The sequence below is a fragment of the Wolffia australiana genome, chromosome 19, assembly GCF_029677425.1.
Source record: "Wolffia australiana isolate 7733 chromosome 19, ASM2967742v1".
In the NCBI taxonomy this organism is placed as follows: domain Eukaryota; kingdom Viridiplantae; phylum Streptophyta; class Magnoliopsida; order Alismatales; family Araceae; genus Wolffia; species Wolffia australiana.
Window position 1 is genome coordinate 10,196,686 of NC_135853.1, and position 72,089 is coordinate 10,268,774.

Genomic DNA, 72,089 nt, shown 5'->3' on the forward strand with positions numbered 1-72,089 from the left:
AGAAGGCTCGAAATCACAGCTGTAGGCTGAAGAAACCAAAATTGTAACAGTAATCTGACCTCTACCGCTGTAGAGTTCTTCCGTAAGATGTCTATTCAATTAACGCATTCAATCTCTTTATTCTCTGATGGTTCTAACCAACAAATCCAGTTCATTCTTCAATTAACGCATGCAATCTCTTCATTCCCAGTATCTTTTTTCTCCGGTTCTAGGCAACAAATCCATTTCAAAGAATGATCGAGACAACGATCCAAACAAAAACAACCAAGGAAAGGAGAAGAGAGAAAGAAAGAATCAACGAATCATCGGTGGAGGTTGCACTGGGGGGAGTAAAAATCGTTCCTTTCGATGAACTGTTTGAGGAACTCGTAGGAAGAAGGGTCGAGAGATCGGCGGCCGCCATCCTTGGCAGCGGCGCCCGCCGGCGCCGGCGGCGGAGAAATCGAGGGCGGCGGGTGCAGGCAGGAGTAGCAGCAGCCGCCGGCGTCGTCGCCGTAGTAGAATTGCGCGGCGGCGTCGCGCCTCGCGTACAGCTTCTTGGCCTTGGCGAAGGGAAGAGCGATCAAGTGCTTGGCCTCGCGTAGGATCTGCGCTTGTCTTCTTCTCCCGCGGCGCCGGCGGAGGGCCGGAACGGCGGTCTCCTCGCCGCCATCTCTCGGCGGAGCTTCTCGTTCTTGGGTCGCCGATGATCCTGCCTTCATATCGTCGTCATGGTCGGAGGGCGACAGCGGTGGTACGTTGAACTCGGAGGGGACGACGGGCTCTCATGGGCAGCGATGGAAGGGGCGCCCCGGCCTTTGATTGCTTGCGCGGACAAGGAATACCCAGGCATTCCCTGCGCCTGGATTTTCTCAGAGAACGAGAGATGGAAAGAGCGAGAGCGAGAGCGAGAGAGAGAGAATATTTTCTGGCGTTCCTCGAAGAGTTCCAGAGAGAGAACGAGATGGGGAGAGAGAGAAAGAAGAGAAAGATAGATATTCGATAGACAGAAAGAGAGAGATATAACATTTATATAGAGAGAGAGGGTGTGAGATGGAGAGAAATAGAGAGAGATAGATAGATCGTGAGATAGGGAGATGGGATATAAAGAGAGAGAGAGAGAGAGAGAGAGAGAGAGAGAAAGAGAGAGAGAGAGAGATAGACGGGGAGAGAGATAGATTAGGAGAAATGGAGGGAAGGAAAGAGATAGAAAGATAGTTTGGTAAAGAGAGAGAGAGATCGATCGATGGATAGAGAAGAGAGATAGAGGGATAGATCGGTAGATAGAGGAGAGAGATAAAAAAGATAGATAAACGAGAGAGAGATAGAAAGATTGATAAAGGAGAGAGAGAGATAGAAAGGTTGATAAAAAGATAGATAGATAGATAGATAGAGGGGAGAGAGAGGTAGAAAGATTGATTATAAGATAGATAGATAGAAGGAAGAGAGATCGATAGCTTGATGGATAAAGTATAGATAGATAGAGGGGAGAGAGATTGATAGCTAGATATATAAATTTAGATAGATAGATAGATAGATAGAGGGAAGAGAGAGATAGATAGCTTGAAGGATAAAGTATAGATAGATAGAGTGGAGAGAGATTAATAGCTAGATAGATAAATTTAGATAGATGAGAGAGAGATTAAGAGCTAGATAGATATACGAGTGAGAGATCGATAGCTAGATTGGTATAGATAGATGAGGGAGAGATAAAAAGATTGATTGATAGATAGATGAGAGAGAGATTGATTGCTAGATTGGTATAGATAGATGAGAGAGAGATAAAAAGATAGTTTGATAGATAGATGAGAGAGAGATAGATAGATAGATGAGAGAGAGATAGATAGATAGATATATGAGAGAGATAGATAGATAGATAGATAGATGAGAGAGAAATAAAAAATAGATAGATAGATGAGAGAGAGATAAAAAGATGAGAATAGATAGATAGATAGATATATAGATGAGAGAGAGATAAAAAGATAGATAGATATATAGATGAGAGATAGATAGATAGATATATAGATGAGAGAGAGAGATAAAAAGATAGATAGATAAATAGAGGAGAGAGAGATGGAGAGAGAGAGAAAGAGAGAGAGGGAGAGAGAGAGAGAGGGAGCGAGAGAGAGAGAGCGACAAAGAGAGAAAGAGAGAGGGGGGGAGAGAGCGGGAGAAAGAGAGAGGGAGAGAGAGAGTGAGAGTAAGAGAAAGAGAGAGGGTGAGAGAGAGTGAGAGTGAGAGTAAGAGAAAGAGAGAGGGTGAGAGAGAGTGAGAGTAAGAGAAAGAGAGAGGGTGAGAGTGAGAGAAAGAGAGGAGAGAGAGAGTGAGAGAAAGAGAGAAGGAGAGAGAGAGTGAGAGAAAGAGAGGAGAGGGAGAGAAAAAGAGAGAGAGTGTGTGTGTGAGAGAGAGAGAGAGAGTATCGCGGTTTAATGGGGTACCTATGATGTGGCAAACTTGTCTTGGTCCTCTGGGCGTCTCCTCTCGCTTTAGAGAAGACGTGGCAGGAAGAGCGCATCTTCCATCTCGTAGGACCCGATAGAATGGCTTCCACTCGTTCCTCTTCCTGGTTATGCACTATGAAGATAGAGCTTACTGACAAGTCGTTAATAAAGATGATGGCAATTGCAATTGCAGCTTGCAAGGAGGGTGATGACAGAGCTAATTTGGTAAAGATGGAGGGCATTGTGAGCTAGAGAGAGAGAGAGAGAGGGAAAATGGCTGGTTGAATAGGGCAACAAGAAAAATAATGCAATTAGGTGTATAAAAAATTATTAAAAAGCACATACCCTGAAAATAATATAACAAGTATAAACCCTTGTACTGACAAAATTCCCTTGGGCTGGGACCTTTATCTCATAAGCTCCTAGATTTTACCCAAAAAACTGGACCCTTTGGCTACTCAAGGCCTTTGTGATGGTGCACCAAGAGGGTTGATGTTGTTTTCTTGAAACTTTTATGTGACATGGTAGGAATCAACCTGGATGTGTTAAGCCTTCTAATAGAAGACTGATTTGAACGACATTTGAAGTAAAAATTGGTTATTCCAATGCACTTGGATGTGATCTGAGTGGTTGAAACCCCAAATTAGTGAACTATTTGATCACACAAACTCTGACCTTGTGTGTTCCATGGCTCAATACTTAAATTCAGCACTCGAGCAAACAATCTAAAACAATTTGATCTTCCATAAGCCCACATTCCCCTAATAATGAGGGGACAACCAGTGATGGAGGGTCAATTGACATGGACATTTATCCAAATCTACATTTGAGAATTTCTCGATAATTGGATGATTATGACTCTTATCATATAGCCCTTAACTAGATGGGATTTAATTTGGTATCACAACTGTAAAAGGCTGTCAATAAGGTGAGATATGGGATGATTATGAAATCTTCTTACCACACTCCAAACATGTGATGTTTAAGAAATCATCTTTCCCCTATTAACAAGCTATAACAAAGTGAATAGTTAGAAAAGTGAATAGTTAGAAACATGAGATTAGGTCAATTTACCAATAATGTGGCAGGATTGGGTCCATCGTATGCTTTTTAGTTTAATATTGGTATATCAGTGACAAAAAGTGAGATCACACCAATTTCTTTCGGAAAATGTTATATAATTAGAAACTTTGATTCCTAGGAAATAGGCGAGAGGATGTACACTTTGGCTGTGGCATGTGACATCAATATCATTTTCTATAAAACAGAATAGCTATTTTTTGTTGAAAATGGATTAAGAACTTAATTTTTATAATTTGATGTATTAGGATTATTCCCAGTACATTTACATGCAAAATCATGGGTGTGAGTTGAGTTGTTCAGCTGGATGCCACACTAGGAAGCAAATAAAATTATTCTAGAAAGATGAATACATTCCGTTTGAAAATGGAGATAGTGCAATGTTCAACATCACCCACAAAGTTTTGGTATAGTATTATTGAATGATGTATTGACATAAATAAATTATGCTAACCCATTTTTGGGGAACTAGACATTGAAATGAAGATAAACAAATGACGCCAGGATGAATTACTTTTTCTTTCATTACGACAATGATTTTTTATTGGTTATTTCAATGAATATAATAAAAACATTTATACCTGTATTTCAAATAATACATTCAGATAATGTGCATTATATCATATAACATAAAAATGATAGTGTATTGGACATGACTAGGTCATTAAATATTGACACCACAAATAAAATGAAAGTCCTATGTACATTATACATTTTACCATGTTTGCATATTTTTTGAAATTTACATTCGGGTATCCAGGCCTAAAAAGCAGAATAAAAATTCATTAAATCCCTCTAATTTGATATACCTCAGATTGCATTGTAATGGAATGGTGTGTTGGGTTTTAAGGACATGATTGGCACGATCCTTTTACAATTCTCGCAATGTAAGATAATATAGAATTTTAATGGATCTTTGAAACTGGATGATGAAATTACTTTTACACATTTCTGATGACCAAAAATAACATGGTAATTTTAATAGTGATCATGAATCCATGTTATTATGGCTTAAAATTATTGACTGCATTTTGTAATGAATTTCAAATTTTTTTTTCTATTTTAGGGTATTTTAACAAAATAATTTTGACGTGAATTTCATAAAAAATATATTTTATAAGTCAGAAAATATAAATTTAGATTTAGTTAAAACTTTTTACGGGCTTATTATATTTCTATTATGATATTCTGATTTTTCTGGATTTTCCGATTGATTTATTTAAATACATTAATAAACCCACTAATAAATTCAAATAAATATATATATATATGACTTATTAAAGTATTTAGTCATGAAATTATTGCAATCTAATTATGTTAAAATACCATAAAATCGAGAAAATGCAAAATTTGACAACAATAATAATAATTCATTTAAGCTTTAATAACATGCATTTATGATCATTTATATGATGACAAACATGTAAAATAAATGAAATTAGTAGTAAGATGACATGTTATTTGTTATTATCAATGACTGGTTTCTACAAGATTTTACTGATATAAATCATTGCCATGCATGCTTGGGTTAAACTCAAATATTTTTAATTTCATTTGATATCTTTATGTGGTGCCTTGTCACTGAGTTGGTTTTGTCTGTGCCCTAAAAACTTTGTTTGAGACTTATATGTAGAACTCTATGTTAGTATATAGTTAGAGCATGATTAATGGACTAGATTCAATCTGTATAAAATTTCACGTGACATCCTTATCATCTACCTCATTCCAATGCAGGGAAATCCTTAGCTTCAGTAAAATTTGAAATTCATGACCCGCTCTTACCTCTTCGATTATATCCCAGTAATACAAACCAAAAATAATATAGTAAAAACAACTGAAAGTAGAGAAAGATATTCTTCTCCCAGTAAAATCACCTGCTATGAAGAAACTAGCAAAGGAATTTTGCAAGATATAAGCATTACCATAATGGTAGGTTGCATAGCCTTTGGAGATGTAATGAATGGATGACAACTTGTCACCTTGAACTCGATGTGCATTTGATGCATTCATAGTTCCTGAATGAGATGAATAGCATTTTAATTTGTCTCCTTTATTTGAAGAGCATAATACAATATGAAAATGAATTTCAAGATCCTTTACACTTCCTCAAACGGATCTGATTCCATCTTGTGCCTTCTACTCTACAAGTTAAAGCTTTTTTACCTCCCATTCTCCTTAAAAATATAAGATTTTAGTGTTGCCTTATACTTTTTATTGGATTCATTTCAGGTTTTGGTGAGGCTTCTCAGACTTACAGTAGGTTAGATATCTTCCGAAGAACTTGAATCTCTTTAAGATGTCTTCATTTAGTATCAACAATCAGTCAAAAAACCTGGGAGAATAAGAGTGAAGAACCACAAGTAAGAACAAGATATAGCCTTTTCCCAACAACAAAATGGGCTTGATCTATTATAGATTAGCTAATTATCATGTGCCGAGTGGCTCCATCCAGAAACAATATAATTCACTGATCTTTACTTTCAAAAATTCTCTAGTATTTGCCAAGTGTTGACCTAGTGTTTGAACCACATGGCCTGATCCATTGGATTTTGACCCGTTACTAGTCGTTCACTTCCAATATCAATCATTGACCATTGTTCAAAACATTCACTTCAACATAAGCTGTGAGGGATGGGATAACAGAAGTACATAAAGGCTAAGTTACATTGTGTTTGACTCCTAATGATATGTGTATGCGAGTCAGACATGATAAACCAAAGTATGCCAAGGCCCGCGGGATGGTGACTTGATTTTGACATGGCATTGATCCGCTAGAGTCAAACAATTCAATGTAATTTATTTTTCTTTATTTTGGACAATGAATTTATGTATAGTCCGTTTATCAAACTATATTTCTACCATAAAACTGCTAACCTAAATTTTATTATAACTATCAAAGGTATTGTGGCAATGAACATTAAATCCATTGAAGTCTTCCTTATGTTTCTCAATATACATGATTTACTCATACAAATAGGGATCGGCTTACGAGAACGGGGGCAATGGGTACAACCATATAACACAGTTGGTGGAAATTGAGTATCAGGGAAAATTGGTGGTCATCCCTATTTCTGGCTTTCCCACATATTGGGGTCGACCCGCTTCCTTGAATCTCCATATTTCTCCAAAAGTCCTCCAAATTTATTTTGAATCCTCATATTTTCCTCTGCTTTCCCCCTGAATCTCAAACCAAGGAAATTTCCAACAATTTACCCCCCAATTTCTCACTATGTTTCATTCGATAGATTTCAAGTTTAGATTCGTTTACGTCGACCTTTGAGCATCTTTGGTGCCCTTTTATTATTTGAATATTCATGTGCTAAGACCATTCCAATGCTCCTTTCTGCCTTGCATTTGACATTGTTAACACAATATATTTAAATTTCTTCATTTCTATTTGGTTACAAGATTATTATAAGTTTTATGACAACTTCAAGCCCATACGACCCAAGGACCTAGGTTTAGGGCTTGAAGTTGGGACACAGCCGAGCCGGTTTTAGGTTCAGTTTAGGTTTCCAGGAAAAAAACTGCGCTGGAACCCAGGATACAGATCCCTCCTTGGGACACAAAAATGTTAACTCAAAATTACTTACTAATCAATTTTAAAAATAACAAAAATATTATCTCAGAGATGATACAGTTAACAGAGCACACTAGCTCAGATGTGACATGTAACAAATATGTTGTGGAAACCTTTTGCAGCTGTAACATTATTCTTCTGTGTGCCTAAATCTGCTTGTGTTTCATAGACAAGTTCAAAAGAGACCAGAAGATGCAGCATAAGTTTAGCCAAAATATAATGCTTCCAATGACAAGTTATTGAGCTTGGCAAGGGAAGTGTTTGGAATCCCATGTCGACTGACCAACCATAAGTTTGAGAAACCAGAAAACGATCATAAATTAGTAAATTAACTGACTTAACGATTGTAAATCATTGATGTCTACAGACAACCGTGTTCTCGTGGGTCAAGAATATTGGAAGATTTGAACTGAAGAGAAATAAGCTTTGGTGAAGACAAGTGGAGCGTTTTCTCTTTTAACTACTATTCTCCGTTTTTGCAGGTGGGTGTTTCCTTCAACGAAATGGAGCAATTCCGAAGGGGTAGAGAGAACAAGCAAGGATGAAAGAAATGAAAAAAAAAGAAGAAAAATACGGAGAGGAACGGTCTAAGGAAAGAAGGAAAATCGAGGGAGTACTTAATTTTTGGGGATGTTGACGCCGACGATCTTGGCGGGGGCGATGCGGAGGAGGTTGCCGGCCTTGCCGGGGACGGCGCCCTTGATCATGATCACGCGGAGCTCCGTATCAATCTTCACGACCTTCAATTTCCTGATCTTGGTCTTCCCTCCGCCCATCCGCCCGGGCATCTTCTTCCCCTTGTACACCCTTCCAGGCGTCGTCCCCGCGCCGATCGATCCCAGCGCTCTGTGGCTCTTCGACCCGTGCGTCATCTGCCCTCTCTTGAAGTTGTGCCTCTTAATTCCACCTGCCCATCCCCAAACCATCAGCACGCCAAACTAAACCCAGAGCTCGCAAAGCCGTGAACTTTTGAGGACTAGAGAAGAGAAGATCGTCATTCGACGGCGACCCATCAAAGCTACTCGGCTAAATCGAAATGGGTCGACGCGATTTGGGGATTTGGTTGATTGATGAATCGATGGATTACCTTGGAAGCCCTTGCCGATGGAGGTGCCGGAGACGTCAACGAAGTCGCCCTCCTTGAAGATCTCCTCGATAGCGAGGCGCTGGCCGGGCTCGAAGGCGTCGACGGAGGTGAGCCGGAACTCCTGGAGATGGCGCATGGGCACGGCGCCGGCCTTCTCCAGGTGGCCCAGCTCGGGCTTGGTGAGCTTCTTGTCCCTCACCCGGCGGTAACCCACCTGCACCGCGTCGTAGCCGTCGGTGGCCGTGGTCTTCACCTGGGTTACGATGTTGCCCTCGCGGAAGCCCACCACGGTGACCGGCACCGCCGCGCCCTGCGGCTCGAAGTAGGTCATCATCCCCAGCTTGGTGCCCATCACGCCCACGCCCGCCTCCGTGCTCATCGACACCACGGCGGACCGCCGCGCGCCCGCGCCGGCGCAGGCGAGGCGCGGGCCCCGGCCTTTTAGGTGGTGGGTGGGGAGGGAGAGGAAGAGGGAGCGCAGAGAGAGGGCCGCGCCCGCCGGAGAGGGGGAGGAGGCCGACGCCTTGGAGGAGACGGCCGAGCAGGCCGGGGAGGCTGCCGCCATCGCAGACCAAGTCCCGCAGTGAGGAGGAGAGAGCGACGGAGTTGGGGAGATGGATGGCAGGATTGGCAGCGCTGCTGGGACGAGGATGGGTATTATCATCAGATTCACCGGCCTATCCGTTCGGCAGCTGAAATGCCCGGATTGCCCATCTTCCAGTACAACTGCATAAACTCCACCGGGCTGTTCTATTTTGGTCATTTCACCTCTTATCAAAGAAGGGGAATAGAGGGCTGGAACTGGGATGCAGCATCCCAAAGCAAGGAAATAATGGACAGGGAGTCAGGGGCCGGGAGAGAAGAAAAAGGCCCTAAAAGAGCCAGTGATGCAAATTGGTCTCCGTTGCAGCTCGTGATGCCATTGTCGCCCTGATTATCCACAGTTTTAAACTATGGTATCTTTCATTATCTATAATGTGATTGATAATGAATGTCGAACATCCTGGCCTTTTTGAGTTGCATTACCAGCCAGCTGCAAGTTGTCCATTGGCACCCACCATTGATGGGCTCTCTCAAGCTCGATGTGGGCTGGCGGGAAAAAAGAGAAATTGGAACTAGCAAGCATACGTGGCATCCTTTTCCCATCACAGGCAGAGCATCATTCACTTTTTTCACTTTTATGGCATTCAAAATAACACATCAACAGAGGCTATGTCAATACGTGATGGTTTAATCTGACTCATATTTGTTAGTTGGCGGGTCATTTGTGGAATTTCTTGTTCAAGTACATGGGTTCTAAGTTCAAGTTCTAGACTGATGGGCAAATAGAGTGGGTGAATAGATGTGCCCGCCAATTGCATAGTATGTTCTTCCACTCGGTCTCTTCTCCACTTGGCAGGACCTACCCCAAGAAGCACAAGGTATTCATCATATTGAGAGCCTCGACATGTTGGCTATTTATACATGACACTTCCTCATCCTTGATAGACCTCGCCAGTGGCCCATAATATGGGGCATTGATGGCAGTTGTGCACGATGACCTACACATGCACTGTTTACATTGTTGTTCTCCTACAATGGCATTCAATGAAGGCCATGACGGTGCCTCCTGTCCTACATGCACTATGTCTTATAGGGGACGTGAACCCTCTTGCATCCGATGCCTAATCAATGAGCTGCCAAGGTGTAACGATTGTATACCTTTGACCTCTGGTCTCGGGTGGGGACAAGTGGCATCCATGAGTAGAATAAGATATTTACGCTCATTTCACGCCATAAAAATCTTGCAACACACTTAACATTCACTTATAACCCCCCCCCCCCCCCCCCGAGTGGCATTTATGGCACCGCATAGTGTTTTTGGCAATAAAAAGGCGAAAGGAGGTCAAAATAAAGGAAAATATTATTAGGGAAGAGTAGGTAGGGAAAATTCAGTTTCCAGCAAAACAATGGACACGGTTGATCACTTAAATTCCATATATTCAAACTTACATATTTTAAGGAAAATTTGGATTAATTTTGTTGTATATTATCTCTGTTTTACGGTGGAATTTTTTAGCATACATTAATTTGTGGACTATACTATTTATATATTTTATAGTGTGAATTATGAGTGTTTCACATATTGAAACATATGTACTTTGATATTATTTAGCTCTAGCCAATTAAATAAAATTTTGATCTAATTATTCTCATATTTGGCGAGATGAATTAAAGAAGAATATGAGAGAATGGTAATTACATCAAATTGAGTTAAAAATGTGATTCTATACTTGATTCTTGTCGTTTATTTTTTATGTTTTCATATGCGTTTTTCACCAGTTTTTGTTAATATAAAACAAAAACTAATTTTCAGTATTTTATTTATTCATTGAGACTAAATAAGTCAAGAGGATTTTTATCACATCTTATTGGAGTTAAAATTTAAATACATGTCTTGGATAAATTAAATGTGTATTTTTTTATGAAATGTAAGAAAAAGATAAGTGTAAGCCACAACCTAAGCCAGCAATGGGAACCCAACGTAAAGGGGATGTATCTCAAAAATATGCGCAATGCACAAGAATTCCAATTTGGAGCCCATTTAAGCTCTTTTATGAGTGAGTCAAAGAAATGAAAGAATTATAGAACTTGGAAAGCATTATATTTATTTGATCTATTATTTTTATGCAAGGGGTGTGGGATAGAGAGTTCAAGTTTTATCGATATTCTCGAAAAAAAATCACTCGGCCCAGGGCGCAGGGGAAGGGGCAATGAGGTTTGTGTGATATCTTATATTTTTGCTTTAATTTACTCACCATAGAAATATTGTATATTATAACATAGATGTAAAGCTTAAAAATTCAAACAAGAACATCCAAAAATGCAGTTTTTAGCCCATTCTAAAACATCTCTAAGTTGTCACACATCTCTATCACCAGCCTCCACTCAGACGACCCCCAAAGCATGCGACCATTTGTAGACTTAGTTGGTCGTGATCAATGCAATTGTCAGTCCGATCAGGCTGACTCACTTGACAATGAATGCACTCATTTGGTCGCAGACAAGTGGTCATAAAGAGGGCTGATGGATTGAGTGAAAACCATAAAATCAAGCCAACATCGACTCTAAACTTGCATTGATCATCTGTAAGCACCTGCCATTCGCCGCCACAACCCATCCACTAGCGTATCGATGAGGGGTCTTTATTTTATTTTATTCTCAGTTAAAATTTTCTCAAATTTTCCTAAAAATTATATAAATTAGTAAAATATATTTAAAACTAAATTAAAATTAATTATTTATTCACTAGATTTCTTCGTTTTCATTAACTTAATTTTAAAAAAATTATTTTTGAAAACCCGAAATTAAAAAAATACTTTAAAAATAGTTTAGAGTGTTTTCTAACTGAAGTTATATTCAATCATTAATGGTGTACGTGTGGCCCGCAAGCCAATTACACATTTCATATCTCATTTCATGCTCATTAAGAGAATGCATTCATTATAGTGCACAAGTGAAGCTTATGATGAAGTCCATGAATTCATAGTTGGACTCGATGAATTATGAGATTGTAATATGGAGATCACTAGTCTTTAAGCATGTGTTCTAAATATTTTTATTCAAAGGATATTTGAGGAAGACATCAAAGTAACCTGATATAATAACATTCTCCCCTGGCCATTAGTGTGGAGACACTAAGGATGAATAGTATGTGCTATTAGAGGCTAGATTTCACTAAATTGACCCGTACAAAATGCTTAATTGTATTATACCAAACTGCCAATCAAGTTGATTAGTGTCATGATAGTGTAAGTGGTACTTATATCTGATAAGCCAAAGACACCTTGTGGACGAACAATTATAGTTTGACTATGACATAAAAGTTCCTAATCATGGGATTGTATAGAAGTTCGTTAAAATGACTGAGTGGTCAAGATAGGATCATCCACCCTTGGTATGAGAAGAGACATCTCAAGGAAGTCCTAGACCAAGGTACTTACATCTCAACGAAGTCTTATGAAGTCCTAGACCAAGGTAGTAAAATATCAAATAATAGTTATTCGATACTTTCCAATGGCATTAGCACTAACTCGTATGACCGACTAGGGGTTCATAATTAACTATGCTCTAAGTGATCCTTGGAGAGTCAATTAGATGAGAGACTAGTGTTCGCCATCCCGATATCCGTCCGATATCCGGTATCGGACAACCGATATCCGATATCCGGGAAAAAGTGGGACGGTTCCGGATTTCGGATATTGGGCGATATCCGTCTATCAGTGGTTTGACGGATACCGGTACCAGATATCGGAGGGGGAGGGACGAGGCGGATCTCGGATGCTGGATATCGGTTTTTGATATCCGGATATCGAAAACTGATATCCAGCAATTTTTGTTCAGTTGTCTGCAATCCCATATCGGAAAATTCCAATTTCCCTGAGATTATATATTCTCCCCAGCCATTTTTCAGTTAAATCTCATCTTCGCCAGCCCGTGGCCCATAATTATGTAAATTAAAAAATTTAAATTATCATGATAACGAGGGTAGAGTTGCCTAATATAGCTAATAAAAATAACAATAAATTTAATGTTATTTGAAGAAAATATATTGCGTTTTATAGGTAAATGAAATAATAATGTTAATATGACCTAACAACTAATGCTACTAGGTAATTAATATATAGTCATTTTGAGTAAATAAAGTTGCTAATATAGTAAAAAAATAACAATAGATTTAATCTGACATAACAACTAGTGGTATTAAGAAATAAATATATCGTTATTTTAGGAAAACAAAATTGCGTTTTATAGTTAGTGAATTAAATAATAATGTTAATATGACCTAACAACTAATGCTACTAGGTAATTAATATGTAGTCATTTTGAGTAAATAAAGTTGCCAATACAGTGAATAAAACTAACAATAGATTTAATCTTACATAAGAACCAGTGGTATTAAGAAATAAATATATTGTTATTTTAGGAAAACAAAACTGCGTTATATAGTTGGTGAATTAAATAATAATGTTAATATGACCTAACAACTAATGCTACTAGGTAATTAATATGTAGTCATTTTGAGTAAATAAAGTTGCCAATACAGTGAATAAAACTAACAATAGATTTAATCTGACATAACAACTAGTCGTATTAAGAAATAAATATATTGTTATTTTAGGAAAACAAAATTGCATTTTATAGTTAGTGAATTAAAAAATAATGTTAATATGTCCTAACAACTAATGCTACTAGGTAATTAATATATAGTCATTTTGAGCAAATAAAGTTGCTAATATAGTTAATAAAAATAACAATAGATTTAATCTGACATAACAACCAGTGGTATTAAGAAATAAATATATTGTTATTTTAGGAAAACAAAATTGCGTTTTATAGTTAGTGAATTAAACAATAATGTTAATATGACTTAACAACTAATGCTACTAGGTAATTAATATGTAGTCATTTTGAGTAAATAAAGTTGCTAATATAGTGAATAAAAATAACAATAGACCTAATCTTACATAACAACCAGTGGTATTAAGAAATAAATATATTGTTATTTTAGGAAAACAAAATTGCATTTTATAGTTAGTGAATTAAATAGTAATGTTAATATGTCCTAACAACTAATGCTACTAGGTAATTAATATGTAGTCATTTTGAGTAAATAAAGTTGCTAATATAGTGAATAAAAATAACAATAGATTTAATCTGACATAACAATTAGTGGTATTAAGAAAATACATAGAACGATAACTAGATTGTTGTAGAATTGTTATTTTTAACTAAAAACTATAGTTATTAAGAAATTAATTTACTGTTATTTTAAGAGAATAGAAATGAGTAACGAGTGAATAAATATACTAGACGAGTAAGTATATTTCTTGGCAGTATATTTAATTACAGGGATTAATTTTTTTGATTGATACTAAGATTATTAATTGGACAGTTGGAGGAATATAGTGATGCCGGATATAACCTTGTAACAAGAACTGAAAGTGTCTATTCAAGTTGATATAAAATTTAATATTATGCATTCATCGGAATCGTCGTAGTAATCTAGGGATATTCAATTACATATTTGGAAAATGAATCAAAATTTGAATAAATTCAAAAGAATCCATACACGTCGTTAATTTGAGATTTCTAGCAAAATGGAGAGAGAGGGAGAAATGGAGAGAGAGAGAGAGAGAGAGGGAGAAATGGAGAGAGAGAGAGAGGGAGAAATGGAGAGAGAGAGAGAGAGAGATAAATGGAAATTGAAAGAGAGAGAGGGTGGGAGAAATGGAGAGAGAGGGAGAAATGGAGATGGAGGGAGAGGTTGAGAGAGAGAGGTAGAGAGAGGGATAGGGAGAGATGGAGAGAGAGAGGTAGAGAGGGAGGGAGGGAGAGAGGGAGAGGGAGAGAGAGAGGGAGAGAGGGAGAGGGAGAGATAAACGGAAATTGAAAGAGAGAGAGGGTGGGAGAAATGGAGAGGGAAAGAGAGAGGGAGAAATGGAGAGGGAGAGATAAACGGAAATTGAAAGAGAGAGAGGGTGGGAGAAATGGAGAGAGAGGGAGAAATGGAGAGGGAGGGAGAAATTGAGTGAGAGAGAGAGAGAGGGAGAAATGGAAAGAGAGAGGGAGAAATGGAATGAGAGAGAAAGAGAGGGAGGGAGAAATGGAGAGGGAGAGAGAGGGAGAAAGGGAGAGAGAGAGAGAGAGATAAAGGGAAATTGAAAGAGAGAGAGGGTGGGAGAAATGGAGAGAGAGGGAGAAATGGAGAGGGAGGGAGAGGTTGAGAGAGAGAGGTAGAGAGAGGGATAGGGAGAGATGGAGAGAGAGAGGGAGAAAAATAAGTGAGAGAGAGAGAGAAATGGAAAGAGAGGGGGAGAAATGGAAAGAGAGGGAGAGAGGGAGGGAGAAATTGAGTGAGAGAGAGAGGGAGAAATGGAAAGAGATGGATGGAGGGAGAAATGGAGAGGGAGAGAGAAATGGAGAGAGAGATAGAGAGGGAGAAATTGAAAGAGAGAGAGGGAGGGAGAAATCGAGAGAGAGTGAGAAATGGAGAGAGAGAGAGAGGGAAAAATGGAAACAGATAGAGGGAGGGAGAAATGGAGAGAGAGGGAGAAATGGAGAGGGAGGGAGAAATTGAGTGAGAGAGAGAGAGGGAGAAATGGAAAGAGAGAGAGAGAGAGGGAGGGAGAAATGGAGAGAGGGAGACATTGAAATTCGCATTTGCAAACAAGATGAACAATAATGAAAAATAAACATGTTTTCAGACCTTGAAATTCAACAAAATTCATGAGGATTTCTTAGAAATTTAACACTAAATGAAGAAATTTTACCTCCACGCTGTTAATTCTGGGAACAGGGCTGATTGGTCGATCGTTCTTGTCTATTTCAACTTCACCGATTTGCAGAAGGTTGAAAATGAACTCTTCAGTGACCTTCGAATGGGGAAATCATAGGAATCAGATTGAAATGCTAGACATTCACAGAGCGATCGAGAAACCCATACCTCTCTAGGGTCGACTCCACCGCTGTCTTCGTCCGCCGACACCGCCGTCCACTCCCCGCCGCTCGCCGTTGCCCGCTCGCCATTGCTCGCCGTTGTTCGCCTTTGAAAAAAGAGGAGGGAGATGGAGGAAATTTCACGGATGATTGTGTGGATACGCTTAGAGGCTGCACATGTGAGCAGCTCAACTCATTTCACTCTAGGATCCAAGAAATCACGGATGCGACCCATGGAAAGGTACTTCTTTCATGTTTTTGTTGATGTCATTCGATTCGTTCAAGTCTTTCGATAGGTCGAGTCTCGGACACGTGGGGTGCCAAGCTACACCTCGTGTCCTAGAAGATACAAAGGAGTGTGTATCGACTCACTCATAGAACATGTTCATCATCAGTTACCGTGTATGTATAATTCCTCATCCACTTAACGCTCCTTGGATGAATTAGGGTATGGTCAATTGTCAAACCCTAATCGATCATCCGAGTTACCAATGATGCATTTAAAAATCATCGGAGATCTCTTCTCTGATATTTCACTACCTTGGCCATGGACTTCATCGCATCATCTTCCTTGAGCTGTCACCTCTTATACCGAGGGTGGACGATCCCATGTTGACTACTCAATCGTCTTCGTGAACTCCTTGATATACCCAAACTAAGACCATTTAGAATCTCATGATTAGAAACTCATTGGCCATCGCCAAAAGTACAACTGTGCGTCCACAAGACGTCTTTGGTGTCTCAGGTCTAAGGACCACTTACACAACCGTGACGGGGATCAACCTGATTGACAGTTCGGTATAATACCATTCAGGGATTCGTACGGATCAATTCAGTGAACTCTTTCGACTAAAGAGCACCCACTATCTATCCTTAGTATCTCCACACTAGTGGCTACGGGAACAGCCATACTCATCATATGAGTGAGGCTAGATGGTGCTATTCTATCCGGATACTTCGATGTCCTTCTCGCGTATCCTTTGAATAGGAATGTTTAGAACACCTGCTTAACGACTAGTGATCTCCGTATTATGATCTCATCATGTTTCACTAAGTCCGATCATGTATTCACAGATTTCATTATAAGCATCACACGTGCACTATAATGAATATGTTATATTAATGAACATGGAACGAGATGTGGAATGTGTGATTGGTTTGCCGGCCACATATATTTCCATTAGAGAGGAAGCATTGAGGGCTCACCAGGCTTGCATTGAGGTTTTAGGAACCTAGGTTTCTATTTTGACATCATCATCCATCCATTTACCCTTAAATCCATCATTTTCTCAATTTAAACATTCAACTTTCCCTAAGTTCTCACTCTAGAATTGTTTCAATCTCTCTCTAGATCTTCATTCATATCCCTAGTTCATCCTCTCTAAATTTCATAAAAAGTATCCTTCATTTGCACCTTCAAATTCTATATCAAACTTCTTCTACACCCTATGTTCATTTTCACTCTTGATCTCTTCATTTCAGTCATTCTCTCTCTCTAAAACAATTTCTCTCTCTCACTAAAATCCATTCTAGTCCCTATCTAGATCATCCTTCATTCTTCCTTTAAAATTTCCAAAAAAAATCATGTTTGAATTCCATCATTAAGGGAAAAAAATTGGAGTGTGTAGGGGTTAGTCAAATTGACTAAGTCGTGACCATATTGGGTCACGCCCAATAGGGCTTAGCCCATTTGGCTAAGTCTTGACTAAGCCAAATTCGGCTGAACCTTAGTGGGCTGACCACTAAGAAATGCCCTATACGAGCCACACAAGGACCGCCGGCTCATCCACTCCGCCACGGCCACTGCCATCACTCCACCACCGCTCCGCTGCCGCCTCCAGCGATAGCCAATGATATTATATCCAAATATTTTAATTTCTATCTTGGGTATCCTTTGAATATGAATAATTCAAATTATATAATATTATTATGATTCCCATAATCATTTCATGCATTAGTGAAATTCATTTATAAGCATTACAAATGTATTATAATGAATATATTGCATCAATATATATTCAAATATATGTAGAATCTGCAAGTGGATTGCATCAAGATGGTGATAAATATTTGGAGATGTATTACACAAGGCTTTGTGTAGGGACATAGGGACTTTCATGACAAGAAATATTTGGAGAGATAGAAATGGCAATGAGGAGGAGAAAGGAATGGAAAGATGAGAGGGATGATATTAAGGTTTAGCTCCAAGTTGTAATTGGTTGGAATTCTCTAATATTTATATTCCCATGGTAGTCCAAAGGGCTTTTTAGCAAGAGAAACTCAAGAGTAAAGTCATTTTAGGTGGTGGGAAATGACATTTGAAAATCATAACAAGAAGAGTAATATTTTAGAAAAGATTAAGAAAATTTCCCATGCCTATGAACCTATGAAAAAATGTGAACTCTTTTTTCGTGTTACGGGAGAGAATAATCTTGAGTTTTACTACATATTGTTGCACTTGAGTTCATGGTTTTCCACATGTAGAGTTGTAATTTCAACAGGGCTACTGGTTTTCATGGTAGAAAACAGTGGGAAAGGTGATGACGGTAGTGTTGAGGAGAGAAGCAATGAAAGATGGTATATATGAGAAGGTGGTTGAATTGTAATTATGTTTATAATTTACCTTGAAGCCATAGACAGATGACGACGATACATAACAGAGGTAGGGAGAGGGAAAGGGACACACAAGAGAGAGTGATTTTTCAGAGAAAATGCTATTTAGGATTTAAGACTAATAGAGTGGTATTTCAAATAATATTGATGATGCCTCCCATGACGATGAATTCATGTAAAACCATAACTTTATCTAGGAAAAATGTTTGAGTTTTGTCTCACAAGTAACAGTTAGAACATATATAATGGGTCCATTCATGTCTGTGTCTCTCTATCTCTTCATTCCTCTGTTAAAACTTTACGTTGCCAATGGCAATGGCTTCAAGGCACCAACAATGGATGACCAAAACTCGACTGCCTTATCATCTGACTCATCTTCCATTTTTCTACCTAAAGTACCATTGCCATCTTCGCATTTTTTCATGCCACAAAAGTTTTTGGCAGATGCAACGATCTAAACTCACTGAATTACATCTTCAACTTAAGTTACATAGGATCTATGAGAATCTGATTCCATGAGGCAGACTTCAGCATGTGACCTTCGTCAAAAGACTACTTTGACACGAGGACACTTGTGTCTAATGGTTTTAGTGATTTTCAAAATGTTAACTGAAAAAAAGTGAAAAATATAATATTAAATAAAAATTTTATATTCTTTTTGGGATATGAAGTTTTCAATAGTGAATGAAAAATCAAAGCCAAGAATTCTAGTACTCGTATCAGCATAAGTATAGTCTCCATATTCTATCGTCCATTAACTGCTTCTAAAGAGCAAGAGAACCCTAGCTCCATACATTGAAGATTCTAGTTCATATTAATTTTCATGAGCCTTCTCTCTGGTGGTATAGTCCATTAAAAATGAGTATGGCCTTAATTAGACGTATAATTAAAGTTTTTAAGCGCTGAATTGCATTGCTAATCATTAGAGACAAATGCTGGTTCTTCATCTCACTTGACTTTTAATCCCGTAGATACAAACCATTGAACAATCGCACAATAAAAGAGTAACATTATTCTCCCTAAAAAAATTTAAGAGCATCATCTGCAATTGTATGCCATCATATTAAAGAGATCAAGTGAGAGAATCACAAGGGGGCGCCTACTCCTGCCTTCAATCGTCTCTTTTACTCGAAAATAATAGAAAGTCAAAGGAAAAAGGCCAACCAAAAAGCCATGGAACGGGTCAAAAAGGTAAAAAATAAGTGGGTCTCTGAAAAAGACAATTATCAGAATTAAAAAAAAATTTGAAGACGAAGCCCTTTCTCCAACAGTCGTTCGTTCTTGATAACTCCCACGTAGGCGTCTTCCACCGCCACGCAGGATTTTTATCCTCCGTGTCATCCCGTCCTCTCTTCATATCTTGCCACGTGGCGTTTCCGCGGTCCGACGTGGCGGATATTCCTCTTTCTACCACGCCGCCGAAACGCGGCGTCCGCGGGGGGGAACGTGCCGGAGAAAGCTCGCCCCATGGCCAACCACGTCAGCGTCTTCCCCCGATCCGACGGCATCGAATCCTCCACGTAGGCCTTCTCCCCGGTCTCCTTCCGTTTGTGGCGTACTGCCCACCCCTTCTTCTCCTTCTTCTTCTCCTCCGTCTTCTCCGTGTTCCTCAACGGCGGCGATGGCTTCAACGGCTTCTCCTTCCTCCGTCGTGGTACGCCTAGGGAGGAACAGAGGCTTCTGCGCGGGCAAGGCCGTCGGCGCCGTGCCGTTCCGTTCTTCAGAACGGAGATTTGGCTCCTCTGCGGTGGCCTCGGCCGCGAGAACGGAGATTTCGCCCCTGTCGAAAGTCGCCAAGGAAGAGACGGCCGCGAAACTCGACCAGTGGGTTCAGGAATCGATCATCGAGGTGGGCACCTCTCTCTCTCGTCTGTTCGTAATTTTTCTTCTTCTTCTTCGTCTTCTTCTTCTCTCTCTCTCTCTTGCTCTCTTGTCTGTTCGTAATTCTTCTTCTTCTTCTTCTTTCTCTCTCTCTCTCTCTCTCTCTCTCTCTCTCTCTCTCTCTCTCTCTCTCTCTCTTGCTCTCTTGTCTGTTCGTAATTATTCTTCTTCTTCTTCTTCTTCTTCTTCTCTCTCTCCCTCTATTTCTCTCTTCTCTGGTCGTGATTCTTCTTCTTCTTCTTCTTTCTCTCTCTCTTCTGTTCGTGACTCTTCTTGTTATTGAGATGGTTCCTTGTTTTTTTTTATGAAGATTGTAAGGCACATCGGCGAGGCGCCGTTCCTAGTCCACGTCTTCTCCAACGGCGTGTCTCCTTCCTCTTCGCCCGCCGGGCTGCGGCTTCAGAGAGAGGCAGCCAGCGCCGAGAGCTGGCCGGCCATCCAAGAGCGGTGGCGGTCGGCCGCGGCGCCGCCCCCCGACGGCGTCATTCTGGTCGAAGAGTTGGCGGCGGAGGACGGCGGCGGCGGCGCGGCGGCGGCGGCGGCGGCGTCGAAGACGTGGGGAGTGCTGGTGCAGGGGCGGGGCGTGGACTGCGCGTCGTGTTACATTCTGCGCACGTGCCGGGTTCGGTCGTCGGCGGGGTTCTGCACGCACTTCTGCCTGGCCAAGGCCAAGTGCTTCGGCGACACGGCCGCGGCCCAGCTGCGCAGTTCGTGGCTGCTCGCGCAGTGAATTGATGATAAAGCCCGCGTCTTTCTCTGCACATTCGACCCCCTTCCCTCCTATCGAGGAGGCTGCATTCTTTCCTGGAGTTGTTCTCTTGGGCGCTCTTATGTAAAATCTTTACAACGAGTAGAAGAAGATCGTTTCATCATCATTCTTCATCATCATCATCATCATCAGCGTCATCATCGTTGGCTAACCCTCGAAGAAGTAGAGGAAGATAATTTTATCGTCTTCATAAGTAGAAGAAGATCATTTCAATCGTCGTCATCATCATCTTCATCGTCATCGATGTTTTACATAGAAGAAGAGGAAGATCATATCTCCATCATTATCATCATCATCATCTCATCGTCTGAAGAAAGCCCCAAAGAGAGGCGATTGGGGTCTCTGTAGAATTTTTAAAACAGAGGAAGAAGAAGTGGAAGATCATTTTTCTATCATCATGATCATCGACCTTGTCTTAAGCAAGCTCTCAAAGAGAGGCGACTGGGGTCTCTGCAAAATCTTTAGCACCGACCGAGAAGGAGAAGAGGAAGAAAATGTATTCATCATCATTAGCATCATCTTAACTGATGCCAAAAAGATAGGCGACATAAGTCTCTATATAATCACTAGTTGGACCCGCTGGCAATGCTGACGTAAGATAATTTTTCGTCGGTGGGGTGCGAATTTCGCACATCCCACCACACAGAATATAGCACACTGCACACGGGTCTGTGAGGTGCGGTTATGTGCGCACGCCACAGCCCCGCCCCTCCTCGGGCCGCCCGTGCCCCCTTCCCAGCCACCCGTGCCCCCGCCCGCCCCTCCCCCGGCCGCAAGGGGGCCCCCTCGCAATGTTCGCTTGACTGTCTCACTCTCTTCTCAGCCAATCAACCTCACTCTCTTATCTGTGTACCGCGGTCTGGGGTGAACAGATACAGATAGAGAGAGAGAGAGAGAGAGAGAGAGAGAGAGAGAATAAAGAAAAAGTCAACGACGCTGCAAACGGAGAAGCCCCATGACTAACTAAAAAGCAAAAATGATAGCGAGCCAAGGAACTACCCGTTTCCTAGGTGCACTTCTCCCCAAGCTCTCGACCATCCTAGAGACATTTTAAAAAGTAATAATTACTCAATATTCATGAACCAGTGGAAAAGCGGAAGATAGCAAAACAACTATTGAACTATATTTGTTGTTATTTAGATAAATCTTATATGCAAAAAGTTGTGATGCATTCGATCATTAATGTTCCAATTATTGTGAATTAAATCAGTTATATGAATTGAAATTATTTGTATTAATGTTAAGATCTGGTTTCAAATAAACTCATTCAAGATAGGATGCTTTATATTTAATTCATCAGCATGCCCCGGTGAAAAATGAAAATATTGTGTTCTTTGATCTCAGAACACCTAAATTGGCTTAACTATTTAAATATTTATGTATGTGAAAGGCTTATGAATAGGAAATAATTATTGAAATTTTTTTATATTATTTAGATAAACAATATACGCATAAAGCTGCAATGTATTCGGTCATTAATGTTCCAACTATTGTACATTAAATCAGTTGTATGATTTAAAATTTTTCACAATGTTAATGTCCGATTTCAGATAAACCCATTTCAAGAAGAATGCTTTATAATTAATGCATTCGGTCATTAATGTTCCAATTATTGTTCATTAAATCAGTTATATGATTTGAAAGTTTTCATATTAATGTTAATGTCTGATTTCAGATAAACCCATTTCAAGAAGAATGCTTTAAATCTAAATTGTTACTTAGATAAATCATAGATGCATAAAGTTGTGATGCATTTGATCATTAATGTTCCAATTATTGTGAATTAAATCAGGTATATGAATTTCAATTATTCGTATGAATGTTAAGATCTCATTTCAAATAAACTCATTCAAGATAGAATGCTTTATATTTACTGTAAGTATTGTATTCTTTGATCTGATAACATCTAAGTTTGCTTAACTAATTAAAATTTTTTGTTCGTGAAAGGCGGAAGATTTTAAAGCAATTATTGGATATAAAGTTGTGATGCATTCGATCATTAATATTCCAATTATTGTAAACTAAATCAATCCATGGTAAAACCAATCTCTCTCTCCCCCTTCCATGGACGACGATGGACAGCGTCGAAAACGACCGCCGGCGGCTTCTCCACCGCCCCCGGAAGAGACCATATGTGGCGTTTCCCCTCCGGTGGATTGCTCCTCCCAACCTTCACAGTAACCAGGAGGGGGCGCAGACGGGGGGCGCGTGGGGGGCACGGGTGGCCGGGGGAGGAGGACGGGACGGCGGGGAAGGGGGGGTGGCGGCGGCGGGAAGGGGGCGCGGGGGGCGGGGAGGGGGAGCGGGCGGCTGGGGGAGGAGGGCGGGGCGACAACAGTTAGGGGGTGCGGGAGGAGGGCGGGGCGGCGGCGGGGAAGGGGGGTGGCGGCGGCGGGGAAGGGGGTGGCGGCGGCGGGCGACAGAGAGGGGGCAGGGTAGGCCGAGGGAGGAGGGCGGGACGGCAGCGGGGAAGGGGCTCTCTCACTCTCTCTCTTCTCTCTCGCTCTCTTTTCAGCCAATCAGAGGCCAGAAGGGCACACCAATTCCTATTATGGTAATATAGATTAGTATAGGCGTGGAAGTAGAAGAGGAATATCATTTATTTTTCACCATCATGATCATGATCATAATTGTCATCATTTCATTGTTTTAAGCAGCCCTCAAGGAGAGGTGACAAAAGTCTCTGTTAAATCATAGAAGAGACAGAAGAAGAAGACGAATATCATTTATTTATTATCATCAGCGCCATTATTATCAACATCATCATCGTTTCATCGTCTCAAGCAAATACCCAAATACAGGAGACAAACCTCTTTACACTCATAGAACAGACATCGTCATGATTCTCGTCATCGAACACTTGGATCAAGGAGATATGGGTGTCTGCAAAATCCACAGGGGGGTACTAAGAAAAAGAAGAAGTGTATCTAGTTTTCATATCGTTTTCAAGGAATCTTAAAATTCGACCAGCATAAAATAATTCAAAATTTCTCAAAAAAAATGCACAAAAGAGCTCTTGAAATATTTCAGACCAGTTCTAGAATAATTCAAATTTCTCTGTATTTGTCACACGACAGAGTAAAAATTAAAATAATGCACGAAAGTGCTTGTACTGGATCTATAGACACCTGTCAAACAGTCAAATCTCGAGCTAGGTTTCTTGCTCGAAATTGGTGTGTGTCGGCCTCTGTGCTTAGAGCAGAACACAGAACAACCTTGATCTCTTGGAGCGTAAGCTTGTGCAATTGCTTAAGATCGCTTGAGAGGGGTTAGAGGAGATGTTGGTGCTAGGCACCGTCAGTGAATAGGGTCATTGCATTTATATCATAAAGAGTTCATCATCATTGGGGATAATTACATGGGGGAAGGTGAGGGGTGTTACAAGGAACGAGACGAGGCGCCTTGCCCCGAGGTAATGTTGCCACACCGCCTAAGGGCCGCCGCTCAGCGCGTCTTTGCTGCTACACAAGCGCGTCGGGCCGGGCGCCGTGCGCCCGCAGGCCTGGCGATCACACGCGCCACCCTTGCCTTGACGATCACACACGCCACCGGCACCCATGTCAACACTCTAGTGCGCAGTCTGCACGACGCTGCCGCATTCGACGCCCCCGAGCTGGCCGCTGCAAGCCCAGCACTACCCGCAAGAGCGCTGCGCGCCCGCTGTGCCTTCTCGGCGCTCTCTGTGCGCCACTTGCCTTAGTCTCCTGGCGGGATGTCTCCCCACCGCGCGCCCCGCACACGCAATGCGCGCGCTGCCCGCGCGGCCGCCGCGTGGCATCTCGCACAACTCCGTGCGCTGCACCCGTGGCATGCCGCCCGGCCTGCGCGTCCCGCACCCACGCGCAGCGCTCGACACTGGCGGGTAGCGTTGGCGTCCACGCGTGGCACTTGGCATTAGCGCGCGCGCCCAGCACGCGCGGACCGTACCTAACCCGTCCCGCCTTGGGCGCGAACGAGCACTTGCACAGTCTGCCGTGAATCACCATTAATAATGGCAATGACCTGACAGATCATGTATTGGGCATCGCTACCCATTATGACTCAGTCCTTAAAAATGTCGTGAGCTGAATTACATCGGACACGCGCTCCCAATAAGCACGCACGCCTCTGGGGAGGGAATGCCGCCTAGTTAGGGACCTATCAACACCCCTCAAAGCCATATTAGATGAAGACAAACTGGAGAAGACATCATCTTGCAAACAACCTTCATTTAGCTAAGCTGACCTTAAGAGCGTGCGAAAGTTAATCGTGATGGTTCTTGAAACAAATTTGATTTCAAGCGATAAACAAATGACTAGATTGCAACTTAAGATTAAAGAACTCCCCTAGAAGGAAAGGTGTTGTCCACAAACTTGGTGAAAATACATCATTTCTGTGATACAGTCAAGATCTAATGGACCGACTTGTTTCTATCGATTTATTATTTCAGTACCTTGAAGATTAAATAAATAATAAATCGATAACAAATTGTATCCTTCTAGCAATCAAAGTCAAATAACATTACTGTGTTATTTGATGTTTAATCGATAATATCAAAGTTAACTATTTTTAATAGAAACCCTTGAATCTATACTACTACGCTTACTTTAGTAGCTGATTTCAATGTGGATTTACGTTACAAGGAAATCCAGTATCAACCAGCTATCAAGATAATATAACTGTTAGAACTGGAAAACGTCTTACAACGGGGGAACTGATGACTCATGCGATAAATACGATGCAAGAACTAAACATTCATCAAGTGATGGGTGTGGCAAAGAAATATGCTCTTATCTTAAATTGCAACTGGTTTCCATACAACAGCCTCCACTTTGTCCTTCAAGTCTTGAAACATTTGTACCCCTCAGAAATCTTGATTCTCAACATTAAAAACGTTCAGACAAGGCTGAAACTATAGGTCATGAGAAAATTCAATCATTGGGGTTTTATTTTTTCATACAGGGTAGTTTATTGTCTTTTGACAATTCTTCTTACATTCTTCACTCACAGCATTTTGATCGTAAGTTCAGTTAGGTCACGACGTCTTTCAACCGAGGAAAACTGGCTATTCAAAACTAATTCAAAATCAGAAAGGAGTGTTTAATTACTCCAAAAAATAGGCGTAGTCGGATGATTACAGAGAATCGTTGCAGGGCACCCCTCAGCAATGTGAAAATTTTCACGATCATGTATACTTTCTGACCACTACTACCATTGTTTAAAAACATGGGCATCATGGGGGTGAAGAAATATATCAAAATTACGATTAAGAATTTAGCATGCTGGTTGGGTTCCAAATTCAGAGACAAACAAAGCGAACAACACTTCAAAAATGGTCGAAAGGTATAGGAAAATCCAGAACCAGAGTAACAATTTTAGATATTACATAAGGGAAATAGAGTAGGACACAACAATATCTCCTCAGCTCAGGTCTCCATGAATAATCCGGACAGAGCTTGGATCCTAGGAAGAAAAAGGTTCGCAGTGAATCATCATCGAGATGCTCTCACGAAGAAGACGAAAAAATGTAAACCCAAACCTCACAGAGGTGAAGCAACGAAAAACTAAACGAAAAGAATTGGTCTCCTCGGTTCAGGTCTCCATAACGTTCCGCATAGAAGAAATACTTCCTCGGAAGAACGAAAGTATGTTTTGATCGTCATCGAAGACCACAAAATATACGATAAACCCAACGACTGAAATCCCAGAAGACATTGATCAAGGTTAGGAAAGAGATGAACGCCTGGAAGCCAAGCACGAGCTTGAGCTGGAGATGAACATGTCTCCTTAGGGACTGCCTGCGTAATCTCTTACGCGAGGATGAATGAAGATTTTATAGTAACTTGATGAGAGGTGAAGAGGCTGAAAAACCCTAGGCCAAATGGGTCCATTGGGCTTGTTGACAAGGATGCAAAACAGAGAGCCCAGTAAATCATGTAAATAAAGTAGCTTGTTGACAAGTATGATAAACAAAGACCAAGTAAACACAGCTCTATCTGCCATGGAAATTCCCAGCTTACAGAAGTAGAATTAATTAGCAGGTGTGGAAATGATGCATATAAGATAAAGGAGAGTAGAAGAATTTTTTAAAGTCCACATAGTGATAAATAATATGTTTCATGATTTTCATAATTTTCTGTAATATTATCCGATCATAGGAGAGGTTCCTAACTTACAATCGACCCAATTTCGCATCATTAACAATCAAATTAAAAAAAAAACTTTTAAGGATCTTTGTGTTTCATTGTAACGCTTCAATCTAAAGTAAAATAATGCTCTCATGAACATGTCTCGGGTATTCATTACCCGTAGCCTCACTAGTTAAAGGACTTATCAATGGCTCATGCTGCCTAGGCCATTAAGCCTGATGAATAAATTTATTGGGTGTTACTTTCCATGATAAAGTACTCAATAGAAATTAGAGACTGAATCTTTCTCTCTTTTTAACCTAGGTAGATTGTAGGAGAGTAAGATTCATCTCCATAGGGGCTGAAATTAAATTATGATCAAATGAAGCTTTATTGTGAAGAATAAAGGTGAAAAGAATCCAATTATTTAAAACATTCAATTTTTATGGATGATATAAGATGGAATTTTTTTATGAATTTGATTATATTTTTTGGGGTTACTATGATATACTATATCTCTCTTCTTCATAATCTATGAGATTAAATAAATAAAAGGTAAACCTCGCTAATGTAGGATATTAAGAAAGGGGGCATGCTGAATTCTTTCACCCTTCCTTGCTTCAGAGAGTCTCTCTTGTTGCAAATCGCTATGTGTAAGAGGTCAAGATTGGTTTATTCACTAAATACATTACTTCCTCTAAAAAATGAAGATTCAATATGAATTTAATCAATCTCATGACAACAAAATTATGTGCTCATGCATAGGAGTTTCATTTGGATGACCAATGGTGGTTCCATTACCAATGCAGAGTAGACAAACACAGAGAAATTTTGAGATTTTTTAATCAATGAATTTAATGTCCCTATACCCTATCTCTTAACTGATTGTTGTAACCCAATGTTTCTCTTTTTCCATGCCTGATTCTCTGATGTTTCACTCCTGCCATCCCAGAGCAGTAGTTATTCCCTTTTCATTCTAGATGCCCAGCCAGTGTCCACGAAGATCATGGCCCTTTAGAAGGCCATTCCATGCCATTCTAATATACCACGACCTTGGGGCCCTTTTTATTTTTAATCAATGAAAGTAAAAGGATGTTGCTTGATCATTCATTTTTTCATTTACCATGTTCTATTCAAGGCCTATTATGCACGGGCTCTTATATTTGATGGGTCATTCCATGTCCATAACCTTGTTCATTCATCAACCATTTTCACTTCACTCAGAACCTAAGCCTTTTTTATCTAAAAGTCAATAGAAAGCAGATCGCTTGAAATTCTTGAAGGTTAGCTAGAAATAATAACCAAAAATCTACTGAATTCATGTAACTCAAGACATGAAAAATAGATATGGCGCATCAAAATGAATGAAACTGAGTAATCCAACTTTATGTATTTTAATGCAAAATTACATTTGATGAATTAATTGGTTAATCATTTCAATGTACATTTTTATTGTGAATTTTACACTATTTTCAGGCCTAATACTTTAACATTGTTATTTTAAAACGTGGAATACGGCTTTTTGGGCTTAATTCATTGTTCTATATTGTAGGGGTGAATTGAATTAAAAAATAGATAAATAATAAAGAAAAAATTGGGATGTACAGGAGCACACAACAGCCGAGCTAGTTATGTGTCGCTGAACCCAATGTAGCAAGCATAGCGCTAAGGCATCATCACGACATAGACCCACAATAGGCCTGGTAACAAGTGAGAGTACACAACCCCTACATGCGTGTGAGGGAACCATGGCCTTTAATTCATATTGATGTTGGGTTCAACATATATACAACAGGCTCATTTTTTAACTCTATCAATATGGGGTTAACATATATGATATTGTAACCTCAAATGGGTTAGGCCAACAAAGACAAGGAGATAGATCGCCGGGCAAAGGGCTGTGACTTTATGGGACAAATATAATCTACATTCACCTCCGTCAACATATATATAATAAATTAATATCTTCATATTATCTGTGTGTCTTATTCCTTTTCTTCCACATTCTTTGTATGAGATTTTATTAAAAATTTAAAATACCCTATTTGCTATCTTCTAAATCATAATATTCATTTAATTACTAGATATATATCTCCTATCATACATCTCAATCTACATATCAATTAAAATTAAAAGATATCTTCTACTAAGAAGATTATCTTTACTAATATCTCCCTCTCTCTAACATATTGGTTTTCTATATCAATAAAAATTTAAGAATATATTTTCCAATACCTATCTTAATCTCTCCCAGAATTATAGTACTAAAAGTATATTTCATCATCATATGCATTCACTGCATCTAATATATATAGAATAAAAACCATATTAATAACATAAAAATATACTATCTTAGACGCATTTTACTTCTATTTTTTGTCTTTCTTTACTTTAATTATTATAAATCATCACTATAATATCTTAATTATACCTATTTACAATTACATTAAATAGGTATTAATAATTTCCTCTCACTTTTCATCATTCCTTGACTTAGGATTAGGGAGAAAAGGATAACAACATGGACCATAAGAGAAATCGGTTATATTAAATTAGACACCCTAATTTTCCTCCCAAAAATCTGGTAACATACAATGTAAGAGCCCTATCTAATGAAAAAATTAAATCAATAATTTGAAGTAGAAACCTTGTCTCAAAACTATCATCAATACTTTTATTTTTCTCACCTAGACATGTTGGTTTCAACCTTCTTCCTTCTTATCAGTGAATCTTATCTTGGATAAGCTCCTTCCAATGAACTATTTAAATAATGTTACCACAAATCTTTCATATTTATCAGTGGACTCATTAATTTAAAATTTTAATTTTTTCACAATTTATAGACAAAGGGTTTCCATCATCTAAATTTTACTTATTCACTCCTCAAAGAAAATTACTTTGATGTGAAGGTTCAAAAAAATCACTAACTATGTTCCTGATTCCATAAACAGCACATGTCTATAGAAGTCCCCACTCAATGTGTCAACTTCTCATTCAATCTCAAGTTACACCAATGTTTACACGTTCCGTCTGACCATCTGTCTAGGGGTGGAAACTCGTAGAAAATTTGAGCTTAGAGCCCATATATTTGAACAACGACTCCCAGAAATGACCCGCGAGTGTTGTATCGTAGTCGCTAATGATGTCCAGTGGAAGACCCGAGTACTTCGCCACATGGGACATGAACAGACGAGCCACGCCATCTGGGTGCACCTCCGACGTGGTGGGGATGAACGTCACATATTTAGAGAAATGATACATGATAACCAAGATGGCATCGTGCCCACCGACGCGCAGAAGCCAAGTGATGAAATCCATTGAAATAGACTCCCATGGTCAGCTCACCCTCGAGAGAGGTTCCAGCGTTCCCGCAGCCTTGGCCTTCTCCATCTTGTCTTGTTGACACACCAGGCATGAACGAACATAAGCCTCCACATCGCGTTCCATTCTTGGCTGGTGATAGCTGCTGGATAGGAGTGCAAGCGTCCGTGTCTGCCCTAGGTGTTCGGCGTGGGGTGCGTCGTGTGCTTCATAGAAGAGCTTTCAGCGCAGTCTGTCCGCATGCAGCACATACGGATGGTTCCCATTTGCATAAATATTGTCATCCTCCATCCAGAATCTCCTCGTCTCGCCCGCAGTAATGCGCTTCATGAGGCAAACAACTTCTGGATCATCTTTCATCACCAACTTGATTTTTTCCAAAATGCTCCCTTGGACTGCTGAAAGTGTGGTCACAAAAACTTCTGGTTCCTTGCAGCTTAAGGTGTCGACCACTTGATTAGCTCGTCCAAGCTTGTATTTCAAGATGAAGTCAAATTCCGCCAAGAAATCTTGCCATATTGCTTGCTTCGGGGTCAGCTTCTTCTGGGACTCGAAGCAACTCGTGGCCACAGTGTCAGTGTAGACCACAAATTTCCCTCCGAGGAGATAGTGGCACCAGACTCTCATGTAATGTACCACTGTTGTCGTCTCCTTCTCGCGCATCGAATGTCTTCTCTCCGCATCGTTTAGCTTGCGGCTCTCGTAAGCCACGGGGTGCCCGTCATGCATCAAGACACCTCCAAGTACGAAGTCAAAAGCCTCAATGTGTACCTCATATGGCTTATCAAATTTGGGCAATCGAAGCACTGGTTCGCTAGAGACTGCACTCTTCAACTTGTCAAATGCTCCTTGACATCGATCTGTCTATTGCCACATGACGTCTTCCTTCAACAAATCTGTTATTGGGGCAGCTAGTCAGGAGAAGCCTTTGACGAACTTCTGGTAGTAATTAGCAAAGCCAAGGAAAAATCTCAATTGTGGCACTCCCTTTGATTCTGTCCAATTCTTGATGGCCTTCACCTTCGAGGGATCCATACGTAGACTTTCCTTCCCAACCAGGTGCATGCAAAACTCAATCTCCTACAAGCAAACTCACATTTCTTTGAGTTGAGGTAGAGCTCGTGCTCCTTCAGCTTGGCCATCACCTTCCTCGGGTGGCTCACACCCAAGCTTTGGCTGTATACGAGAATGTCATCCAAGTACATAACGACAAAATCATTGATATAGTCTTGAAAAATGAAGTTCATGAGGCAACAAAAAGTAGCATGAGCGTTTGTGAGCCCAAAAGGCATCACTCAAAATTTAAATTATACGTAGCACGTCACGCACGCCATCTTCGGTTCGTCCCCCTCCTTGATCCGCACTTGGTGGTACCCACTCTTCAAGTCCATTCGTGAGAAGTAATGAGCCTCGCCGAGCCTGTCAAACAACTCTTCAGCGTTGGGTACATGATATTTATTTTTCACGGTTACCTTATTCAGCGCTTGGTAATCCACACAAAGTCAGAGTGACCCATCCTTGTTTTGGAATAGGACTGGGGCAACGAAGGGAGCCTTAGATGGCCGAATTAACTTGCTCTCCAACAGTTACTAGAGCTGCTTCCTCAGTTCCTCCAGGTAAGCGGGTGACATCTTGTAGAGTGCCCACATAGAAGGATGGGTGCCCCGGAGTAGTTCAATCTCATGGTCCACATCCCGCTTGGGCGGCAACTTCGTGGGGAGTTGAGCAGGCATCACCCTAGCAAACTCCCATAATACATCCGCAATTGGCCCCGGTAGTCCACCCGCGGTTGCACCACAGTTGTTGTCGTTGTTGTCACCCCAACTAAGTGCTGCCAAACGGGGTTGGTGCGCATCCCTGCCTTCCACCCTTTTTTTGGGGTTCTAGCCCTCGTATGGTGATGAGGAAGGTCTGTTCCCCTTTCCTCAATCTGTCCTTGATTTGTATTGAGAACAAGAGAGCGATGTTTTGCAGTTTCTGAACCCCTTGGTCCCTCACGTAACATGGGTGAGATCCCTTAGGGAACATCACACCACGGTACTGGGGAAACACAACTGCGCGTGATCCCATTAGGAGGTCGAGACCCAGGATGACTGTGAAGTCATCTATCGGGGACACCATGAAGTTGGTCCGGCCGTCCCACGATCCCACCTGCAGCAACACTCCCTTGGCCACGTTGAAGATATCTCGTGCCTCCGAGTTGATGGCCTTGATCTTCCCCATACTTTGGGGAAGCTTCAGGCCTAGCTTCTTAGCTTCTTTCTTAGCGAGGACATTGTGCGTCACCTCCGTGATGCACAAGAGGTTCAGATCCTCATACTGGACCGGGGCGCCCCCCTTAGTGCTGCCAAGCACTGGAGGGGGTTCAAGGTCACCGTACTACTACCCCTGGGAACATCCGGTTGGGAAGGCGGCACGACCATCACATTGACATTGGTGGCAGCCGTCGTACCCCTCGGGAAATCCTTCATGAACTGGGGCCCTCCACACACAAAACATGTCAACTTGTTGTCCCCACCACCCGGAGTCGTCTTCCACAGTCTTGGGCTCTTGCCCTTATCACGACCTTTGCCGTAGTATGTCTTTAACTTTCCCTTCAGGCCCTGACTGTTTGAGTTTGTTGGTGCCCGACGCGTTCCTGACATTGCTTGTTCCATTTCCCAGGTTTCTCTTCTGGTTTTGTAGGTTTGGTGGGCGGAGCTCTGTTCCTTCCACAACTCGATATGCAAAAGTAAGGTCTCTGTAGTGTCTTCTTTCTAGCTTTGTTTGAAACCAGTGGGGGAGTCCATTGGCGAAGCGGTAGAGCTTGTCTGCCTCAGAAATGGTGATAATCCTCCTGATAATGTACACAAACTGGCCCACATATTCTCTCGGATTACCGGTCATTCTAAGATTTTCAAGTTCTGTCCTCGCTATCCATGTCGTGTTGTACGATATAAAATTTTTCTTTATTTCCTGCACAAAATCTTCGTGCATAAGAGGTGGCCAGTTCCCACTCTCCTGCCGTTGACGCCACCATAGCTTCGCCTTGTCTGTGAGGAAGTAGCTTGGTTGTAGCACTTTCTTTTCCTCAGAAAGTTCCTTGTTTCCAAAGTATTGGTTGCAATCATACAAAAAATCCATCACTGCTTCTTTTTTGGGGGCTCCGTCAAACTTCGGTTGCGGGAGTGTAAGTTTTTCTCCTCCATCACTGCTAGGATGGTTACTTGGACCTCATACAATATCTTTGAGGACCTCATGCCTCTGGCGGGACTCACCCCTTAGCTCTCCCACGTCTCATTTTCTTTCATCGTGGTTCTCGTCAACTTGGGTCTTCAAACTCAAGAGGTTCTTCTACAGAACACGGGTGTTCTACCTATGATATTTCTCTTTCTAACGTCGCTCTCCGCGTAGCTGTGCGCGAAGTGATTCCATCTTTCATTAACGGGTTAGGAGCACAGGGGGAAGCAATCCAACGTGGCTTTGATACCAATTGTCACGCGGTCAAATCCCGAGCTAGGTCTTTTGCTCAAATTTAACGCGTGCCGGCCTCACTGCTTGGAGCAGAACACTAATTAGCCTCGATCTCTTGTAGCGGAAGTCTTTGCAATTTCTTAAGATAGCATAGAAGGGGGTTAGAGGAGATGGTGGGGACGCAACCCCGTCGAGGAATAGGATCATTGCATTAATATCATAGAAATGTTACGTCGTATTTGGGACAATTACAAGGGGGAAGACGAGGGGTAATTCATCGAACGAGTTGAGGCACATCGCGCTAGGGTAGTGTCGCCTCTCCGCCTTGAGGCTGTCGCTCCACACACGCACGCTCGCTCTCCCACTACCCGTGTGCCCCCAAACTGGGTGCCGCACACCCGCGGGCATGGCGATCACACACGCCGCCAGCACCCGCGCGGACACCTCTCCTGCGTAGTCTGCACGATGCCACCACATTTGGCGCCTCAAGCTGGGTGCTGTGTGCCCAGCACTACTCGCAGGACGCCACGCGCCCCCATGCTGCCTCGGCGCTCTCTGTGCGTTAGTTGCCTTAGTCTCCTGGTGGGATGTCTCCCAATCGTGTGCCCCGCACACACAATGTGCGCACTGCCCGCACGGCTGCTACATGGCACCCTGCACAACTCCACGCGCTGCACCCGCGGCATGCTGCCTAGCTTGCGCGTCCCGCGCCCGCACGCAGCACTTCTCGGTCCCGCATAGAGCTTGGCGCTTGCGCATAGCGTTGTCGCCCGCGCGTGGCACTTGGCGTGCACACGCTCACGTCTGTCAATCCGCGCACCCAGCATGCACGGACTTCACGTGATCCGTTCTATCTTAGGCGCGAACGGGCACACGCACCGCCCGCAGTGTATCACCGCATACGAGGGTGATGGCCGGAAAGATCAGGTTGGGCATCGCTACCCTAAGTGTGTGTAGCACCAAATATGACTCAGTCCTTAAATGTCGTGAGTCTCACGCGAACACGCCCTCCCAATAAGCACGCAGGCCTCTGGGCATGGAATGCCGCCTAGTTAGGGGCCTAACACTGGGTGTCATACTATCAAATATCAAGCTAGGTTTCTTGCTCGGAATTGGCGTGTGCCGGCCTCAGTGCTTGGAGCAGAACACTGAGCAACCTTGATCTCTTGTAGCGAAAGCTTGTGCAATTGCTTAAGATCGCTTGAGAGGGGTTAGAGGAGATGTTAGTGCTAGGCACCGTCAGTGAATAGGGTCATTGCATTGATATCTTAAAGAGTACATCAAGATTACATGGGGGAAGATGAGGGGTGTTACAAGGAACAAGACGAGGCACCTTGCGCCGAGGTAATGTCACCACACCGCCTCAGGGCCGCCGCTCCGCGCGCACGCGCCCGCTTTGCCGCTACACAAGCGCGTCGGGCCTGGCGCCGTGCACCCGCGGGCCTGGCGATCACACACGCCACCCTTGCCTTGACGATCACACACGCCACCGGCAACCATGTCAACACTCTAGCGCAGTCTGTGCGACGCCGCCGCATTCGACGCCCTCGAGCTGGCCGCTGCATGCCCAGCACTACCCGCAGGAGCGCTGCGCAACCGTTGTGCCGTCTCGGCGCTCTCTGTGCGCCACTTGCCTTAGTCCCCTGGCGAGATGTCTCCCCACCGCGTGCCCTGCACACGCAATGCGCGCGCTGCCTGCGTGGCCGCTGCGCAGCATCCCGCGAAACTCCGCGCGCTGCACCCGCAACATGCCACCCGGCCTACGTGTCCCACACTCGCGCGCAGCACTTCTCGCTCCAGCGCGCAGCGCTCGGCGCTGGTGCCCCCGCGTGGCACTTGGCTTTGGCGCACGGCGCTTGGTGCGCGCGCGCACACGCTGATCAGCCCGCGCGCCCAGCACGCGTGGATTGTACCTGATCTGTCTCGCTCTGGGCGTGGATGGGCACGTGCGCAGTCTGCCGTGAATCACCATCGACAGTGGCAATGGCCTAATAGATCAGGTATTTGGGCACCGCTACACATTATGACTTAGTCCTTAAAAATGTCGTGAGCCGAATACAACGGACACGCCCCCCAATAAGCACACAGGCCTCTGGGCAGGGAATGCCGCCTAGTTAGGGGCCTAACACTAGGTCATAGGGATCCATGCCCCTTTCTCTTGCTCACCAAAATAAAGGCAATTTTGGTGCACCCTGGTCTTTCTTTTGGTTGATGTATACACCTTATTAATTTTTTAAACATTGAATTGGATTGAATCAAACTAGAAATCATTTTTTTTTAAATTCTTTTCAATATCCTCTTCGAGACATTTATTGAACACCAATGCCTCATTGAATTTTCTTCAATTTTATGTTATTGTATCTTAAATTTTATCGTATAAAATACTATAAATTACGTCTTAAATATATATATATATATATCAATAAATATTTATGATATTAATATAATTTAGTCCCTTACTCTCTATTAGTACACATTATTTACTCTTAATTCATCATCACTACTCTCTATACTATCTTTCATACATCTCCTTGTCTAACTTGTTATATCCTCCTAAAATTTAAAATATCTTTTATCCATATTTATCTAAATCTTAAACTCCTTACATATATATAATCTACATTCACCTCCATCTATATATAATAAATTAATATCTTCATATTATCTGTGTGTCTTATTCCTTTTCTTCCACATTCTTTGTATGAGATTTTATTAAAAATTTAAAATACCCTATTTGCTATCTTCTAAATCATAATATTCATTTAATTACTAGATATATATCTCCTATCATACATCTCAATCTACATATCAATTAAAATTAAAAGATATCTTCTACTAAGAAGATTATCTTTACTAATATCTCCCTCTCTCTAACATATTGGTTTTCTATATCAATAAAAATTTAAGAATATATTTTCCAATACCTATCTTAATCTCTCCCAGAATTATAGTACTAAAAGTATATTTCATCATCATATGCATTCACTGCATCTAATATATATAGAATAAAAACCATATTAATAACATAAAAATATACTATCTTAGACGCATTTTACTTCTATTTTTTGTCTTTCTTTACTTTAATTATTATAAATCATCACTATAATATCTTAATTATACCTATTTACAATTACATTAAATAGGTATTAATAATTTCCTCTCACTTTTCATCATTCCTTGACTTAGGATTAGGGAGAAAAGGATAACAACATGGACCATAAGAGAAATCGGTTATATTAAATTAGACACCCTAATTTTCCTCCCAAAAATCTGGTAACATACAATGTAAGAGCCCTATCTAATGAAAAAATTAAATCAATAATTTGAAGTAGAAACCTTGTCTCAAAACTATCATCAATACTTTTATTTTTCTCACCTAGACATGTTGGTTTCAACCTTCTTCCTTCTTATCAGTGAATCTTATCTTGGATAAGCTCCTTCCAATGAACTATTTAAATACTGATACCACAAATCTTTCAAATTTATCAGTTTTCTCATTAATTAAAAATTTTAATTTTTACGAAATTTATAGACAAAGGATTTCCATCATCCACATTTCACTTATTCGCTCCTCAAAGCAAATTATTTCAATGTGAAGATTCAAACAAATCACCAAATATGTTCCTGATTCCATAAACAGCACATGTATGTAGAATTCCCCACTCAATGTGTCAACTTCTCATTCAATCTCAAGTTACACCAATGTTTACCCAATGAATCAACTATCTCACAAGGTATCTTTCAACCAATATACCAATTTTTAACTGAATTAGTTAAAATTAAATATTTAATTTTACAACTCATTGGCTATGTCAAAAAATATTTTATTTATAATTTAATGAAAAAAATTGACAAATATCTCAATTTCCAAATTAAGAATTATTTTTAAAACAATATGTCCATTTAAATTACAATATTTTCACTTCAGCTAAAATTAATATAAATCATTAGTAGTCTACATGGAAAACATAAAAAAGTATCTCAATATTTTGAACCAAAATGCTCAGTAATCTCTTATTGATTCAATGTATGCAATGATATAAAGTTCATAACCTAACCCACTATTTTTCAATTTCTTCAAACTAGTAGCTATTGAATCAGAAACACCGCCATATGATTGAGATTATATAGTGCTATTCTAGATAGATATTTTAATGCATATCTCTAGTATCCTTTGAATATGAATATTATTGAGACATGTCTAAAGACTTGTGATTTACTTAGTGTGTTCTCATCACAGTTATTGCGTAGATTCATGGACTTCCCTATAAAGATAAAACAAGAATAAAAATGTTTATTGCAACTAATAAAATGACAAATGGACGTATGACTTGGAGGCCACGGAATATCCATCCATACATCCAACACAAGTTTAAATTATTTTGAAAAGTATATTTTTAAGATCGACAATCAGGACACGATCATATGCTTGGAATTACATGCATTTGATGTGAATTTAAGCATCTAAATGCAAAATTTATCATGTTATTAACTAGATTATTTTAAAAATTCTGGACTTCATAAAAGTATCGTTTATGCATGTTTTGTGGAATTGTAACTAAGCTGTTTGAATTTTATATCAATTAATTTTGTTACTCATGAATAATTACGAGTAATTAAAGGGGGTTGTTATTGATGAGGTGGCGCATTTCATGTGATTATGAGAGCAAAATCATTTTTGAGCTTCAAAAAACCAATTATAGGGGTGTGGAACATGTGATGGATCCCACCACTCATCCCTCTAATTTGTCTCCTAAGTAGGATCATAGTATTCCATTGATATAGCTCTCAACCGAATACAAAATAAGAGGAAATGACATAGACATAAGTAAGGAAATGTTCAAATGACATTTTAGTTATAAAAAATAAAAATAAATATTTTATTCCTCTCTCTTTACGTCATTCTAGATATTTTCTACCAATGGCTAGTCAGCAAGATAAGGCGCTCCATCGCGCCTTTGATCCCAAAATTCATTGATGATATTATCATTACTTATATTAGAATACACCCTTATAAAATTATTTCTATTTTGATTTAATGTCATGCACTTTCTCTGCAATTTCAAGTCAATCAACTCCTTTCTCAGTCCTCTTCCAATGAATGAATATCCTTTAAAACACACCGTTCTAAAAGTATTATTAATGTTTTCACTCTGATAGTTAAAAACTCCGCATTTCTTAATCGCTCGAAGCAAGCAATAGCCTCCTCTTATTTCAATCGCTCGGAGGTTGATGCGATTCATTGTAAAAAATGATATGTTCATGGTTTTGTTTTTTAATATATATATTTTTTACCTCGGCATGTCGGGGTATGAGGATTTTCCCCTAAAGAGAGCCAAGAGTTATAGGTGTAATTCCAAAAGGGATCAAGAAATGTCAGTAACTAAGGTTCTATGATTATCTATGTGATTTCATTTTCCTATTGTTTATTTTGGAAAAGTGACAGGAACTCGCAGCTTGTTGTAGTTCATTCAATAACGGGAGCAAACGAGGTGATCCTCGAGGCCTCCGCGCCGAGGGCACCCGGAGTTAGGGGCTCAGAAAAGCAGGAACTTGCCAGGCCGCCACTCGACAGGCCGCTCTCCTACGGTTGAATGAGAGTTTCCGAGTTTTGTTTTGGAGTTCCGGAGTTCCGGAGTTCTGGAGTTTGCTGTCCAACGAGAAGCAGTTCGGAAAAGCAGCTCTCCAATCGGGAAGGCAGTCCAACCTGTTCCGGAGTTCTGGCGCTTTGGTGTTTCAAGTCCTAGCTGCGATGTGGATTCGAGGCCGCTTGGCCGATGGCACCACAAGCGAAATGATCCTCAAGGCCTCAGTGGAATTCCCCCTTTTAGTGTTGGACCCACAAGGGCTTTTGAACAAGTTTGATAGGTCATTTTGGTACTAAAATCTCTGTAGTTTTTCCCTTCCTTTTAGTATTCAAGAGTAGGAAAAGTGGGTCTTGGTAATTTGCATTGCGCACTTAAAGGTAAGGGCCCAGAAAAACCCAGTGTTTTGGTGTATGGTGTAAGGTGTATGGTGTATGGTGTATGGTGTATTTGAAGTGAAGTGAAGTGTGTAAACTGAAGTGAAGTGAAGTGTGAAGTGAATTGTGTGAAGTAAAGTGAAGTGAAGTGTTAAGTGTATAAGGTGTGAAGTGTAAGGTGTAAGGTGTATGGTGTATGGTGTATGGTGTTACGAAGTCAATGAAGATGAAGATGAATAATAGTACGATGAAGGTGTGAAGTCGGATAGTACATTCAGATGCATCTTCATGTTACGAAGTCAATGAAGATGAAGATGAATAATAGTACGATGAAAGGCGCAACTTTAGGTGCGTTTACGAGGGATACACAGACTATAAATTTGAATTTCTCTGACAGAATCAATTTTTTCTTTACTTTGACTTTATAATCATTAATTTCTTGAAGAACGTTTCATCGTTGATTAGCATCATTCATTCTGAACCTTCTTACGGACATAAAAAACTGTACCAGATGCTCGAGTTGAGAATGTACTATCCGACCCGATTCAACTCCTGATTTATTTGTTAAAGCATATAATGGAACAGTTTCTTTTGTTTTGGTGGACCTAGGGACCACTCCTCTGGGCGCCCGGGCGGAAAGGTTTCTTTCTTCGTACTTTCGCTCCCGCTCCTCGCGCCTTCGGATAACCGCGAAGTAACAGAAGAACTGCAATTAATATTTTAGTTTAAATAAGTCAAAAGAGGGGAAAAAGTTGTTCAACCTGGTTGATGTGATTATTTTGAAGTGTTCATCCTTTTCTTTCATACAAAAAATCATGACCCGGTAAAATATAAGGATCCAAATTTAGGAAGATACACTGGGGGCTCATGATACACCACCTTCACTTTATGGATATATATCTAAGTTTTCTCTATCTTTATGAATACAATGGGGGCTCAAGATACATTATCTTCATTTGAAATCAACTTTACTCTCTCTATATGCATCCTTTTACCACTTCACTCTAAATTATATCTTGACTTCATCCCTCTGAAATTTTATTGAAAAATCCCTAAATTTCACTTGCAAAGTTCATTCTTCGAGTTGCTTCACCATTTTTTGCACGCACTTGTTGGTAGAGACAACACACCTGTTAAAACACTATGAGACCAAGAAAAAATCTCATCTCTTTTGCCAAGTCTGAGCTTAGTCATGGTGATCTGCAATGCCCATGAAAATCTTTGACCCATGCGAACATGCCCACACAACTACAACTTCTTTATGTTGCCTACTGATGCCAACCACTCCCACCTGCTGCAATAGTTTCATCATATTTTAAGCAATTATAAATTAATTTAATTATTTAAAAATTATACAAACATATTTACCGTTCGTGTCAATAATTTATTTTAAAATATCTAAAAAGAAAAAACGAAATACTTTATTTCTCATTTCTAAAATTGGATTTAATTTTTTTTAATTTTTAAGTGTTACATAAAATTAGGGAAAATTATATAATTATTCTAATCATTTATATTCTTCCATTTTACAAAAATATGAAATCCATAAAATCCTAAAAATGAAAATTTTTCAATAAAATCATTCATTAATTGAATCATTTTCATTTGGATTTATAATGTTTTATATTTATTTATCCTTGTGGATAAACCCTTTAATTTCTGCGCAATATTTACAGAGTATTTCATTCCAAAAATCCTTATCGGATTTAATGCTTAGACTAAATTAAAACAATGAAAAATCCTTTAATTTTGGGTCATTAGTTTTTGCCATCAGACTTGACATGCCTTTGTGTTTTAGTTAATGTAAAACCTATAGTCATTAATGGATTGGTAAAACCTTGGTCAACAATGTCTGACTGGGTAAAATCACACTAAAACATGGAGGCATGTATGTATCATCAATATATTTCAGAAACGAATAAATGAATCCTTTTAAGTGAATTTTATATATTAGGATTATACATTTAGTGTTTAAATTGTTTTATTTCTAGCTAAATATAATATTATGTTCATCATTGATAAAAAAATGAAGATTAAGGCTTAGTGAATTTTAGTACAATGCCTTGATAAGTTTTCAAACTGGATAGTGAAAACTCAACCCTCATCAAATGAGTTTAAAATATTTCAGACACGCTTATGGATATATGTAATATGCACATGAACATAATCTAATTTATATGGTTCAAACTACGCAAATCATACATGAGATGTTTGGCCATCTGGTCAATGGGGTAAATCATTAAGGCATTCCAATTTTCATGGAATTTGATAACAAGGCCCTATGTCACTGGCAAAATATTTATGCAAATCAGATAGGATTTGAACGGTGAAACATGATGGTCAACATTGCCTTCTCTGCCTACATTCAACCTTGTCATGAAGATCATCCTCTGAATATTTTTGCTAATTCTTTTTGAAATTTTATTGAAACTAATATTTATTTATTAAAATAAATATCATCTAGAATCCTGTCATTTGATGCATTTTTTATGAAGTTACAAGGGAACAAATGAGAGCATTGAAAAATCAGAGAGAAAAATAAATAGCCAACTTGGGTGATGATTTACAAAATGCTAACTATGAAGAAATCAAATTTAACTTATTACTTGGTCTCTCGTCATTCTGCGGATAGTTTATCCATATTATTTCGTGCAGTATTTTGAAATTTATGAACAAGAGAAGGAGGAGACATCAAGAAGCAATCCAACAAGATCTCAAACAAAGAATCTTAATTTTCACATCCTATCAAGTGGTGGTGAACTGAACCATGATAACGATTAAAACTACATCAACATATAAGAGGAGATAGAGTTAAAAAGAAGGGAAGACAAGAATCAAGAGATAGGTAAAATAAAGGTATATTGAACTTTTTTTTATTCTTGATTGAACATTCAAGGTAATTATCATTGAAATAACCTCAGTGATTGTAATTGAATATACTTGAAAATGCATTTGATTAGAATTACCAACATATCTGTGAGTATTTGGATTAAAAAAAAATATAAATTAAGTTTATCCTAAAAGATTTAGAGGGTCAACTAGGTAAAGGCATTGGGGGTTGAAAAAGAGAATATTTTGGGCAAAGATTTGAAAGAGGTCAATCATCATCGCTTCGTGGAAAACTTTGGGGGTTGAGGACAGATAGAGAGCTTCACCAGCATTCTACCTTATTGGCATCCTTGTTATGGCCTATTACCATGTATTTTTTTGGGAGCATTCGCACAAAATTGACTAGGTTTCATCACCCACTCAAGATAGATACCCCTGGACAGCATTAAGGACTAGCTCAAGCTGTATAAAAAATCAACGGAGTCTTTTCTATACTCTACCTCATTCCCTAGAAAGGTAAAACTGATTTCATGTAGCTACATTAGAGTGAATAAATTTAAATGAAACAATCCACCCCCTTCTTAGGTTATACTTTAGCCACTAAAACTAAAAAAAACTTAATTCAATTTGACCACAACTGAAGTGGGATTGCTTATATAGACATTGTTCAAGCTGATAAAATCATCTAATTTTATTATTGATGAAAAACTCTTTTTATGTTGGAAGGGAAAATAGTTAAGGTGAATTTTGATGGCTAAAAAATGTAATCCTTGGTTGAATTACAAGGCCCAAAAGGGATTTAAATGTCTCCTCACATTATTTATCAATATATTGGTCAAAAAGGGAATGATTCACATGAATTGGAGGAATCTATGTGTTGAACAAAGAGGGGGTGAATTAGTTCTACTTATTTTATTTATATAGATTCCTTCTTTAACTCTCTCTTACTTCACTCAAGGGACAATAAATTTTTACCCTGCTTCGGGGCACTAATGTGCCCTTACTGCAGCCGCGCCTCGCCCGAGGAGTCGCCCTGACTCCACTAATCACTTTGGCAAATGCAAAGTAAAAAAACTGTTCGCGATGTACAATCGCTCGCACTCATCTCAAGTAATCACACACTAAAAACACTTGCTCGGTGCCGACGTCTTCCTCGACCTCAATTGAGTGCCTTCTTAGCTTCCAGCAAAGTTCTGAGCCTCTCCTCAGTCCACTCTGTGCTGACGAAGTCCTCACGTCTCAGGCCACCATCCCGTGTTCAAGTGGATGTGATCTTTCTCCTGTTAGTGCACTTCCCTGAAAAGTAATATAATGACAATATCTTTGTTGACCTTAAGTCAACTTTTCTCCTAACCCTAGTTTTCTCCTAAATTCTGTTTTTCAACTTTCAAGTCACAAATCGTGTATCAAATGTCAATTGATGTCAACTACCAATGGATATGATCAAATGCAGTCAAAATCTAAACTTATATCAACTGGTAATAATTCTTCTCAATTGTAATAAGATAGTCCAATGAGATCAATTGATGTTTACTAATATCAGAAATATTTAAAGTAGACAATCAGATCAATCAATATTAAAGATCAATTCTCATAACTCAAGTTAAATGTGATTTAACAAATATCAATTCAAATAAAGTAATTATAGTGAGTCTGATCGAATGTGATTTAGAAATCTCAAATTAAATCAAACAATTTCACTGTGTAAATCCTGATCGAATGTGATTTAGAAAATATCAATTCAAATCAAATAGTTATATCAATTCTGATCCAATGTAGTAGATGATATCAATTTAAATCAAACACTTATATCAATTCTGATCCAATGTAGTTAGATGATATCAATTTAAATCAAACACTTGTATCAAATCTGATCAGTTATAACAAAGATATATCAATTCAAATCCAATAGGTATATCAATTATGATTGAATATATATATATATATGGGAGATATCAAATGTATTTGAATTTGCGAGTTAATGCATTCAAGAAATCGATTTAGATAGTTATTTAAATTTCATCCAATCTAAAATTCAAATTCAAGTTTACAAGATGAATGAATAATTTTTGAATTGAATTTCTTCTATCTGAAGAAAACTGAATTTCAAGAACGTTACTTAAAATCAATTAGAATTAGGGCTCCTAAAATATTCCAGTATTTTGAAATCGAATTCAAAACTAATTTGAATTAATCAAAGAATTCAAATAGATTTAAAGCTGTCAATATATTCAATAATCAAGAAGTCCAAGAAAGTTGGTCATATGATTTCAAATAATTGCAAACCTCAAAATCGAATTGAATTTTATATCAATTAACTATGTAGTAAAAAGCGATTTAATCTTTAATCTTTATCAATCAAGATTTCAATTAGATTTTATATTTGATTTCACATAATCAAGAAACCAAAAACAACTTGTTATTTAGATTTCAGAAATCCAAGATCAAAATCAGTTTTTCAAATTATGAATGTTCAAATTTCGATTTTAGATTCTAACTTACGAAAGTCAATGAATTTCAAGAACCCTCAAATTAATTTCAACAGAAATCAAGAAATTGGTATCTTGATTTCAAGAAATCAAGAAATTGGTATCAAGAACCTTGAACAAGATATGGAACAATCTAACCAGGATTTTCTTGAAGAATCAGTAATCACAAACATGCAGATGATGACGTCAATTAATTTCAACAGAAATCAAGAAATTGGTATCAAGAACCTTGAACAAGATATGGAACAATCTAACCAGGATTTTCTTGAAGAATCAGTAATCACAAACATGCATCGAAATGTTCGTAAAATCATGATTATCTTAGATTGAAAAGAATTTGGATAAATTCGTTGACACTATTTTGAAGTTAAATGTTCATTTATAATTTGGTGTAAAATAACAAATGAGAGAGGTTGATATTATTGACGTAGAAGATTTTGTCATTTTTTATTGGAGATTATTTTGTGGTTTAATAAAACTGAATTCGGTATTTACAAGTCAAATGAGAGATGTCATTGTACATTAAAGAGATATCAAGTCATATTAACCTACATGCTGAATGTCACTCAAATCCTAATAAGCCTGATTTTAAATAGTAGTTTATAACAGTAAAGTTTAGGTGAATGGAGGTGAAAACTAAAGGGATCACACTCTGAAGTTCCGATTGAAGGAGACATATTAAATGAAAAGTTTTGGTGAAAAGAGAAATAGGATATGGTGAACCAATTTTGGAATTATAGGTGCAAGGTGGTCCTTCCAATAGTTAATAATGATTATTTTATTTTAGAATGAATATATGTCACCCTTATTCGTAGGGCTTTGGCCATGGAGGGCTAGACTATTGATAGAGGTATTGTGAGAAGTTGAGGCTCAATATAAAATACAGGAAACATGAGATGACAATGGAATATCTTAAACATGCACAAAAAAATATAACATCCCTTTCCTTATCCTTAGTCTACTTCTTTTGATAGAACTATCAAGACTTATTTTCTAGATGCTTCATAACTAAAAACTTGTATCATTTTTTTCCATTACTTTTTTCTAAAATACACAATTTGATACATATTATACTTTTCTTATGAGTTCTTAACCAAAGAAATTAACATGCAAACACAAGGTCCAATCAAATTCAATCTTTCTTGATTTTTTATGAGCTACTTAATGAATAATTTTTTTCAGACATATGATTTCATGAATAAATTTTTTCAGACAAATATTTATAAAATTTCTATGGGTTTTTCATAATTTTTATAATGACCATCAGATATATTATTTTAGGATGTACGCTAATATTTTAGGAAGTTTATGATTTGTATAAATTATATTTGCCTTCATTAAATACAGTTTTTATGAATTTAGAAAGGGCACGCACAAATAATTTATAAAAACATATGTAGGTCTGAGGTTTCTACTTAAGTTAGCATCCGAGTATCTACTTGACCGTTCAATAGTAGACCACTTTCATTGTTGGTTTGCAGCCCATGTGGTAAACCAATTTGTGTATGTGAAGGTTATACGAGACTAATCACAATCACTTTTGGCACAAAAATCTTCTCTATTGATTAATCTTTATTTTTTATTTTTACATGCTTCCACTCTGACCTATATGTGGCCTCTGACAAATCAAATCTCATGTGATAAACTAGAATTTTGCATAAAGCTATAGTACACCATCTTATGAAGGGGTTTTGCAAAGTTGACGCGAGGGATTTCCATTTCATCTTAAATATATGTTTCAATCAGTTTTTATAATATGTTAATGGTATCTTGATCCTTATTATTTTTATGTCTTTTTGTAACTAAAGAACATAAATATTGTGAACCGAGAATATTCATTTAAGAAAAATAGTACTATTCACGTCTATTCAAGAAAGTTCAATACAAGATAAAAACTTTTATTATTCATATCAATTAATATGGTTTTATTTTTTTAGATATTAAAAAGAGGATATGAGGAACACATGAAAATGGAGTTTAAAGAAACACAAGGGGGGAATCAGGTCTAAAGAGAAAAATTTTCATTATAGAGAAACATTCTATGAACACCCAGTTTAATAATTCTGGGACAGAATTGAGAAAAGATGGAAGTACTATCGAATTCAAGGAAAGAGGTTAGGAGAATTCCAAAACAAAGAGACCTAGATATATGAACCATTTTTGAGCTGGAGTCTTCATTTTATATATGTTGTGAGGGACTTCATATCTTGCTGTTTTGAGACCTATGCTACTGAGGAACTGTGGACCCAAAAATCTGTACGATTTATTTGCCACATGTAGGGATAATTAACCACAATCTTGTGAATTTTAAGTAATTAAAATTGGGTTGAGTCTTGGGGTTGGAGGAGGGGGGGAGAAGAGAGTAATCGAAGAAAATAGAGGGGACATGACCAAGACTCATTCATCTATCTTACCTCCATCTCCAAATGAATACTATTTACTTATAAGTGATATACTTGGAAACTATGAGCTAGATAGCAGACAATGAATGAAGAAACAATAACCTCTTTAAACACAGTAGCAATTTAAGAAAAAAATGAAATTATAAAAAACTGTTAATTTACATCCCAATTTTATAAAGCATCCTATGATGGAAATATATGTGGCCGGCAAGCCAATCACACATTCCACATCTCGTTCCACATTCATTAATAGAACATATTCATTATAGTGCACGTGTGATGCGTATAATGAAGTCCATGAATATGATCAGACTTAGTGAATTATGATGAGATCGTAATGCGGAGATCACTAGTCTTTAAGCATGTGTTCTAAACATTCCTATTCGAAGGATACGGGAGAAGGACATCGAAGTATCCGGATAGAATAGCACTATCTAGCCTCACTCATATGATGAGTATGGCCGGTCCCGTAGCCATTAGTGTGACAACACTAAGGATAGATAGTGGGTGCTCTTTAGTGGAAACTCTGAATTGATCCGTACGAATCCCTGAATGGTATTATACCGAACTGTCAATCAGGTTGATTCATGTCGCGGTTGTGTAAGTGGTCCTTAGACTTGAGACACCAAAGATGTATTGTGGACGGACGGTTGTACTTTGGCTATGGCCAACGAGTCTCTAGTCACGGGATTCTAAACGGTCTTAGTTCGGGTGCATCAAGAAGTACACGAAGGCGATTGAGTGGTCAAGATGGGATCGTCCACCCTCGGTATAAGAGGTGAAAGCTCAAGGAAGATGATGCAACGAAGTCCTTAGCCAAGGCAGTGAAATATCAGAGAAGAGTTCTCCGATGATTTCCAAATGCATTAGTATTAACTCGGATGACCGATTAGGGTTTGACAGTTGACCATACCCTAAGTCGTCCAAGGAGCGTCAAGTGGATGAGGGATTATACATACACGGTAACCGATGATGAACGGGTTCCATGAGTGAGTCGATACACACTCCTTTGTATCTTCTAGGACACGAGGTGTAGCTTGGCACCCCACTTGTCGGAGTCTCGACCTATCAATTGTGTTAAATCGATCCGACATTAACTAATCTATATGATGGTATAGTTAATTAATTTGGAAGGCCAATAAAGGTTATTGGGTTGCTGGAGTCGTTAACTAGACTGATACATGGGCCTAGAGGGTCACACGCAAATGGTCTTTTGGACGTTGGAAGATATACTTAAGTTTTGGGGGTTTTTATGAAAAATACCCAATTGATAAATAGGGGAAGGCCCTGAACAAAATTCACCCAGGCCAGAATTGTTCAGGGGCCTTTCCCCTTCTTCTCCACTCTCCCCACACCCCCTCTCCATCCCTGATGTGATCGGGACGACGTAACGACGCCGACGGAGAAAGAACGGGGCTCGTCAACGAGAAGGAGGAGATCCGACGCGCCGAGCACCGCGTGGATATGTCTAGAGCTGCACACTTGAGCAGCTCGACTCGTCTCGCTCCGGGATCGAAGAAATCACGAATGAGATTCGTGCAAGGTACGTCGTTTCAATGTTTTTGTTGATGCCGTTCGATTCGCAAAGAGTCTTCCGCTGCGCATCGTTTTGATTTGTTCATCCAGATCTAGGCCTCTAGAACCCAACATCCTATATCTATTAACTCACAGTATTGTGGTGCATTTTACTCATAAATTTTTCTCAACATGGTAAACCATTTTCATCCTGTTCAATGAGGTTGTGTTTTGGTGATTCTTTCTTTGATAAATTCGTTCTACCATCTCAAAATAAACTATAAATTGAATTAACTAATTATGAAAACGTGAGAAAAATGAAAATTTTGTTCCAAAAGAATCACTATTTCTGAATTTAATTCGATCAATAATGTACAGATCTGATTTCATGAACTGTAGGTGGACCTTATAATTTTGACAAGTATTAATCTGAGCAGAAAAATTTGCTTGTAAGTTTTTTATAAATTATCAAAACAATGATGTTTAGACTAGGGTTTGACGGTCCCAGTCTGATCACCATTTTTTGCAATGATCTGAACTTAGCCAAAAGTTTGGTATGCTTTTGGTTCAGTCTTGTTTGGTCCCCGTCTGGTTTGTATCTGGTCAGGTTGACTAGTAAATGTCAAAGTCAAAGTATAAAAGTTATGTTTATGGTTAACCCCTTCGTCCCCCCCACACACACACCTAGGAGTGCCACTTCCTACATACCCATAAAAGATCCGAGTAGGCAGGTTGAGATCCTACGAGGTACCCACTACTCAAAGTACCTTCCTACCAAATAAGATGTGTGGATCGGTGGTTCAACCAGAAATGCTATGCTTATGAACAAGACTACTCCTCTTCTCAAAAGCTTCACGGGGTGTACTTGATCTTACTTCCAGTTCTCTATAGGGAGTTTACTGCACTCGTTCCCTATAGAGGAAACAAAATTATCCCAGCACAATGGATGACCTCTTGTGGGGAGTTTACTACAGAGGAAACAAAGTTATACCAGAAAATTGAAGATGCTCACCTCTGATCTGCTTCATCAAGTGGGTGACCCTTGGACAGTCAAATAAGCCCCCAGCTCGATAGAAACCTGTCCAGCCAGTTGGATTTAGTATTCTAAAATTTTATTAAAATATGAAACAAATATTTTATAATTTACTTCCAGTTCTGGTCCAGTTTGACCCTTAGACCTAAACCTGCCCGACCAGCCGGAACCTACTTTCAGAGTCTACTCTGGTCTGACCGGTCCTCGATCCCAAATGTACAACCCTAGTTTAGACATTTGAGAGCCCCCATGTCAATAAAATGGCTTATTGCATTAATTAAATAATTCCAGGGGTTGACGCTGAATAAAAAATTGTTTTCATTACCGGCATCATCCAGTAGTCTGACGAAAGTGGATAAGATCGAAGGCAAGATGGGCCCCACATCCTGGCTTCGCCCGTGATCTGGCCGTCCGATTCTGACCGGCTCAGCCGGTCATCTCCCGGTCACCCTCTCCTATAATTCCCAGCTCGCTCACTGAACTCTGGTGTCTTCGTGTTCTTCCTTTCCGCTCCACGATCGGCGGTCGGCACCAAAAAAGGGGAAGAGAAGGTAAAAATCTGTGACTTTTTTCCATGTTTTCCTCTCAATCCGTATTCTAATCGGGCGTTGAAACAGTGTAAAGATCGTACCAATTTGTGAAATTTTTTCTTGGTTTTCGTTGCGGGTGCAGATCATCAGGATGCAAGGCGCGATCAAAACGATCTTCTCTCGCGGAAACCTTCTCTCCCATGGCGTTCTAGGTCACGTCCGTCTCGCCGTGACGAAGATCCCCGATCTCTCGCGCCCCGTGGGGTTGCTATCTCCTAGATTCTTCGACTCTTCGGCGGCCGCGACTGGAACTAAGCTGGAAGAGAGCGGATTCGAGAGCACCACCATGGCCGACGTCCTTCAGGCGAAGGGAAAAGGAGCCGACGGATCGTGGCTCTGGTGCACTACCGAGGACACGGTCTACGACGCCGTCAAATCGGTAGTTTCCCTCTTCCATTTCCTCGATCTTTAGGCAAATGGTTGAGGAGATGGCTTCCGCGTCTCTTGGTGATTGAAGCGATTTTTGTTTCTGGGAATGTCGATCTCAGATGACTCAGAACAACGTGGGAGCTCTGGTGGTCGTCAAGCCTGGAGAACAGAAATCAATCGCAGGGATTATCACAGAAAGAGGTATGCTGACGATCTTAACTCATTATTCCAGTTTTAGGAATTTACCTTATTGAACCATGGTGTTAAAACTCGATTCTCATTGATTTCTACTCACGCCATATACTGATTATCATACTTGTTCTTTCTTTGGTGAAAGAAGCCTTTTTTTAGGGGCCTAAAAATTGTTTTCTGAAGATTTGAGAAGAAGGTTTTGTTTATTTAGGAGACTTTTTAGCTGTTTGTGAAGATGCTTATCTTTCTTGAGCTAGTTGTTCTACACATTTGATGAAAATTAGAGGAAATATATTGTAAGCGGCAGAGCTGACTTGTTCTTCAAATTCATTTGAAGTATGAATAGCAGGTCACGACAGTCGTTTATCTTTTTTGGAGAGCACCTAGAGGAAAACCTTCTTCTTCTTCATCTGTGCAGCGTCATTTAGCTCCAACTCCCTTAATGACAGATAGTTGGGCAAAAACTGCAGTTGTTTATGTGTGAAAGAAGACACCTAAATTGTGAATAATAGGGACCTTTCTTTATAATAAAATTTAATCGTGGACTAAACCCATATTGCCTTTGTATTTGGCCGTGCAGACTACCTGAGGAAGATCATTGTGCAGGGAAGATCTTCCAAGTCCACCAAGGTCGGAGACATCATGACTGAAGAGGTAAGAGCAGAAACCCGATCTTTGAAGTAACTCTACATTTTTAACTTTCCTCTGATGTGGGCAGAACAAGCTCATCACAGTGAGTCCGCAGACCAAGGTTCTACAGGCCATGCAGCTAATGACGGGTGAGCATACATACCTACATGAACACATGACGGCTTCTGGGCGTTGACTTAATTGGCGTTGAGTTAATGACCGATTTAGATTGACCCACTTTTTTCTCGTGGGTTGGGGGCGCAGACAAGCGCATCAGGCACATTCCGGTCATCGGCGGCGAAGGGATGCTGGGCATGGTCTCAATCGGAGACGTCGTCCGAGCCGTTGTCACTGAGCACAGGGAGGAGCTTGAACGCCTCAATGCCTTCATCCAGGGTGGCTACTGACAGACCAAGTCCCCCCTGCCTGCCTGTAAATACTGCAAATAAGCAGAGACCCGTGTCACCTCTCTTCGAGGGTTTGCTTAAGACGAGGATGATGATGGTGATGATGATGATGATGATAATGATGATGATGACGATGATGATGACGATGATGACGATGATGACGATGATGACGATGATGACGATGATGACGATGATGACGATGATGATGATAATGATGATGATGACGATGATGATGACGATGATGACGATGATGACGATGATGACGATGATGACGATGATGACGATGATGACGATGATGACGATGATGATGATGATGATGATGACATGATCTTCTTCTTTTTCTGCTGCGTCGGTTCTAGATATTTTACAGCGGCTCTGTCGTCTTTCTTTGATAATGATGATGATGATGATGATGACATGATCTTCTTTTTCTGCTGCGTCGGTTCTAGATATTTTACAGCGGCTCTGTCGTCTTTCTTTGATAATGATGATGATGATGATGATGATGATGATGATGATTAAGTCATCATCTTCTTCTACATCTGTTCTACATATTTTGCAAAGACCTCTGTCGCCTCTCTTTGATGTTGATGATTAAATAATCTTCTTCTTCTTCTACGTCGGTTCTAAAGATTTTACAGAGACCCCTGTTGACTCTCTTCGAGGGTTTGCTTAAGACTGTGATGTTGATGACGACATGATCTTCATGTTCTTCTGCATGGGTTCTAAAGAATCTACAGCGATCCATGTTGACGGGTTTGGTTCTAACGGTTTTGAATATTCAATCTTAAAAAGTGGTCCTTGCGTAGTCAGCTTAGTTTTATAATTTTACATAAGAATCTGTTTCTCCGAATTTTGGTCATATCAGAAAATTGTGTAAATGTTAAAGTGATTTAAAAATAATTAAAATTTAAGAGAAATATAGATTTTCAGTGTGTTCAATAGGGAAAACTCTTAATAAAATATATCTTTATCTGCCTCTATCTCTATTTTATTTGAATAGATCTGGAAAATAATAGAGATACCCAGTGTGAGTAAGAATTTAGATACTTATAATGAGACTGCATAATGGATTGTAAATATAAGTTGAGAGGTTAGACTATGAAGAGATATTTTCAAATTTCAGGGTTTTAAAGGAATTGAAAATATGATCAGAATAATTAGATGGTGAATAGTACTTATAATTAGTATCTCTAGAACTGATTTCTAGACTTTTAAATTTATTGATGCTGGATTGGTTTTAGAAAGCTAAATGAAATATTTGGATTAAGCTACATTGAGAGGTGACATGGAAATGAGTTGGATTGAAAGGAGCTAATATTACTACTGAATTAATATTGAAAGTATAACTATTTTTAAATAGAAATAGTAAAAAATAAATGGAGTTTGCACAAGATTGACATTGGACATGTGATTAAGAAAAATGGATTCTCAACTAAGGTTTCATGGAGTATAGTAATGGAGTGAAACCAGAATGACATGTAAAATGAAATTGAAATAGGAACACTAATATTTAAAACTACTAATTGAGATTTCACACAACTAATGCAAATCAGAGATCTATATTATGTTTAAATAGTGGTGACTTGTGATGTGTTCCAAGAGAGTAATTATATTAACATAACTTGGGGTGTACCCATTCACAACGACCTTTGGAAGATGATGGACAAAGAGAAACATTTAAGTAAACGCCATGGAAGGTTATATGATAACATCAAAGCATACTGTTGGTTTATGTATCTAAGTTATTGACCAAAGTAGTTTCGTACAAGCATTTGTGCTCTATTACATACTTCCATACATAATTTAAATGCATGTGATGGAGGACCATCCAGTCGATCACGCCCCGATCCATCGCCAGCCACATCATGAAGCCCGGGCAGACACGAAGAATCTACAGTTCCCCTACCAAGCTTGAGAAGCGACATCATCTTACCGCTTCACGTCGTGTATCTTTACATTCTTTTCTTCTTTCATCGTCTTTGGATTGTTGGGAGGCCCTCCTGCAGGAGTACCAGCCTCCCCCCTTGTACGTGTTTTATTTTTAATCATGTTTAAGTGTCATCTTTAGGGGGAGGAAATCCATGTTGGACTTCTTCTCCCCTTAAAGATCCCTTTTAAGGGAAAGGTCCAATAGGCCTTCTCCTTAAAAGAGAGGCCCAATTGAGCCTCCATAACTTCCACCCCCCCCCATAAAGAAGAGGGAGGAGTGGACGTGGATGCCAAGAAGTCATTGTTGAATTTGAAGAGTCCAGATCTGATTTCCATTTTGGGCAGTTATTTTCCTTTGGTCATCCTGCTTTTGTTACAGAAAGAAGAAGTAGAGCTCATAGAAGCAGGAAACGGCATTGTATGTTGTTGTGTTACTGTGGAAATTCCGACGATCTCTTTCTCCCCTAAGAGAGATTTGTTGTGAGTTGATGTCCAAGTCGTCCAAGCTTCTTGCCTGGACCCTGGACGCCAAACATTGAATCAGCCAACTCCCGATCGATCTAATTCAATTGATTTTCCTCATCAGAAGATTGCATATTGGGCGTAATATTCCTCCGTTGAATCAGCTCTCGCCTCGACCCGGAGAAATCACAGACTTCTCTCCGCCGGTGGTGAGAATCAACGGTGGACTTGTTCTTCGATTTCATCCGTGTAAATTTGCAGATGTGACGAGATCTTCTACCGGTGCTCCTGTCAACGACTTGGGATTTCTATCAACTCCAGTGCATCGCTGGATTCATCACGGCCGACGGAAATCTACTCTCCGAAGTTTATCATCAATCTTGACTATCAGCTTCCGCCATTTTCCCATTCACAAGGGGAATCTATTCTCCACCCGACAACGTCTAGGAACTCATCGCCTGTGGATGATCCTACATGAAGAATGACCCTTCAGCGATTGTTCATTTCACTCAAGTCTACACAAATTTTGTTTTGGAAATCGCTTGCCCACAGAGAGTCGCTGTCATCCGATGCTTGAAAATTGGGGGAAATCTAACTTCTCCAAACGTTGATAAAGGAACTTCCCTGTGGTTCTGTCCATCCTGCTCTCAACAATACGACTTGGAAAAGAACTGCCTTCTGTAGTTTCTGGATACTGTTGCTGTCCGAATTGTTGATACGGATGTTCCTTATCTTGCTTGCCTCTTCAAGTGAGTGCACGGGATTTCTTGGCACCTGGATTCTCGTCTGCGGGGAGAATTGCATTTATCTGCTGGGCCTTTCTGGCCCAAGACCCACAGGTCACATCCTTTCCTCTCCATTAATTTATAGTGTTAATTACATCTTTCAGTGCTAATTTACGTATGCTCCGTTGCCTAGTGAGAATTTGACTGAGAATTTAGGTTAGCCACCGAACACTATGTTAGTTAATTTCCTTTGACGGTACGTGTAGTATTTCACGTTTAAAATTTCTCAAAATCATCTGTGTTGAATTCACATCATTTCATTTTATTTAGAATCTAATCTCTAAACGCTACACGGCGTATCGATTCCGATCGTCGTGTTACATCAGCATGTAAATGAAAGACCGAGTACGATTAAACCTACATCTAGGACTAGCTTCCAATATCACACGAGTTCAAAAAGGTTGATTCCATTCTGGGGTTTGTAGAACATGTGCTTTCACTAGAGCTTCCTTGATCTGCTAAAAGGTGTGCTTCCCTGCATTTATACAATAAGTTAGTTAACGGTTTATATAATTTAGCAAAATCTTCAATGAAACATCTGTAGAATCCAACATGGCCGACTAACCCTCTAAGTTCCTCGGTGTTTGTGGGGAGTGGAAGGTTCTGGGTTATCTCCACTTTGGCTTGTCCACCTCTAATTCATGGCTGGTGACACATCTTAGTACTATTCCCTCTTGGACCATGAAGTGGATCTTTTCCCAATTAAGTACTAGCCGTTTCTTCATGCATATCTCCAAAACCTTTTGTAAATTAGTCAAGCATGTGTCAAAATTTTGACCAAAGACAGAAAAATCATCCATGAAAATTTCTAGACAATCTCCAACAAGATCTGAAAATAAGGCAGTCAATCCTCTTTGACATGTCGCTTATGCATTACATAGTCCAAATGGCATTCTTCTAAATGCAAAAATTCCAAATGGGCAAGTAAAAGTAGTCTTCCCTTGATCATCAAGGTGAATTTATATCTTATTTTATCCTGAGTATCCATCTAAAAAATAGATAATTTTGTCCTGTTGATTTCTCCAGAATCTGATCAGGGATAGTGATCTTTTTTTGTTACAACATTGAGCTTCCTATAATCGAGGCATATCCTCCAACTAGATGGTAGTCTAGTTTGAATTTCTTCTTCTTGATCATTTTGGGTTATGGTGAACCTGTTTTATAAGGGATTACAAGCACATGACTTACCCAATGACTATCAGAAATGGAGTAAATAAATCCAGCTTCTGAACATTTTAATATTTATTTTCTAAATACATCCTGCAAGATGGGATTTAATTTTCTTTGGCATTCTCTATTGGGTCTAACATTTTCATCAGTGGAAATTCTATGAATGCATGTGGATGCACTAATGCCCTTGATTAATTCCTTTTCTTGATTCAAAGATAAAGATGACAAGATAATAATTGGAAAGTCATTCTTTACTCCTAAAAATGCATACTTTAAAGTTGATGGTAACGGGTTTAAATCAATTTTTACTTCCAGAGAGCATACATCCATATCAACAATCGAAGAATTGAGGAGTTCTTGAGATGATGGACATAAAGAGATGTAATCAGTATGCTCATAGACATCTAGAAAACATACATCTTCAAAATATTTTTATGGATGTCTCATCAACTTGGATATGTTAATTTCCACATTCTCTTTTCCAACTTTGAGTTCTACTACTCCTTTTCCCAACCTGTCTTTGCCCCAGATTTAGACAAGAAGGTTCTACCTAAAATCATAGGGGCATTTCTAATATTGCCCGTCTGCTTCATATCGGCAATAATGAAACCAACTGGGAAATAACATTGTTCTGTTTTGACAACTAAATCTTCTATAATCCATAGGTTTGCCTAATCGAGCTGTCAGCTAATTTTAATTCTAAAAATAGGTTCTAATTCCACAAATTCAAATTTATCAGACACGGTTTTCAGCAAAATATTGACACTAGCTCCTGAATCAAGTGTTGATTTAGAAAAAAATTCATTCCTCATATCTCACATTTGATTATGGGGGCTCCTAGATCCCTATGTATTTATGGAATATTATGTAAAATAATTTGATGTAATATTCCAGAAAACACAAAAGATAATATGATTCTTTTGTGTTTTCAACTAGGTGTGAAAATATTTTTTAAAAAATTAGCATATGAAGGAATATGGTGTATTGCTTCAGTCAATGGAATATTTATAGTTGTTTAAAAATCTCAAGCGGACTTTCATCATGAGGATTGGGTTTTAACTTAAGATTTTTTCAAAGCATCAGGGAAAGGAATTTGTGGAGAATACTCTTTTGGATTAGGGTCCATTTTGGCAGAATCATCTATGTCTTCTTGAGGTACTTCTAATTATTCTCTTTGAACTTCATAAATATCAAGAAAAAAGTTCCCATTTCTTAATTTACAAATTGCACACATGGTTTCATGATTGTGCGGAGATGAACTAGGACTTTGGAATAAAATGTAAATTCCTAGGATTAATATGAGGTTGAATTGGGAGTGGACTTGTTTCATGGATAGGGAATCCATTCTGGTCTACTTTATCTTTTTGTTTGAGGTATGCCTTGGAGTTTTCCTATTATAATATCTTCTCCATTTCTTTCTTGAATTCTTGAAGCATTTCAATCATTTGAGCTTGCATTTGCACCTTTGTGAAATAATTAGCGCAACTAATCATTTCAGAAGGGCATGATTGGTCGTCATTTGACAAAACAAATGGCGACCTGTGGCTGTCATGAAAAGTTTAATACATTTTTTTAAAAGAAACTCTAAGTCATAACAATATAATAAATATAAATTTCAACTTAGAAAATTCATATCTCTTTGAATATACGTCCAAAATTTTTATAAAAATATGATATGCACTGTAAAATTTACTTATTTCAGAATATGACGTCAATAAATTCCTAAAAAATCACTTAAATCCGAAAAATCAGAATATCAGTCTTAAATATAATAGAATGAAACTTGTAATTTGTGTGTGATTAGATACTCAAACATAGTGGATGATGAGAAACATGTTTTGATATTTTTGAATGTGAGATTGTTGGAGGGAGTTTAGATCAGATCCAAGATCAGCATATATATATATATATACGTCCACAATTTTTATAAAAATATGATATGCACTGTAAAATTTATTTCTTTCAGAATATGACGTCAATAAAATCCTAAAAAATCACTTAAATCTGAAAAATCAGAATATCAGTCTTAAATATAATAGAATGAAACTTGTAATTTGTGTGTGATTAGATACTCAAACATAGTGGATGATGAGAAACATGTTTTGATATTTTTGAATGTGAGATTGTTGGAGAGAGTTTAGATCAGATCCAAGATCAGCATATATATATATATACGTCCACAATTTTTATAAAAATATGATATGCACTGTAAAATTTATTTCTTTCAGAATATGACGTCAATAAAATCCTAAAAAATCACTTAAATCTGAAAAATCAGAATATCAGTCTTAAATATAATAGAATGAAACTTGTAATTTATGTGTGATTAGATACTCAAACATAGTGGATGATGAGAAACATGTTTTGATATTTTTGAATGTGAGATTGTTGGAGAGAGTTTAGATCAGATCCAAGATCAGCATATATATATATATACGTCCACAATTTTTATAAAAATATGATATGCACTGTAAAATTTATTTCTTTCAGAATATGACGTCAATAAAATCCTAAAAAATCACTTAAATCTGAAAAATCAGAATATCAGTCTTAAATATAATAGAATGAAACTTGTAATTTGTGTGTGATTAGATACTCAAACATAGTGGATGATGAGAAACATGTTTTGATATTTTTGAATGTGAGATTGTTGGAGAGAGTTTAGATCAGATCCAAGATCAGCATATATATATATATATACGTCCACAATTTTTATAAAAATATGATATGCACTGTAAAATTTATTTCTTTCAGAATATGACGTCAATAAAATCCTAAAAAATCACTTAAATCTGAAAAATCAGAATATCAGTCTTAAATATAATAGAATGAAACTTGTAATTTATGTGTGATTAGATACTCAAACATAGTGGATGATGAGAAACATGTTTTGATATTTTTGAATGTGAGATTGTTGGAGAGAGTTTAGATCAGATCCAAGATCAGCATATATATATATATATACGTCCACAATTTTTATAAAAATATGATATGCACTGTAAAATTTATTTCTTTCAGAATATGACGTCAATAAAATCCTAAAAAATCACTTAAATCTGAAAAATCAGAATATCAGTCTTAAATATAATAGAATGAAACTTGTAATTTGTGTGTGATTAGATACTCAAACATAGTGGATGATGAGAAACATGTTTTGATATTTTTGAATGTGAGATTGTTGGAGAGAGTTTAGATAAGATCCAAGATCAGCATATATATATATATACGTCCAAAATTTTTATAAAAATATGATATGCACTGTAAAATTTATTTCTTTCAGAATATGACGTCAATAAAATCCTAAAAAATCACTTAAATCTGAAAAATCAGAATATCAGTCTTAAATATAATAGAATGAAACTTGTAATTTGTGTGTGATTAGATACTCAAACATAGTGGATGATGAGAAACATGTTTTGATATTTTTGAATGTGAGATTGTTGGAGAGAGTTTAGATCAGATCCAAGATCAGCATATATATATATATACGTCCACAATTTTTATAAAAATATGATATGCACTGTAAAATTTATTTCTTTCAGAATATGACGTCAATAAAATCCTAAAAAATCACTTAAATCTGAAAAATCAGAATATCAGTCTTAAATATAATAGAATGAAACTTGTAATTTATGTGTGATTAGATACTCAAACATAGTGGATGATGAGAAACATGTTTTGATATTTTTGAATGTGAGATTGTTGGAGAGAGTTTAGATCAGATCCAAGATCAGCATATATATATATATATATGTCCACACTTTTTATTTAAATATGTTATTTACTGTATAATTTATTTCTTTCAGAATATGACGTCAATAAAATCCTAAAAAATCACTTAAATCTGAAAAATCAGAATATCAGTCTTAAATATAATAGAATGAAACTTGTAATTTGTGTGTGATTAGATACTCAAACATAGTGGATGATGAGAAACATGTTTTGATATTTTTGAATGTGAGATTGTTGGAGAGAGTTTAGATCAGATCCAAGATCAGCATATATATATATATATATACGTCCAAAATTTTTATAAAAATATGATATGCACTGTAAAATTTATTTCTTTCAGAATATGACGTCAATAAAATCCTAAAAAATCACTTAAATCTGAAAAATCAGAATATCAGTCTTAAATATAATAGAATGAAACTTGTAATTTGTGTGTGATTAGATACTCAAACATAGTGGATGATGAGAAACATGTTTTGATATTTTTGAATGTGAGATTGTTGGAGAGAGTTTAGATCAGATCCAAGATCAGCATATATATATATATACGTCCACAATTTTTATAAAAATATGATATGCACTGTAAAATTTATTTCTTTCAGAATATGACGTCAATAAAATCCTAAAAAATCACTTAAATCTGAAAAATCAGAATATCAGTCTTAAATATAATAGAATGAAACTTGTAATTTGTGTGTGATTAGATACTCAAACATAGTGGATGATGAGAAACATGTTTTGATATTTTTGAATGTGAGATTGTTGGAGGAGTTTAGATCAGATCCAAGATCAGCATATATATATATATCGTCCACAATTTTTATAAAAATATGATATGCACTGTAAAATTTATTTCTTTCAGAATATGACGTCAATAAAATCCTAAAAAATCACTTAAATCTGAAAAATCAGAATATCAGTCTTAAATATAATAGAATGAAACTTGTAATTTGTGTGTGATTAGATACTCAAACATAGTGGATGATGAGAAACATGTTTTGATATTTTTGAATGTGAGATTGTTGGAGAGAGTTTAGATCAGATCCAAGATCAGCATATATATATATATCGTCCACAATTTTTATAAAATATGATATGCACTGTAAAATTTATTTCTTTCAGAATATGGCGTCAATAAAATCCTAAAATCACTTAAATCTGAAAAATCAGAATATCAGTCTTAAATATAATAGAATGAAACTTGTAATTTGTGTGTGATTAGATACTCAAACATAGTGGATGATGAGAAACATGTTTTGATATTTTTGAATGTGAGATTGTTGGAGAGTTTAGATCAGATCCAAGATCAGCATATATATATATATATCGTCCACAATTTTTATAAAAATATGATATGCACTGTAAAATTTATTTCTTTCAGAATATGACGTCAATAAAATCCTAAAAAATCACTTAAATCTGAAAAATCAGAATATCAGTCTTAAATATAATAGAATGAAACTTGTAATTTGTGTGTGATTAGATACTCAAACATAGTGGATGATGAGAAACATGTTTTGATATTTTTGAATGTGAGATTGTTGGAGGAGTTTAGATCAGATCCAAGATCAGCATATATATATATATACGTCCACAATTTTTATAAAAATATGATATGCATTGTAAAATTTATTTCTTTCAGAATATGACGTCAATAAAATCCTAAAAAATCACTTAAATCTGAAAAATCAGAATATCAGTCTTAAATATAATAGAATGAAACTTGTAATTTGTGTGTGATTAGATACTCAAACATAGTGGATGATGAGAAACATGTTTTGATATTTTTGAATGTGAGATTGTTGGAGAGTTTAGATCAGATCCAAGATCAGCATATATATATATATACGTCCACAATTTTAGAAAAATATGATATGCACTGTAAAATTTATTTCTTTCAGAATATGACGTCAATAAAATCCTAAAAAATCACTTAAATCTGAAAAATCAGAATATCAGTCTTAAATATAATAGAATGAAACTTGTAATTTATGTGTGATTAGATACTCAAACATAGTGGATGATGAGAAACATGTTTTGATATTTTTGAATGTGAGATTGTTGGAGAGAGTTTAGATCAGATCCAAGATCAGCATATATATATATACGTCCACAATCGTTATAAAAATATGGAATGCACATTACAATTTATTTCTTTCAGAATATGACGTCAATAAAATCCTAAAAAATCACTTAAATCTGAAAAATCAGAATATCAGTCTTAAATATAATAGAATGAAACTTGTAATTTGTGTGTGATTAGATACTCAAACATAGTGGATGATGAGAAACATGTTTTGATATTTTGAATGTGAGATTGTTGGAGAGAGTTTAGATCAGATCCAAGATCAGCATATATATATATATATACGCCCAAAATTTTTATAAAAATATGATATGCACTGTAAAATTTATTTCTTTCAGAATATGACGTCAATAAAATCCTAAAAATCACTTAAATCTGGAAAATCAGAATATCAGTCTTAAATATAATAGAATGAAACTTGTAATTTGTGTGTGATTAGATACTCAAACATAGTGGATGATGAGAAACATGTTTTGATATTTTTGAATGTGAGATTGTTGGAGAGAGTTTAGATCAGATCCAAGATCAGCATATATATATATATATATATACCCCCACTATTTTTATAAAAATATTATATACACTGTAATATATATTTCTTTCAGAATATGACGTCAATAAAATCCTAAAAAATCACTTAAATCTGAAAAATCAGAATATCAGTCTTAAATATAATAGAATGAAACTTGTAATTTGTGTGTGATTAGATACTCAAACATAGTGGATGATGAGAAACATGTTTTGATATTTTTGAATGTGAGATTGTTGGAGAGAGTTTAGATCAGATCCAAGATCAGCATATATATATATATATATATACGTCCACAATTTTTATAAAAATATGATATGCACTGTAAAATTTATATCTTTCAGAATATGACGTCAATAAAATCCTAAAAAATCACTTAAATCTGAAAAATCAGAATATCAGTCTTAAATATAATAGAATGAAACTTGTAATTTGTGTGTGATTAGATACTCAAACATAGTGGATGATGAGAAACATGTTTTGATATTTTTGAATGAGATTGTTGGAGGAGTTTAGATCAGATCCAAGATCAGCATATATATATATATACGTCCACAATTTTTATAAAAATATGATATGCACTGTAAAATTTATTTCTTTCAGAATATGACGTCAATAAAATCCTAAAAAATCACTTAAATCTGAAAAATCAGAATATCAGTCTTAAATATAATAGAATGAAACTTGTAATTTGTGTGTGATTAGATACTCAAACATAGTGGATGATGAGAAACATGTTTTGATATTTTTGAATGTGAGATTGTTGGAGAGAGTTTAGATCAGATCCAAGATCAGCATATATATATATATCGTCCACAATTTTTATAAAATATGATATGCACTGTAAAATTTATTTCTTTCAGAATATGACGTCAATAAAATCCTAAAAATCACTTAAATCTGAAAATCAGAATATCAGTCTTAAATATAATAGAATGAAACTTGTAATTTATGTGTGATTAGATACTCAAACATAGTGGATGATGAGAAACATGTTTTGATATTCTTGAATGTGAGATTGTTGGATAGAGTTTAGATCAGATCCAAGATCAGCATATATATATATATCGTCCACAATTTTTATAAAAATATGATATGCACTGTAAAATTTATTTCTTTCAGAATATGACGTCAATAAAATCCTAAAAAATCACTTAAATCTGAAAAATCAGAATATCAGTCGTAAATATAATAGAATGAAAGTTGTAATTTGTGTGGGATTAGATACTCAAACATAGTGGATGATGAGAAACATGTTTTGATATTTTTGAATGTGAGATTGTTGGAGAGAGTTTAGATCAGATCCAAGATCAGCATATATATATATATATACGTCCAAAAGTTTTATAAAAATATGATATGCACTGTAAAATTTATTTCTTTCAGAATATGACGTCAATAAAATCCTAAAAAATCACTTAAATCTGAAAAATCAGAATATCAGTCTTAAATATAATAGAATGAAACTTGTAATTTGTGTGTGATTAGATACTCAAACATAGTGGATGATGAGAAACATGTTTTGATATTTTTGAATGTGAGATTGTTGGAGGGAGTTTAGATCAGATCCAAGATCAGCATATATATATATATACGTCCACAATTTTTATAAAAATATGATATGCACTGTAAAATTTATTTCTTTCAGAATATGACGTCAATAAAATCCTAAAAAATCACTTAAATCTGAAAAATCAGAATATCAGTCTTAAATATAATAGAATGAAACTTGTAATTTGTGTGTGATTAGATACTCAAACATAGTGGATGATGAGAAACATGTTTTGATATTTTTGAATGTGAGATTGTTGGAGAGAGTTTAGATCAGATCCAAGATCAGCATATATATATATATACGTCCAAAATTTTTATAAAAATATGATATGCACTGTAAAATTTATTTCTTTCAGAATATGACGACAATAAAATCCTAAAAATCACTTAAATCTGGAAAATCAGAATATCAGTCTTAAATATAATAGAATGAAACTTGTAATTTGTGTGTGATTAGATACTCAAACATAGTGGATGATGAGAAACATGTTTTGATATTTTTGAATGTGAGATTGTTGGAGAGAGTTTAGATCAGATCCAAGATCAGCATATATATATATATATATCCACAATTTTATAAAAATATGATATGCACTGTAAAATTTATTTCTTTCAGAATATGACGTCAATAAAATCCTAAAAATCACTTAAATCTGAAAAATCAGAATATCAGTCTTAAATATAATAGAATGAAACTTGTAATTTGTGTGTGATTAGATACTCAAACATAGTGGATGATGAGAAACATGTTTTGATATTTTTGAATGTGAGATTGTTGGAGAGAGTTTAGATCAGATCCAAGATCAGCATATATATATATAACAATTTTTATAAAAATATGATATGCACTGTAAAATTTATTTCTTTCAGAATATGACGTCAATAAAATCCTAAAAATCACTTAAATCTGAAAAATCAGAATATCAGTCTTAAATATAATAGAATGAAACTTGTAATTTGTGTGTGATTAGATACTCAAACATAGTGGATGATGAGAAACATGTTTTGATATTTTTGAATGTGAGATTGTTGGAGAGAGTTTAGATCAGATCCAAGATCAGCATATATATATATACGTCCACAATTTTTATAAAATATGATATGCACTGTAAAATTTATTTCTTTCAGAATATGACGTCAATAAAATCCTAAAAATCACTTAAATCTGAAAATCAGAATATCAGTCTTAAATATAATAGAATGAAACTTGTAATTTGTGTGTGATTAGATACTCAAACATAGTGGATGATGAGAAACATGTTTTGATATTTTTGAATGTGAGATTGTTGGAGAGTTTAGATCAGATCCAAGATCAGCATATATATATATATATACGTCCACAATCACAATTTTATAAAAATATGATATGCACTGTAAAATTTATTTCTTTCAGAATATGACGTCAATAAAATCTAAAAAATCACTTAAATCTGAAAAATCAGAATATCAGTCTTAAATATAATAGAATGAAACTTGTAATTTGTGTGTGATTAGATACTCAAACATAGTGGATGATGAGAAACATGTTTTGATATTTTTGAATGTGAGATTGTTGGAGAGAGTTTAGATCAGATCCAAGATCAGCATATATATATATATATATATACGTCCAAAATTTTTATAAAAATATGATATGCACTGTAAAATTTATTTCTTTCAGAATATGACGTCAATAAAATCCTAAAAATCACTTAAATCTGAAAAATCAGAATATCAGTCTTAAATATAATAGAATGAAACTTGTAATTTGTGTGTGATTAGATACTCAAACATAGTGGATGATGAGAAACATGTTTTGATATTTTTGAATGTGAGATTGTTGGAGAGTTTAGATCAGATCCAAGATCAGCATATATATATATATATCATCCACAATTTTTATAAAAATATGATATGCACTGTAAAATTTATTTCTTTCAGAATATGACGTCAATAAAATCCTAAAAAATCACTTAAATCTGAAAAATCAGAATATCAGTCTTAAATATAATAGAATGAAACTTGTAATTTGTGTGTGATTAGATACTCAAACATAGTGGATGATGAGAAACATGTTTTGATATTTTTGAATGTGAGATTGTTGGAGAGAGTTTAGATCAGATCCAAGATCAGCATATATATATATATATATACGTCCACAATTTTTATAAAAATATGATATGCACTGTAAAATTTATTTCTTTCAGAATATGACGTCAATAAAATCCTAAAAAATCACTTAAATCTGAAAAATCAGAATATCAGTCTTAAATATAATAGAATGAAACTTGTAATTTGTGTGTGATTAGATACTCAAACATAGTGGATGATGAGAAACATGTTTTGATATTTTTGAATGTGAGATTGTTGGAGGGAGTTTAGATCAGATCCAAGATCAGCATATATATATATATACGTCCACAATTTTTATAAAAATATGATATGCACTGTAAAATTTATTTCTTTCAGAATATGACGTCAATAAAATCCTAAAAAATCACTTAAATCTGAAAAATCAGAATATCAGTCTTAAATATAATAGAATGAAACTTGTAATTTGTGTGTGATTAGATACTCAAACATAGTGGATGATGAGAAACATGTTTTGATATTTTTGAATGTGAGATTGTTGGAGAGTTTAGATCAGATCCAAGATCAGCATATATATATATATATCGTCCAAAATTTTTATAAAAATATGATATGCACTGTAAAATTTATTTCTTTCAGAATATGACGTCAATAAAATCCTAAAAATCACTTAAATCTGAAAAATCAGAATATCAGTCTTAAATATAATAGAATGAAACTTGTAATTTGTGTGTGATTAGATACTCAAACATAGTGGATGATGAGAAACATGTTTTGATATTTTTGAATGTGAGATTGTTGGAGAGTTTAGATCAGATCCAAGATCAGCATATATATATATATATACGTCCAAAGTTTTATAAAAATATGATATGCACTGTAAAATTTATTTCTTTCAGAATATGACGTCAATAAAATCCTAAAAAATCACTTAAATCTGAAAAATCAGAATATCAGTCTTAAATATAATAGAATGAAACTTGTAATTTGTGTGTGATTAGATACTCAAACATAGTGGATGATGAGAAACATGTTTTGATATTTTTGAATGTGAGATTGTTGGAGAGAGTTTAGATCAGATCCAAGATCAGCATATATATATATACGTCCACAATTTTTATAAAAATATGATATGCACTGTAAAATTTATTTCTTTCAGAATATGACGTCAATAAAATCCTAAAAAATCACTTAAATCTGAAAAATCAGAATATCAGTCTTAAATATAATAGAATGAAACTTGTAATTTGTGTGTGATTAGATACTCGAACATAGTGGATGATGAGAAACATGTTTTGATATTTTTGAATGTGAGATGGTTGGAGAGAGTTTAAATCAGATCCAAGATCAGCATATATATATATATATATTTATATATGTCTGATAAAATTGAGCTTTTGAGAGTAGGAGATGTGGAAAAATTGATGGGGGACTATCCATCTTCGAAGACCCCGTCAAACCAGTTCGTCGAGCAAGAGCTCATGCGTGGGACTCATCCTTTGGAGTACCGGCCTCGTCAACTGCCATAAAGGTTTGACATTATCTTGCTTTATATTTTCTTTGTTAAGTCGGCTTTGTAGGTTGGCTGTATATGTGTTTGTTTCTTGCTTATTCGCATGTGTTTTGACCGTTATACGGATCTACACATTTGCGCGTGTTAGCGCATGTGTTGGCGTGTTAGTGTGCCTCTCTCTCCTATTGAGAGGCCCATTTACTTTTAATTGGGCCCTCTACCCCTTTATTTCCAAAGGGATAGGCCCATATTTCCCCCTATAAAAAGTGGGGCCCACCCATAGGAAGAGAAGAGAAGAAAGATTGAAGAAAATGTGATTTTTAGTATTTTTGCTGATTTTTTAGTGTTTTTTAAGTTTTCGTCATATTTATGATAATGCCACTGCAAAAATAGAGAGAGAGAGAAAGAAACCTTAGAGTTCACCGGAAACCACCGCCGCCATTGCCAGAAACCACCATCGCTGGCGTTTTTGCCGGAGCTCTGGTCACCGCTCCTGAGGCCGCCGAGCACCACCAATGACCGCCCAGCACCGCCAACAGCCACTCAGCGTTTCCATTGGCCGCCGAGCGCTGCCAGCGGTCGCCAAGCGCCGCAAATGGCCACCAAGGTTGCCAGCGGCCGCCCAGCGCCGCTAACGGCTGCACGCGGCTACTTGCAGCCGCCCAGATCTGGCCACCCCCGCCCTAGACAGCCCACGGCTGCCCCAGGCAGTCCGCGGCCGCCCCAGACAGCCCGCGGCCGCCTAGGCTGCATGCGGCCACCCGCGATCGTCTAAGGTTGATCGTGGCCGCCTGTGGCCCTCCCAGGCCACCCGGGGCTGCCCAGGTTGCCCGAGCACTGCCCAAGACGCTCGGGCGCCACCCGGCCACTCGGGCTGCTCAGGCCTAGGCCACCTAGGCCGCCCAGGCCACCTAGGCTGCCTGCGGCCGCTGCAGATGCCGCCAACGGCTACCAGAGGCGCCCACGGCCGCCGTCGCAGAAAGCGGCTAATTCAGCCGCCTGTGACCGCCTACCGTGTGCCGTCGTGTCTTGCCATCACCGCCGCGGCCACCAATTGTCTGCCGCCGATGTCATGCCCTGCAATCGCCACCATGGCCACCAGCGGCCTGCCGCCGCAGTGCCCTGTCATCGCCAATGCGCCCAGGCATTGCCGTGCCCATCACTGCACCCAAAGCTGCACTTTGCCACCGTGCTCGTAGCTACAGCCATCGCTGCACCACGCCGTCTCGTCCATCACCACAGTGCCTTGCCATCATGCCCGTCGCTGTGCCTAGCCACCTACTTGGCCGCTGCGCGTACTAGCGCCGTCGTGCCTTTTTGCGCCAGCGTACCTCCTTGCGTCACCACACCTACTTGCACCGCCACACTTACTTGCTCCGCCATGCCGACTTGCGCCGCTGCGCCTACTTTGCGTCATCACGCCTACTTGTGCCACCGCACATATCAGCTCCTTCATTGCGCCCATGAGTTGCTTGCCTGTGACTTGCTGCCAGATAAGACAACGCTCACGCTTAGCGTTATTGGTACACTCACCTAGTTCCCTCTCGGCGTTATATTATTTCCTTTAGTGCCTCTGAACATTTTCTCCACCACCGGGGTTAGATTAGTAATAGATAGGATTCACTTTCTGAGGATTAAGATTTCATTCGGTACGTCCTTGGCTGAGACTGTTGAAGGCATGCGCAAAAGCGGCAGTAGCCGAGCTCGCACCATTGACCTTCAACTTGACGTCTGGATCATCGGGAGCCTAGTGGCATTCACAGGTCTTGTCTGTTGTAGCCTAGTGGATGTTGGTTTATGTCGACACCAAATTTATACTTCTCAGTGATTTCAATGTTGCATCATCATCACTCGCATTACGTCGTGTTACATCACAAATCAGGTTTGTTAACATTTGAAGGTGATGGGTCTATATGTTGGGTTGTAGAATCAGAAGTTTTGATTGGTGGTTCATTAGGAGGAGTGACTAGACAATAAGAAATTGGATCCATAACACAGCTGGTTATTGGAATAGAAGGAATCGAGGTGGAAACATGTATCGGTTGATATATTATAACGAGATGAGGTGGAAGTAAACTAGAGTTGTGGACATGCTGTTGAGAAGGATGTAAACTTTTCATCATTTAATACTGAAAATGACTTTCATTTAAGACAAAATTATGGGAAATGTAAAATTTACTTGTGAGGAGAGACATACACATGTAGCCTTGATGCATGATACTGTATCCTAAAAACAACGATTGTTTTGATTCATATATCCGTTTGTTTGCAGCATATGATCTAAGATTGGGATAACACAAACACCCAAAGGTTTTTATAAATGAATATTCTGGTTATGTTGACAAAGCTTTTTCAAAAGGTGATTCTTAGTTTAAAATAGGTGTGGGAATTCTGTTAATGAGATATGTTGCAGTTGCAACCGCCTCATCCCAGAATTTTTGAGGCATAGAGGCATGATGTAGAAGAGATAAACCAATTTCTACAATATGTCTACGCTTCCTTCTAGCTGTTTCGTTTTCCATGAGGGGTATGAGGACATGATACTCGATGAGTTATTCCATGAGCTCTAAAGTAGTCTGTGAGTGCCTAATACTAACCCCCCTTGCCAATCAGATTGCAAGGCCAAAATTTAGACGAAAGTTGTCTTTTGACTTTTATCTGAAAATATACAAATAAAAACAAGACATCACTCTTTCTTTTTATCACTAATAATCATGTATATTTTCGAAATCATCTATGAAAATAACATAAGAACTACATCCAGAATGAGAGAGAACAGGTGATGAACCCCAGAGATCAGAATGAATTAAAGCTAATGGTTTATATGTATTACACACATGAGAATAGAAAGGCAGTTGATGACTCTTAGCCATGCAACATGAATCACAAAGATACTGACGAGGTTTATGAGTGGTAGATAAACCTTATTGTTTAATAATGTTGTGCAGAATCTTAAATTGTGGAGGTCCCAGTCATTGGTGCCTCTTTTCAGGTGACGTATGTTCTACTACTAGTACTAATAGCTTGAGATCTGGTGCCCTTAAGTGATACATGCCATCTTTAAGGAGCCCCGCGAGAAGAACTTGGCCTGTCATTTTGTCCTTCACCAATCAGTAGGATGAGTGAAATTCAAAAAATACATTTTTATCTGGTGTTAGTTTTTGCACAGATTGTAAATTTCTAATGATATCAGGATAATAAAGAGATTTGTCAAAATTTCAATTTTAGAGGATAATTAAGAGATTGTAAGGTAGATGAGCCAAGAGCTAAGATTTGCGTACCTGTTCCATCACCAATGTGTAGCTGATCACTTCCATGATAGGGGTCCACATTTTAAAGATGAGAGATCTCTGGAGTCACATGATGATCGGCACCACAATTTGGATACCAGGAGATGGATGATCTACCTTTTGATGGTGCTGTGAGATTGGTTAAGTGAGCCTGAGGTCTCTGAAATGGTTGGTGTCCACAGCTTTGGGCAGTGTGGTTTCAGGAATGAGTTTTATTTTGATTATGAGGCTGCCATCCTTGGAAGTTTTGATTAAACCTCCCTATGCATTCATGAACTGTATGACCAATTTGGCCACAAAGATAACATCTAGGGGAGTACCAATTGTTACATCCTCTTCCTCACCATAATCTGCCTTTATTTCTTCCTCTTTGTGATGACATGTTTGAATCAACTTGATTTTTCATAGGTGGGAATGCACATTGTCCTTTGTTCCTGCTCCATTGGGTTGTCATTTCATCATCAGATCAGATTAGATCTTGGCAATAACATCATCAATGTTTATGCCATCAATGTGAGCATTGAGACCTGAGATGAAGGCATCGTACTTGAATGCGAGACCTTTAAGAAGATGAGTGTGGTTTCGCTGACTGGTTCTCCCACATCGGCTAACTCATCCCTTAAACGATCTTACTTCTTGATCATACTCTTCAGTCGATTTGTCTCCTTTGACAATATTTCATAGTTTACTATGAAGGCTCATAATCCTGGACTTGTTTCGTCCTGCAACACTTTTACAAATAGCTTCCCAAGCTTATT

At 38.0% G+C, this 72,089-nt stretch overlaps 3 protein-coding genes, 1 long non-coding RNA gene and 1 other non-coding gene across 5 annotated transcripts; 3 read left to right on the forward strand and 2 right to left on the reverse strand.

Annotated features, from left to right (window-relative positions):
• Positions 1-7,505: 7,505 nt before the first annotated feature.
• Positions 7,506-8,811, reverse strand: LOC144715580 (Ribosomal protein L3 family protein). The gene is made up of 2 exons (XM_078590517.1): positions 8,168-8,811; positions 7,506-7,987 (listed from the first exon to the last, which is right to left on the reverse strand). The coding sequence occupies exons 1-2, from the start codon at positions 8,730-8,732 to the stop codon at positions 7,698-7,700; spliced, it is 855 nt and encodes a 284-aa protein (XP_078446643.1). The 5' UTR covers positions 8,733-8,811; the 3' UTR covers positions 7,506-7,697.
• An 11,030-nt stretch (positions 8,812-19,841) lies between these two features.
• On the forward strand, positions 19,842-21,012 carry LOC144715809 (uncharacterized). Its single transcript, XM_078590813.1, has 2 exons — positions 19,842-20,108; positions 20,451-21,012. Exons 1-2 carry the CDS (start codon positions 19,881-19,883, stop codon positions 20,868-20,870), a joined length of 648 nt encoding a protein of 215 aa, XP_078446939.1. The 5' UTR covers positions 19,842-19,880; the 3' UTR covers positions 20,871-21,012.
• Positions 21,013-26,469: 5,457 nt separating this feature from the next.
• LOC144715959 (small nucleolar RNA Z159/U59) lies at positions 26,470-26,558 on the reverse strand. The gene has a single exon (XR_013584784.1). It is a non-coding gene; the product is annotated as a small nucleolar RNA Z159/U59 (small nucleolar RNA).
• A 23,882-nt stretch (positions 26,559-50,440) lies between these two features.
• On the forward strand, positions 50,441-52,327 carry CBSX3 (Cystathionine beta-synthase (CBS) family protein). The gene is made up of 6 exons (XM_078590500.1): positions 50,441-50,571; positions 50,693-50,989; positions 51,099-51,180; positions 51,752-51,825; positions 51,890-51,950; positions 52,066-52,327. The coding sequence occupies exons 2-6, from the start codon at positions 50,702-50,704 to the stop codon at positions 52,206-52,208; spliced, it is 648 nt and encodes a 215-aa protein (XP_078446626.1). The 5' UTR covers positions 50,441-50,571; positions 50,693-50,701; the 3' UTR covers positions 52,209-52,327.
• A 2,090-nt stretch (positions 52,328-54,417) lies between these two features.
• LOC144715825 (uncharacterized) lies at positions 54,418-57,981 on the forward strand. The gene is made up of 2 exons (XR_013584742.1): positions 54,418-55,441; positions 57,641-57,981. It is a non-coding gene; the product is annotated as an uncharacterized LOC144715825 (long non-coding RNA).
• Positions 57,982-72,089: the final 14,108 nt, after the last annotated feature.

Coding starts and splice junctions, on each gene's coding strand:
- LOC144715580 (XM_078590517.1), bottom strand. CDS start 8,732: ATGGCGGCAGCCTCCCCGGCCTGCTCGGCCGTCTCCTCCAAGGCGTCG. Junction 7,988..8,167: donor CATCGGCAAGGGCTTCCAAG/GTAATCCATCGA, acceptor GGGGATGGGCAG/GTGGAATTAAGAGGCACAAC.
- LOC144715809 (XM_078590813.1), top strand. CDS start 19,881: ATGGCTTCAACGGCTTCTCCTTCCTCCGTCGTGGTACGCCTAGGGAGG. Junction 20,109..20,450: donor TTCAGGAATCGATCATCGAG/GTGGGCACCTCT, acceptor TTTTTTATGAAG/ATTGTAAGGCACATCGGCGA.
- CBSX3 (XM_078590500.1), top strand. CDS start 50,702: ATGCAAGGCGCGATCAAAACGATCTTCTCTCGCGGAAACCTTCTCTCC. Junction 51,181..51,751: donor AGGGATTATCACAGAAAGAG/GTATGCTGACGA, acceptor TTGGCCGTGCAG/ACTACCTGAGGAAGATCATT. Junction 51,951..52,065: donor GGCCATGCAGCTAATGACGG/GTGAGCATACAT, acceptor TTGGGGGCGCAG/ACAAGCGCATCAGGCACATT.